This window comes from Protopterus annectens, chromosome 15.part0 (assembly GCF_019279795.1).
Source record: "Protopterus annectens isolate FY-2018-M chromosome 15.part0, PAN1.0, whole genome shotgun sequence".
NCBI lineage: Eukaryota > Metazoa > Chordata > Ceratodontiformes > Protopteridae > Protopterus > Protopterus annectens.
The window spans coordinates 60,211,328-60,283,416 of NC_056749.1; positions in this window are offsets into that span (position 1 = coordinate 60,211,328).

A 72,089-nucleotide genomic window follows, 5' to 3' on the forward strand; every position below is an offset into this window, starting at 1 on the left:
CTTTGCCTCAGTCATTTCAGGTCAGCCGTTCGACAAATATTCATGAACTTGTACAAATCTTACATATCTAGTTCATTGTTTAATTTCTTCATTATAAAGTGGAGCTTTGTTCATGACGTCTTTCATCCCAGACCTGATTGGTGGTGTTTGTGTGTATAATTTTTTGAAATGCATAATGTTCTCACTCTACCACTGTGCCATTTTCCTGGTTATAAAGACTCTTATAATCATATCCTCACAGCTCTGAAAGCTACTCTGCCCACTCTCAATGACCCTGTTTGTGGAACAGGTTTTTGTTTATTAATCAAACTGATCAGTGTTCTGTAAACAGGGTATATCGTAACATGTGATTATTTATGACATCTCTGGATTCCAGATATAATGGATAATCAAGCCTTCCTTCACCAGTTGTGAGTACTTTTGCTCAGCAGCTATTAGTGTACAATACATAAGTCTAGGTTGGTTCTTACTTTCACCCAGCCAACTATGATAATTGTTTGGTCATGCATGCCCAAAAGGGCCAGTGTCTATCCCAGAAGAATGCAGTCCCCCAGACATCACAGACAAGCAGGTGAAAGCAGTTCTTTCCAAAGTAAAAAACACAGCATCAATGGGACCGGATGGTATCCCGGGCTGCGTCTTACACGAGCTCCAAAAAGAACTAAACCCTCACATAAACTCACTGTTCCAACTCAGCCTTACCACAGGTTATATACCCAAAGAATGGCGTACAGCAACAGTAATCCCGCTCCACAAAGGTGGCGCCACAACAGATCCTGGGAACTATCGCCCCATAAGCCTGACTAGCCTGGTCTGCAAGGCTATGGAGCGCATCATCATGGATCTCATAAACAAGGACATTGGGAGCCTCCAGACACTGGACCCTACCCAATTCGGTTTTGTTAAGGGCAGATCTTGCCTCTTAAACCTAGTTGACTTCTTTAAAACAGCTACCAAGGCCATAGATGAGGGAAAGGTAGTCCACATGGCCTACCTGGACCTCACAAAGGCCTTCGACACAATACCCCACTCTGGCATCATAAATAAGCTTACCAGCTTAAATATCAACCCATATGTCACAAGATGGGTTGCAAACTGGCTCAGGGATAGAACTCACATGGTCAGAGTTGTGGGTGCCATGTCCAAATCTAAACCGGTTACAAGTGGCGTCCCACAGGGCTCAGTCCTGGGACCCCTCTTGTTCAGTATATACTTCTCTGAGGTACAGGCAAGCACAGGAGGACTGTGGCTGACCAAGTTCACAGATGATTGCAAACTAGGAGCCATAATCGACTCTCCAGCTGACACAAGCATCCTCCAAAAGGGTCTCACAGAGATGGATACCTGGTGTCAGAACCATGGCCTCAAGCTAAATGCCAAAAAGTGCATCATCATCCCCTTTGGGAAAAACAAAGTGCCCACAAAATACCACATAGGAGGTAATCCACTAAGTACGAAAGAAGTAATTAGGGATCTGGGGACCCAAGTAGATAATAACCTCTCCTTTGACAATCACATTGCCAAAGTGGTTAGAAAAACCTTCTATATAGCTCACCTAATCACAAAAGGGTTCACATCTAGATCAAGAGAGGTCACTGTGCTCCTCTACTCATCACTTATCAGGCCCTTAATTGAGTACAATGCCCCATTTGGGATGTATCTTACCAAACACCTGCAACAGCTGGAGGGACCTCAGAAGTACCTCACCAAGAGGATCATGGGCCTCAAACAGATGCCCTATGCAGCCCAACTAAAGAAACTCCAGCTCTACTCAGTTGCTTACCGCCTACTCAGAGGCGATCTCTGCCTGACGTACAAGGCCATGTCTAACCCAGAATTGATGGACATGCTCCACCTCAAGAAAGCCAAATCCATTAGAGTTACACACTCCAGGGATTTAAACCTCAGCACAACAATAAATAGGACATGCTGGAGGGATAGATTCATATCCCATAGGCTTCCCTTGCTCTGGAATAGAATCCCAGTCCATGTTAAGCAGAGCCCCTCGCTGAGCCTCTTCAAGAGAAATCTTGATGAATGGATGGGAAATCGTAAATTTACTCCTGGGATCACTTCTATGGCCCTGCTGGACAGAGGCTCAGGAATCTAGTCTAAAAGGGTGGCGAAAGCCAACACATTCTGGCTAGGCTTATAAATGCCCTAGGGCAGATAGCCTAATACCTACCTATGAACCTATAAACCTATGAACTAGGCATTTTGTAAACAAGTATATCTGTCAAAGTAAAAACAACTTCAAAAAGATCAACACACGATAGGTTTAGGTTAAGGCACTTTAATCTTGCAGCAAGGAGACAAAAACGTGCTAATAGAGAGTTTGTCTAACTAGAATCAGGAAGTGAAGCCATTCTTATACATTTCTTACAATACATTGCCTACTAAGCTGACATAATAAATCACAAGTTCTTACAATATTATTTCATAGCAGCTGTTTGTCCATGATTTTCTGCTGGCATATCAAGTTTATAAAAAAAACTTCCTAAGAAAAACAACGTGGCCTTGGAGACCACCGGTTAGATACAACTTCTCACTATATGATGTTACCATTCAAGGTACTATGGCTAATTCAAGCACAAAGCAAGCACAGATTATAGTTCATTTCTTCAAGCAGTCTTTGTTCAACTGTATCTATCTTTTCTGCAGCTGTGCATGTTCCCATAACACGAATAGAGCTGATTGTTCAAGTTCAATAACATTATAGAAAGCAGTATTGTTCTATTCATTATTTTCCTGACCTAGCAGATAATCAACTGCTTCTCAGTAAATTTCCAAAAGGCATAAACATGAATTTTGCTGTGCTAGCAAATACTAAGTCAGAGAGCATCTTGCAGTTTCAGAAAGCATCTTGTAGTTTCATACAAAACTAAGCTGTACATAAAATAGAATGAAATGTGTTAACCCTTTTAGCTTCTAATAAGCACTAAACATATACATTAATACATATTTTTCTAACAATATCCATTGGACCATAAGGCAATCAAAAAAGGATCAGATGTAGGATGAGCATGCATATTGACAGACTGCAGAAAATGTTTCAACGTGTAAAATGCTAAATGCTGAAGTGTTCAACTTCACAAATTCTATGCCGATTTGTTTTATTTGTTTATTTATTTATTTTTATTTATTTATTTTATCCTTTCTTGACCAGGTTAGTCCTACTAGGCAAGTAGCCTCTCTTCATGTGAGACCTGAAGAGGTATTTATACTACTGTTCTTTTGAAAATGCTCAGAGTATACAAAGAGTTTAATAAGATTGTCATATTTTGGTAAGGAGTACATTTTTAACTCATTAACATTTGATGACAAGGAGCCTGTGTGAAGACTTTTGCTATATTCTCTTCAAGGACGTAAAGCATTTTCATCTACTAAATGTTCCAAGCATATTTATTTATTTATTGCATTTTATTATTATTTATTTTTTGACCAGTATTTTTGTTAAAATAAAACAAGATGAATGCATTCATGTAAATTCTGTTAAAGTTCCTCGAAGTGGCTCATACTTGTGATATCATCCTGACATGGCCCAAATAGTTGTGATGTCATCCTGATAAACTGCAGCAACAGAAGCTTCCTGTAACAAGCTTAAGTTCCCTGTAAAACTGCAAATACAGATAACACTCACAACTGGAAAGAGCTTCATGTAGTATTGTTTAGACCTAGGATCTAAACACATTGGTTGATACATATGCTTCAAAGCTAATTTTGAAAAAGTACAGTTTTGTACCTACCATAAATGTAGATGTTCGAGGATCCACATTGCTGCAGTCATAACCTGTGGGGGTAGTCCGCTGTCCTTGGTCGGCCCGAATACCAAAGAGTTAGGCTGGCGTCGGTCATGGTCGCCCGGAGCTGACGTCAGTACGTAGTAGTACTTAAGCGCATGACCGACGCCATATCCTCAGTCTTTCTTGCCCCAGACGTCAGAAGGCCTTAAAAAGGAAAGGCCAGAGCCAAAATAGTACATACCCAACAACCACAAGTGAGAAAATAACAATTATCCCAAAGGAAAAAACAGCAACCCCAAACTATAGAGGGGAAGGAGGGAGGGAAAATAGGACTGCAGCAATGTGGATCCTCGAACATCTACATTTATGGTAGGTACAAAACTGTACTATGTTCTTCGTCTCACATTGCTGCAGTCATAACCTGTGGGTAGAATCCCAAAGCAAAGGAAAAGGGAGGCTGGCAAACTAAAAAGCATTAGGAGCTGCTAACATGCCCTGTAAAACTGCAGTGGCAAACCCAGCCCTAGACTTGGAATAAAGAGGAAGATGGTAATGCTTAGTAAAAGTGTGTACTGAACTCCAAGTAGCTGCCTCCAAAATATCCTTAGTAGCTACCCCCCTCAAAAAGGCAGTAGAAGTGGCAGTAGCCCTAGTGGAATGAGGTCTGATCCCAGCAGGAACATTCTTCCCATGATGAGAATAACAAAAAGCAATACAATGACCAATCCACTTAGAAATAGTTTGCTTTGAAACAGCCTTCCCTTGTGAACCCAGAGCAAAAGAAATAAATAACTGTTGAGTCTGCCTGAACTCTTTAGTTCTGCTCAAATAATAACGTAGCTGCCTGTGAATGTCCAAAGAATGCAAGACTTTTTCCCCCTTATTTTGGGGATCAGCATAAAAAGTAAGCAAATGAATAGACTGGTTCAAGGCCACATTAGAAATCACTTTAGGCATAAAAGTAGGGTTAGTACGCAAAGACACCCTATCCTTATGGAATACCAGAAAAGGTTCAACTGCCATGAGTGCCTGCAATTCAGAGACCCTCCTAGCAGAGGTAATGGCCAACAAAAAAGCAGTTTTCCAAGACAAAAACTTCAGCTCAGACGAAGCTGCAGGTTCGAAAGGAGGTAAAGTAAGCTTCTCCAACAAAAAATTAAGATCCCAGGAAGGAGTAGGAGCTCTACGTGGGGGTCTTATATTTTTTGCCCCTCTAAGAAATTGCTTAAACAAAGGATGAGAAAATAAAGGAGGGTCACAATCATAGTGAGCAGAAATGGCTGCAGCATGAACCTTCACAGAGGAAAATGACAAACCCTTGTCTAGTAATTCAGTAAGATACTGTAGCGTAAAACTCAAATTAGGTACTGAGACATCAAAGCCCTTTGCTGTGCTCCAAAGAAAAAATCTCCTCCATTTATCAGCATAAACTTTTCTAGTACTGGGCCGCCTGGCTTCCAGAATGACATCTAAAACCTGTTGAGGAAGCTGAGACCCCACAGGCTCTAAAACAGAATACGCCAGGCTGTTAGATGCAGGGACTGCACCCTGACATTGAGCAAATAATTGCTTGACTGGGACAACAAGTGAGGAATCTGTGGCAAAGGCCAAGGAGGCTCCTGAATTAAACTCCTCAGCAGAGGATACCAGTGCTGACGTGGCCAATCTGGTGCTATTAGGAGCATGCAAGGCTTGTCCCGCCTGACTTTCAAGAGTACCTTGGGAAGGAGAGGCAGAGGAGGGAAAGCATAGACGTGAAGGTTGTTCCAACTGAAAGATAGAGCATCCACTTTCCAAGCTTTTGGGTGAAACATCTTTGTGCAAAATTTTGGTAGTTGGAAATTTAGTGGAGAAGCGAACAGATCTATGTCTGGAGTTCCCCAAGCCACTGTCAACTGTTGGGATACCTGAGGATCCAATTTCCACTCGTGGGGGTCCACAATTTGTCTGCTCAATACATCTGCTAGGGAGTTCTGTGCTCCTGGCAGAAACCATGCTTGAAGCGTGATGTGCAAACTCAGAGCAGTCTCCCACAATATCATTACTTGTCTGCAGGGGGGATGATGTACCACATGACTGTTGTGTTGTCTGTTCGAATCAACACCTGTCCTGGTTGAAGTAGGTCCTTGAAGGCCATCAGGGCAAATTGGACTGCTAACATCTCCTTCATGTTGATATGCAAATGTTGTAGTCTGGGAGGCCACGTGTCTTGAATCCATTTCCCATTGAAGTGTGCTCCCCAAGCCAAGTCCGAGGCATCCGTCGTTAAGATCTGACTCGCCTCTGGTCGGGTCACAGAGAGTCCATTGTTTAGGTGACATTCCTGAGCCCACCACAAGAATTCCTTCTGGATGCAAGGTATTATCTGAATGACAGTGTCCAAATCGTGGCAGTGTTGAGTCCATACAGTTTTGAGATACCATTGTAGCTTCCTCATATGCAGTTTGGCATTGGGAAGTACTAGAATGCAAGATGCCATGAACCCCAAGGCTTGAAGGACTGTCCTTGCAGTCAGCCTGGACAGTACTGATAACTGCTGGAAGTAAAGGTGAAGAGTTCTTTGTTTGTCCGGGGTCAGAAAAGCCATCTGAGAAGCTGTATTCAGTCTCACACCCAGAAAGCACATGTCCTGAGAGGGCACTAGACTGGACTTTATTTCGTTCACAGAATACCCTAGGCACCTTAAAACTGCCATTACATACTGCAGATGTTGAAGTAACTTGTCTTTGTCTGGAGCAAGAATCAGGCAATCGTCCAGATAAGGATAAATTTGTATTCCCCTCTGCCTGAAGAAAGCTATTACAGGAGCCAGAACTTTTGTGAATACCCTGGGCGCAGTAGATAAACCAAAGGGCAATGCAGAGAACTGATAATGAGAAGTACCAGCCCGAAAACGCAGGAATCTCCTGCAGCTGGGCCTGATAGGAATATGAAGATAGGCCTTCTTGAGATCCAGGGTTACCATCCAGTGATCTTTGCCTAGCATAGGCAGAAGTTGTTGTAATGTTAACATCTTGAACTTTGGAATGTCTAGGTAGGTATTGAGAATGGACAAATCCAGAATTGGCCTCCAAGTGTTTCCTTTCTTTGGCACTAGGAATAGACGGGAATAAAACCCTAGGCCTACTTCTGACGGAGGTACCACCTGGATTGCTCCCATCTGTAAAAGCAAAGTAATTTGCTCCTGAGCCTCCAGCCTTTGCTGAGGAGGCACATCCGGCATGCCTTTGAAAGGAGGAAAAGTTGCTGCCCGACTGAAAGAACTCCAGCTCTATTCAGTCGCTTACCGCTTACTCAGAGGTGACCTTTGCCTAACATACAAGGCCATGTCAAACCCAGATTTGATGAATATGCTTCACCTCAAAAAATCTAGATCCGTCAGAGCCACAAGGGCGGGAGACTTAAACCTCGACACGGCTATTAATAGGACGCGCTGGAGGGATAGATTCATCACCCAAAGACTCCCTATGCTGTGGAATAAAATCCCGGTATATGTGAGGCAGAGCACCTCGCTGGCCTTGTTCAAGAGAAATCTTGACCAATGGATGGGAGATCGCAGATATACCCCAGGGATTACCTCAGTGTCACTGCTCAACAGAGGCACAGCAAAATAATGGGTATAGTTCCCCATACTAAAGGGGTGGCGTAAGCCACAAAACTATGGGCTAGGCTTGTAAATGCCCTCGGGCAGATAGCCTAGTATGAACCTATGAACCTATAAGTGTGAAAATAAAACTTGTAACCTTGATTTATTATTTCCAACACCCATTTGTCCTGGGTGACCAAATGCCAGTTTTGTTTGAAAAGTGCCAACTTTCCTCCTAGAGGAGCTGCCAGAAAAGAAGGATCTGGCAGCTGAAAATACAGGTCATTGGGTCTGTTTACGAAAAGGCTGACCCCTGCCCTCACCAGAAGACTGTGCAGGAGAACTCCAAGTCCTAGGTCTGAAAGAACCCTGAGCGTGAGCCCTGCCTCTACCACGTCTAGACCTGCCCTTAGACTGAAAATCCAACAAAGGGTAGGACCATCCTCTAGCAGGCCAATTCCTGCTAAACTTAGGGGGCTGCACCTGCAAAAAATCCTTGACCGTCTGCATAGACTTAGCTTTATCTTCCATCTTTTTCAAAACTGCCTCCACAGGAGAACCAAAAAAGAACTTCAGATTGTAGAGGAGCATCCAAAATCTGAGCTTTAACATGCTCTGACAAATTTTGATCCTTAAGCCAGGCATGCCTACGAATAACTGAACCAGTAGCAGCCACCCTGGATGAAGCCTGAAGAGCATCGAAACCACACTGCAAAGAATGTTTTCCAACTTGATCTGAAGCATGAACCAACTCCTGCAATTCCTTACACTCTAAACCCTCAGATAAAGCATCCACCTTAGATTTCAATTGGCCTAACAAAAAGTTCTGATACTCCAGCATATGGGACTGGCAATTTAAAGCCCTCATAGCTAACGTAGAAGAGATGTACACTTTTTTCCCCCACCTATCCAACGCTCTAGAATCTTTATCCAAAGGAACTGGATTCTTAACCACAGAAGCCCTGACACCCTTTGGCCCTTGAATAATAGTTTCCGGGTCAGCTCTAGGACTCTTATACAAATATTTATGTGCTTCTGGAACTCCGTAATATCTGTCTGGCTTGACAGGGGCAGGGGGTAAAGAATCAGGGTTAAGTGAAGCTTCTGAAAAAACATCCTGAACAACATCTAAGACAGGGGGAATAGCCAAGGGCCTATGTTGTGGCAAAAACAAAAATTCCCTAAGCCTTTTTCGAGAATCTGAAAAATCCTGACCTTCCCTCATGGAATGTAAAGTTTCAGAAAAGGAAAAATCCTCTGGAGGAGAAGCAGAAGGACAGGAATCCTCTGCATCCGAATCTGAATAGGGAGGGAAATCCTGAATATCCTCAGCTGAGGACTCAGAGTAGTCTGAAGAATGCTCCATTCCCTCTAAATCTGTCTCCACCCTAGGCCTCTTCTCTGGGGGGGGGCATAGAACCCCTGATCAAAGTAATCAAATCCTCTGCCATTTTCAACATATGTTTTTTAGGAACAGAAGCTGAAGAACTAGGGCTATGGCCAGTACCAGTAAGACCAGGTTTAGCCTTAGCATGGCCTTTAGCCACTGAAGTAGAAGGCCTAATAACCTTTTGTAAGGATGGAACTACAGATACCTGAGAAGCACCCTCGGCCTGGCCTGACTCCTGAGAGGCCAACTCCTGCAAAAGTAAAGGTTCCCCCTGGGATTCAGCCGAGACCTCGGCCGGATCCACAGATTCAACCGGAGGTTCCATAGAACTGGCGTCCGCAACGGATGACTCATCCGGTTTAGACCTTAAAGATTTATCTTTAAGTTTTTTAGTGGTAGCGGGCGTCGGAGGATCCGACGGCATGTTATAGTTACACCGCTTACCGAAAACAAGCCTGGCACAGTCTAATCTTCGTTTAATGGTGCGCTTATTAAATCTAGCACAAAAGCGACACCCGACGATGTCGTGTTCAGGTCCCAAGCAAGGAATACAGAGAGAATGATAGTCCCTATGAGGTATCTGCTTCCCACAAGAAATACAATTATTAACTTTTTCTGACATCCGGATTAACTGAGGCAAGAAAAGACAAAAATTTTCCCCAACGGGGTACTTAGCCCAACTTGGTCTTCGGTCTGAAACTCGATAATTGAAAATTTCAGAATGCCGAACGGCACTTGCAAATGCTGCTTCTGCTTTGGACCACGCGGCAAGAAAGACTGAGGATATGGCGTCGGTCATGCGCTTAAGTACTATTACGTACTGACGTCAGCTCCGGGCGACCATGACCGACGCCAGCCTAACTCTTTGGTATTCGGGCCGACCGAGGACAGCGGACTACCCCCACAGGTTATGACTGCAGCAATGTGAGACGAAGAACATCTTCTGTTTCCCTGCTGGGAATATGCAAAGGTCACCCATTTGAGGTGGGGGTGTACTTATAATGGCTGTACTTCATTAACTCACACTATTTTATAGTCCTATTAGGTTTCAAAACAGGCTTTACAGAAGCAGCTTATTATAAATATTTCACAGAGTTATGACTTTTTATTTTAACAGTTTTCATTTTCTCTTATATCTTACCATACAAAGCATAAGAAGTAGGCTTTGCCATTTGATGATCCCTGAATGGTGGCAGCAACCTTCTTTAGAATACCAAGTTCTTTTTTAAGCACAGACTCATGCTTCATAAGAACAATTCTGAAGCCACGGTTTCAAAATTTATCTTACTTATTTCTGTCAGTTTAACTGAATTTTCTGCAATTACCTTGTTTCCTACATGCCCAGGTCAGTACTTAAAAAATCTGAAATATCACATAAACAACTGATAGTATTTTTGTAGGTACTGATGTATAGGCTTTCTGGGCAATACCAGCTGTGTTACATCTAAATGTCAGTTCACTCATTACAGTTGTACTGATCTGAGGATTCAACTCGGTTCTGTAGACTTTATGAAATTTCTGATTGGTGTTTGCAACACTATTTCTCAGTATGTGGGTCAAATCTCAGTTGACAGTGAAGAAAGCAACTGATTAGCTTTGTTGATGTGACTTGCCCTAAGGGCTATGAGTCTAATGCAATAATATTAACACTACAATGTTATCTTTTAACTACCATGTCTACCGGCTCCTTGGTACTAAAAGGGAGTCATGATATATCAAGGCATAGTTCTACATGAAAACAGCATTGAGCTGGCTTTAGTTCTACGAAGGTATAAGACCAGACCAATAAGCCAAGACTCTGGAAAGTGAAAGGCAACTTGTGGGTTTATGTTATCCGACTCCAGTGAGTGGACAGCAAGGACACCCAAGGAATTATATGCATATTGAACAAGCTTTGTACCTGCGTCATTCAAGAAGATTGTAAAGGGGGTGACTCAGCACTGAACCTTATGAAACTTGTGTATCTGTAGCAATGTCCCTTCCATGTGACAGTGTGTTTCCTACTAGTAACCGAGCTGGTGGCATGGAATGTGAAGCCAGAACTCAGGAGCATGACAAGATGCCAGAAAAGGGAAACAGTGCCAGTAGGTTTGGACAGATCAAGGAATAATTTGTACGTGTTCCAACAAACTTACTACAGCCTAGCTGACTGTTTCAGAACTCTACAACATCAAGGACTGGAGAGGAGTGTGTTAGTGCCTTGACAGAGTCTGAAGCCACTTGGAATGCTTGTGAAAATAGATGAGGTCATTACCTGCTGTGATAGTTGGTGATATAAACACTTCTCAAGGGTCTGGAAAAGTGGTTAAAGAAGACCTGCTGGCCAGTAATTGTCCAGTGCAACCTAACAGCACATTTTATGCAGCACATCTATTAGAACCTATTTTCACATATAATGACTTATCCTTCTTTGATGTAGCTATTAATTAGCCACAAACAGCATATAATATTGTCCTGGTTCTGATCATAAGAAAAGCAAAGAAAGATTGTGCAGGGCTTAAACTGTTTCAGTCCACAGGAAGGGACTGAGAGGTGAAGGCAGCAAAATGGATTGGCAGGAACATTAAAATGCACCTGGCACTCACTGCATCATTTTTTGAACAGTTATGAATGTGACCAATGAATTGTTTTGCTACCTTCAGGTCATCAAGAAAGGGAGGGGTGAAGAAATCTGATAGTAATCTGGATGAAGGATATGGTCAACATACATATGGGTCTTGTTTGGATTATGGACATGGGGGGACTGTTAGTTAAGCTAGAATACTATTGTTTAGTTGTTATCAAAGTCTTTGAATTTGTTATGGTCAGATGCAAGTTTTAGTTTATGATGGATATTCTATAGGTCATTACAGTTTGGCCATCAATGATTTGATGCTAGTGAAGATTCAGAGGTTTGTAGACCCAATATATCTTTTTATGGGGGGGGTGGAGACAATTAAGTCAATGTATTAATGAAAAATAGAGTTGAAGTAAAATGCAGCTTAATCTAAAGGGAACCTGTACATGGATGACCAGTCTCCCACAAAACAATAAATACATAAATAAATTAAACAGCTGATGAGTTCAACCTAGCTGGATCTCCCGCCCATCAATAAATACATAATTAAATAAATTGCACAGCTGATGGGGGTCTATCTAACTGGATCTCACATCCTACAATCCATACATAAACATATAATACAACTGATGTATTCTGCACACTACACATCCTGTATCTTGTAGTTGTACATTAGAAACCATGTGACTAAACATTCTGACAAAGATGGAGTTATCTCAAAAGAAGGCTTGTATTGGTAAACATTTTCTGTGCTCTGTATCTAATATATATCACAAGCTTCATTTTATTGCTGAGTGCTATACTATTGTTTTGTTATTCTATAGCACTTAGCAAGCCTTTTGCTATAAAATTATTTAATGAAAATAAGGTGCATTTCATTGAAACAGCACTTCTTAAAAAACATTGAGCAGATCTTAAGAATATTTTTATAAACTTTACTGTCTTCATAAAGCTGTGTGAACATATGACATATGTGTAACTACAAGGTAACCCTTGCGTGTCTCATTTGATATAACTGCAGAAGGCTTCTGTTTCACTTCCTAGACTTTCATTGTTCTGAGTTCTGTGCATTTTACAGTTATGGAAAAAAAATTCAGGATAAGGTTCCTGCAGTACATTTTAAGTTTATCGATGGTATCTGTGAGGTTGCTTCTTTTTTTTCTGGGATAAATGTTCGTCCTTTCTTGAAGATGTTTCGGATTGTGACCATGTTGTTGGGACTTCTTTCCTTCCTTGATTAGGTTTCCTTTGGTATGTGCTGTTACTCCTTGATTAGGTTTCCTTTGGTATGTGCTGTTACTCCTTGATTAGGTTTCCTTTGGTATGTGCTGTTACTCCTTGATTAGGTTTCCTTTGGTATGTGCTGTTACTCCTTGATTAGGTTTCCTTTGGTATGATGTTACTCCTTGATTAGGTTTCCTTTGGTATGTGCTGTTACTCCTTGATTAGGTTTCCTTTGGTATGTGCTGTTACTCCTTGATTAGGTTTCCTTTGGTATGTGCAGTTACTCCTTGATTAGGTTTCCTTTGGTATGTGCAGTTACTCCTTGATTAGGTTTCCTTTGGTATGTGCAGTTACTCATTGATTAAGTTTCCTTTGGTATGTGCAGTTACTCCTTGATTAGGTTTCCTTTGGTATGTGCTGTTACTCCTTGATTAGGTTTCCTTTGGTATGTGCTGTTACTCCTTGATTAGGTTTCTTTTGGTATGTGCTGTTACTCCTTGATTAGGTTTCCTTTGGTATGTGCTGTTACTCCTTGATTAGGTTTCCTTTGGTATGTGCTGTTACTCATTGATTAGGTTTCCTTTGGTATGTGCTGTTACTCCTTGATTAGGTTTCCTTTGGTATGTGCTGTTACTCCTTGATTAGGTTTCCTTTGGTATGTGCTGTTACTCCTTGATTAGGTTTCCTTTAGTATGTGCTGTTACGCCTTGATTAGGTTTCCTTTGGTATGTGCTGTTACGCCTTGATTAGGTTTCCTTTGGTATGTGCTGTTACGCCTTGATTAGGTTTCCTTTGATATGTGCTGCTACTCCTTGATTATGTTTCCTTTGGTATGATGTTACTCCTTGATTATGTTTCCTTTGGTATGCACTGTTACTCCTTGATTAGGTTTCCTTTGGTATGCACTGTTACTCCTTGATTAGGTTTCCTTTGGTATGTGCAGTTACTCCTTGATTAGGTTTCCTTTGGTATGTGCAGTTACTCCTTGATTAGGTTTCCTTTGGTATGTGCTGTTACTCCTTGATTAGGTTTCCTTTGGTATGTGCTGTTACTCCTTGATTAGGTTTCCTTTGGTATGTGCAGTTACTCCTTGATTAGGTTTCCTTTGGTATGTGCAGTTACTCCTTGATTAGGTTTCCTTTGGTATGTGCAGTTACTCATTGATTAAGTTTCCTTTGGTATGTGCTGTTACTCCTTGATTAGGTTTCCTTTGGTATGATGTTACTCCTTGATTAGGTTTCCTTTGGTATGATGTTACTCCTTGATTAGGTTTCCTTTGGTATGATGTTACTCCTTGATTAGGTTTCCTTTGGTATGATGTTACTCCTTGATTAGGTTTCCTTTGGTATGCGCTGTTACTCATTGATTAGGTTTCCTTTGGTATGTGCTGTTACTCCTTGATTAGGTTTCCTTTGGTATGTGCTGTTACTCCTTGATTAGGTTTCCTTTGGTATGTGCTGTTATGCTTTGATTAGGTTTCCTTTGATATGTGCTGTTACTCCTTGATTAGGTTTCCTTTGGTATGTGCTGTTACTCCTTGATTATATTTCCTTTGGTATGATGTTACTCCTTGATTAGGTTTCCCTTGGTATGCGCTGTTACTTCTTGATTAGGTTTCCTTTGGTATGTGCTGTTACTCCTTGATTAGGTTTCCTTTGGTATGTGCTGTTATGCCTTGATTAGGTTTCCTTTGGTATGTGCTGTTATACCTTGATTAGGTTTCCTTTGATATGTGCTGTTACTCCTTGATTAGGTTTCCTTTGGTATGTGCTGTTACTCCTTGATTATGTTTCCTTTGGTATGATGTTACTCCTTGATTAGGTTTCCTTTGGTATGTGCTGTTACTCCTTGATTAAGTTTCCTTTGGTATGTGCTGTTACTCCTTGATTAGGTTTCCTTTGGTATGTGCTGTTACTCCTTGATTAGGTGTCCTTTGCATGTGCGGTTACTCCTTTTTGTGTATCTCTTTAGCATCATAGCTTCATATATTCATCAAAAATTACTGTACTAGCTGCCCTTGTGGGCTATTTTAAGCCTAGCCAATTTTTTCTCAGGTAAGAATCACACCCCGTACCACGTGTCTGTGAGATAAACACCTTAACTATTATGACAATCCCAGGTGATCTCCTGTTTTTCTGTGCAGAAGTTTTTGTGGTATCCACCATTTTTCAAAGCTGAAACAGTGTCCCTCCTTGGGTTCCCCTGTTATTAAGTCTGGTGCACTATGTGGTTGCTCCCCTCTGAAAACCCTGTTCCTGTGTAGGGTTATGGTGGGTAATGACAATCCATTGATGTGTCAGTTTCTCCTTTTCCCCCTCTTCTTCTTTCTCTTGATTAGAGTGTCCCTGTTTGTGGTGTTTTGAGCTCTTCTTTTGCTTGCTGTATCCATGGTTGGAGGGATTGTGTTCATTGCAATGGTCTTCTTGGCATTCTTCATGTCTTCTTTCTGTGGTTTTTAATTTCTCCAAGTCTTTTGGGTTTCTAATACCATGACAGGAATTGACCCCATTCCTAAGTCAAAATACGATTAAAGGTCATGAAATTAGTATTGTTTCACTCTTTGATGTCAGCCAAAAGTGCTCTTCGCAGCACCTGCAATGTGCCCAGTAATGACTCCTTCTGCAGTTTGTACGGTGTTACATGAATTGGTAACATATCTAAATACGATTGTAAATTCTTTTTATAAGGTCCGTTGCTCCTACTATTATTGGAACTGTCTGGGTATCTTTCTTCCACATGGCTCTCGTTTCTACCTGCACATCGAGGTATTTTATGACTTTGTGTCTCTCTGTACGCAAGACACTGTAGTCACTGGGTGTGGCGCTTTCAATGATCAATGTTACTTTTGTTTTCTTTTCTTGGACCACTGTATCCAGTTTTCTAGCATCTGTCATTTGAACTGTTGGTATTGGGTGATCCCATGTGATATAAACTTCATCATTTTCTATGATTCTTTGTGGCTCATGTTTCCAGTGTTTTTCAGTCACTTTGATACCATAATGTTTGCACAATCTCCAATGCAACAGTCTCACCACATTATTATGCCTTTCAGTATACAGTCCCTCTGCCATTAGGGAGTCGCAATCAGCAATAAGGTGTGTGACTGTTTCCAATTCAGTTTTACAAAACCTACATGTGTCTGTTTCTCTCACATGTTCAATGGACTTTGTAAACCAGCACGTACGTAGCCCACTATCTTGGGCTGCCAATATTAACCTTTCATTTCTTGATGTGAATTCACCTCTTTTTAACCATTTGTTCTTGATCAACATGAGGATCTTCCAGAAGTTTTCTATACTTGTAACTATATTTATGTTTTTTCTACATTTCTTGCCTTCTCACCTGGTCCTTCACCTTATATTCTTTCTTTTGTTTTTAGCACATTCGGTTGCTGCCTGGTTTTTAATCCACTTCTGGATTGATTTCCATTCCTGCTTGACATCAATATGCTTCTGCTAAATTCAGCAGAGATGTCATCTTAGATTTATTCTCCTCATGTTTCAAAACTTTCACCACATTTGGATCTTGTGAGGTCAGTAGATATGTGTCGAGTCCCATGATTGCAGATCTATACATGTAATCAATTTCAAGGAGGCCTATCCCTCCATCAGAATGGGGAATATATAATCTTGGTATAAACTGATTTTTATAAATTATTTGGTAAGCATGAAGCATCCTTCTTGTTTTAACATCCAGTCTATCCAACATTTTTTTGGTGCCAGTCAGTCACTCCAAAACTATAAGTTAGGACAGGAAGAGCAAATTGATTTGTAGCTTGGATCTTGTTCCTAGGTGCCAATGCTGTTTTCAGGAATAATTTAAGTCTTCTAAAGTACTCCTTACTGAGTTTTATTCACCTTTGTTCATGTTTTATTGCTGATCTTTCATCAGTTCCCAAGTATTTATACACTACCTTTTGCTCAAATTCTTTTATATCACATTCTTATCCCAAACTGATGTTTTCCTGGCGCTGCAGTTTTCCTTTTTAAAGGTTGCTTTTGCACATTTATCAAGACCAAATGACATTCTAATATCATCTGAAAAAGTTTTGACAACCTGCAGCTGTGCTTTCAGTTCCTCATCTATAGTTTTAAATCATCGACAAAGAGAAGATGAGAAGTCATTAGACTTTGTTGTTTTCTAGGAGCCAAATTGTATCCACGGCCTAAGCTGTTAAGTAAACAGCTTAATGGATTAATGGCAAGGCAGAATAGCAACGATGACAGAGAGTCACCCCAGAATATCCCCCTTTGAATTTTTTATCCCTGGGATAATAATCTGTCCTTTTTCGTGGCTTAATTGCATAGTGGTCTGCTACCGTTTCATGGTTACTGTAATGTAGTCAATCAGTGTAGGGTGTATCTTATACATGTTTAAGCACTCTTTTATCCATGAATATGGGATACTATCAACTGCTTTTTTGTAGTCAATCCATGCCATACTTAGATTCTTCCCCTTCTTACAGTTCCCCACTATGACTTTATAACAACAAATGATCCTTTGTTCCATATGACTTTCTTTTATTGCCATTTTGTTCTACTGCCGTAATTGAGTTTTCTTCTAAATGACTATAAACTCTGTCTGCGTCAATTCCCATGTATAGTTTATATGTTGTTGGAAGACAAGTTATTGGTCTATAATTTTTAGGGTAGCTTGCAGGTTCACTCTTAAGTAAGAGCATTGTTTTGCCTGTTGTTAACCAGTGTGGTGTGTGTTCGGGGTGTGCATATAAATAGTTCTTAATCATGGCTAAATCCCCGTGCAAAGATGTTAATACTTTTAACCAGAAGTTAGGTACTGCATCTGGGCCTGGGATTTTTCAATTAGAGGCTTTTCTCAACTTTGTTTCAGTCTCTCTAGGTGTTATTTCATCCCATTTCATATCCTGTACCTTTAAACTTCTTATTCTTTCTTTTACTTCTTCTGTCCATTTAGCATATTTGTTATGTCCACAAAATCTTCATAGATACTTCTTCAAAATGTATCTACGTCCTCTTTTTTGGCAGTCTTTCAGTTCCTTTTACCTTATTTCCCAGTTCTCTATAAAACTTTTTTGGGTCATCAATAAATTGCTTATTTTGTGCTTTTCCCTTATATTTATCTCCGTATCTTCTGAGTCTTTCCACCTGTTTTGAAATTTTTAGTTTGCTATCTCCAATAGTGCATAATAGATCCTGGTCTGTTCTAATACTGTGCACTGCTTTTATCACATCTTTCTTAATATTTTTGTTGATCTGTTCCCTTTTCTATAATCTTCTAACAGTGACACTTCTTGTCTTAACTGCTTTATAGTTTTCTCTATTCGATATTAACATGATGGTTTTCACTTTTGCCCCCTCTTTTCCCTCGCTACCCTGTGTTCCTGTGGTAGAACTTTATCAGTTATTAATTTAGCTGCACAGTAATATATCCTCTTTACTTCTGTTATATCGCATGGATCTCTATGGACAGTCCTAATTATCGCGTTCATTTGTTTTATCAAACTTCTGACTTTTGGGGATTTATTAACCCTCTGCAGTCTATTTCTCTCATTGATCTTGATATATCTATGTCCATTAAATCAAGCAACTCTTCTCTTAACTCCTTTTCTTCCATACTGAGGGCACATCCCTTGTTTTCCATTTCCTGCGGGCATTCTATAGAAAGTTCTGTAGCATCTTCCTGTGGCACATTCTCTTCAGTTTCATCCTGTGCCATCCATTGCTCTGTCATATGGGAACTCACTAGCCTATCACTCCTCAACATTGACTGCATCAGAGTTTCCACGGTTTCTTGTTCCTTCCCTTGCTGCCTAGCTTCAAATGAACATTTACACTGGTTTCCTATGGAAGGCTCCAAAATATTTTGATATGGCACCTGACCAATTGCTTCCTGTTCCACTGGTTTCCCCTTAATTTGGATATCCATTGCTGTATCCTGCTGTGGTGCTTTCTGTTTGATTTACTACACTGACTCCTTCTCTTGCCAGCTGTTCCATAACCTCAATTTCTATTTCTTTGACTTCTCCACTACTAATACCTTTTTCCACCTTTCTGCTTAATCTCCTTATTTGTTGTATTGTAAAGTTTTCCATATCCGGATTCCTTTCCTTATATTTTTCTTCAAATATCTTTGGTGCTGCTCTTTTTGTATTAGTTAGTTTTGCTTTCCCCTTTGTATAAATGTTACAGCATATTACATCTCTTTTCCTTTCCCATGTCCATATTTCTTCTTCACGTCTCCATATCTTCTTGCTTTTCCTTATTCTGGGGACTCACTCCATCATGCTGTGATGTAGTCTGTCTTAGACCTTGTACATTAAATCCTTCACTTCGCAGGCACTCCATAACTTCTTCTATTTCTTTAATTTCTGGTTTACTAATTGTCTTTTCTACATTACATCTTTGTGCTCTTAATCTTTTTATTGTGAAATTTTCCATATCTGGATGCCTTTGCCTGTATTTCTCTTCGAATATCTTTGAGACTGCCTTCTCTATATTAGATAATTTGGCTTTCTCCTTTGCATAAATATTGCACCATATCAAATCTCTCTTTCTTTCCCATGTCCATATTTCTTTTTTATATTCTTCAAATATATCTAGGTTTTGTTTTTTATATTTTTTCACTTCCTCAGATGCTTCTTTTTCCAAACAGATCAACATTTCTTGATCTATATACTGTTTTTCAAAAATCTGTTGTATTAATGAACGCAAATTTTTATTTGAAGCTTCTGACAGTTTTTCCTGCGGAAGTATTTTTCTTTCCTCTAATTTCTCTCTTAATCATTTTGTATCTCTTGTGTCTGGCAATTCTGGGCTTGTTACATAATAGTAACAATACATAATTTCTTTCGTATCCTCAATAGTCCACTCTATCATCTTTATGGCTCTTCTTTGGCCAATCAATTTTTGTCATTTTTGTGGACTACTTAGTTCCTTATACAACAGGGGTCCATCCTCCCCCTGATCCTGTCCTGGCCCCATTGTAGGAATTTTTCTGTATTTTGAGGATTCTACACTGTCATTTTTTCCAGTCCTGGCACCAGTGAATTACAAGGATTGGGCACTTCTTTATCCTGGGTGTTGTGCACCCAGCTATTTTTTTGTATTTTTGATACTTCTGTCCATGATATATGCTATATAAATACAGTCTATATATCAGTGTTGCCTTGGTGAGATTTTACGAAAAACAGGATCCACCTTGTGAAGGTACTCACCAAGACTTGAGGATGAATTCAGTTTCATCACTACTACTCTCCTTTGCTTGCTGACTTTTCATCTCTCCATCAGGACCCCTTCTTTCTGGTGTGGTGCCTCTGATGGAGGTGGATATCAGTTGCCCTTCCTGTCTGATTTGATCCTTTGGTTTAGGGTGGTGGTGTCTTTCTAGTTAGACAGCCCCGCCTGCCCTTTTCTAGTTTCACTTCTTCCCTTTTATGGTCATCTCTTGTTTGTATACATCCTGGGTATTATTTCAAGATCCTTCTCTTTCTGTGCCATATTGTGTAGCTCACTTTTGGTTCTGTCCATGGCTTGACATATTTCTGATGATCCTTGTTGTGCTCTATTAGAATGTCAACTAGTTGCAGTTCTCCTTCCTTGATTGTGTTGTCCCAGATTTCGTTTTTCTGTCTCACAGAGTTGCCCTTTGGTGTTGTTCTGGTTCCCTGTGGTGTTTTTTTTTATTCTTGTGATCACTATTTCGCTCATCTTGCTTATCCTGTTTTGGAGATCTTATGTAGGTTGTAAGCTTGACAATCAAACATAGAAATATGTATCTGAACACAAGATTAGCAGTGAATATTCATAGATTAATAACTTTCTGGAAGTCCTACTGGCCACAGGTTGTACACATTATCTACCACTCAATTCATACTTTTTGCTTAATTAATTATTCTCTATGTTCAGTTCATACATTTGGTTTCTAGGTCTTTAATTTAGTACTTCACTGCCTCCACATTGCTTTGTATTGTTTTCAACAAATTATTTTATAGTTGTTGTATGATTAAAATCCAAAACTGTATTTGGTTTTCTGTGTTTTCATCTTCACATTAAAGCTGAAAGACTATGATAGTATTTAAAGGAAAAATAAGATAACAAACCCTTCACCAGCTTTAAATGGTTTAATTAGCTTTGACAGCTTGAGAGGAACTGCTTGCTATGCTGAATGAAAATTCTGCTTTTCATGGAATAACATTCATGGTTTCTTTACATATTCCACTGTCATGAAGACACGGAACTGTTTGTTGAACAGAAAAGGCTAACAATGGTAGCAGTGATGGTACCCAGCATAGCAAACGCTGCAGAGGGGAACATGTAGCAAGCTAAATGCATCCACGATATCGGATGTTACTGCTAATTTATAAACAGCATCTCTATTGCATGGGAAGGCAGCAAGGAGAATCTGAACAACTTGATTAAGCACATTAAAACTTACACTGTAGCTTCCTCATATTTATCAAATGCATCCAGAATAAGGTAACATTCATTGATCTCACTATCTACAAAAAAGAAGATAACAATGAGTTCTGTAATCATCTGTGGAGAAAACCATAGCAAGGGATTTTGCTGCTATACACCTCCAGCATGCACTCACATTGGACTAAAATGAATGTAATGGAAAGTATGCGTATAACCAGGGCAACACAACAGCTTACCAAATGCCTAGACAGGCCACTAAAGGTACAAAATGATGCCCTAGCTACAGGTTTTCATCATCATTTTCAAAGAACTATGGGAGCTGAAAGTAAACAATGACAGCACCCTCTCATACCCCCCAAAGGAGGGAACTAGAAATAATTTCAAGGCTCTGCACAGATCCCAAGAAAGAGAGAATACCTGTTACCTTCTCAAGAGGTTTCTGTAGAATCAAGAGAATATCAAAGGCCATCTGGTAGTAACAGAGCAAAATACTAGACAGTAAACCTACCTTTTTTTTACAAAAGAGCAAAGTGTATCAGGGACTGGCTGCAGGGACCACCACCAAAAGAAGACCAAGATATTAAAGGCATATATAGGTGCTGACCAACTGACTCTAAGTTCGGCCTGGTAATAAGTTGCAGAGTGCCTTTTTTCTGCCTGAATAGTAAAAATAAATATTTGAGTATCTTCAGAGACAACTGTGAGAGTGAAATGGTAGAGTATCTTGTATAATGCACAGAGTGTAAAGCATGTTCCATAGGAAAGAAGAAGAACCGTTCACAAAGAAGAATCAATCAATAAGTGCCCGACAAACTCAAGTACATTAAAGGCCCACTACCCTGTGATGCTCTGGAGTTTACAGCACTCTCCAAATTCACATTATAGTTGCTAGATAAAGTGAGCATCTCCCTGCAAGCAGGAAACTTGAATGTCAAATGAGGGAAAAATAACTCCACTGGCAAATCAGGCTTATGGTCCACATTGGTCTCAAGCTTTATTCCCTGTATGTAGAGCTCAGTAAATTGGGTCACAAGAGCTTCAATAAGTAAGGGACGTGGGTATTGCATCCAGCAACTCTACAGCTTAAGGATATCCAACCACATACTAAAATGCAGCAAGGGGTCTCTGGCCCTCGCAGTTTCTAAAACCCAAGGAACTTGGCCACAAATGTCACTACTTCTGATGAAGCCCAACACCCCCTGGGGAAAACTGCAGAGAAACATTATATATTTGTATATTATTTTGAGTTTATTTTAAACATGACTGGAAAAATTGGTTTTAGTTTAATTCCAGGATAAAAAATATAATTTTATAGGGCTGAGTAATCACACTGTTAGGTATTTTTCTTTTATGTTTTAGACATACTTCATTATAGTTTCATGATATTTTTTTTATTAGTGAAGCAAGACCACATTCAAAGCAACCATTGCCAGACATATCCATACATGCAAATTAAGTGAAATTCAAAGTGCCATTCACAGTTTCAGAGAATATCCTCAAGCTAACTGGCCATCTAAGACATTCTGCTTTATCAAGATGGACAGACTGACATCCAATCAGAATCAGTGTTATACACTGCATATTTCAATGCTGACCCAACACCTTTGCCAAAAGTATAAATACATGTGTTGTGCAACTATATTATTAGATCTGAAGAAGTCATTAAAAGACAAAAGTCCTCTTCTATTTAAAAAAAAAGCTTTTTAAGATAGCAGATGGCAATAGTGGGTCGACTTGGCTGCATTAGAGGAAGCACAATCTTAGGTAATAATGAAGACAACGATCTTCATGTTTCCTTCCATTTATGAATGTGTTTTGTTTAGCTGGCTGTTTATTTTTGCCATCTATTAACTGACTGAGAGTGATTGTGTTGTAAAACTAAGAATTTGAAAATGTATGCAGGAAGTTTAACATTTAATTTTGTTTTTGTATTTATTTATTTATTTATTTATTTATTGTTTAGCAGATGTAACATAATAAAGATGCCCCTCAGTTTATATATTTTTTTGTCTTAGGAAAAAATAATGCTAGAATTAGGGCTTACAGATTCACAACTCTGAAATCTAGAATGATAGAATACAGATGTTATCATGTCTGAAAGTGTTATCTAGGAACTCATGAAATTAGAGGGAATGCAAGTTTCTGACTAAATTAAGTGAAGACTTACAGAGGACATTTAAACTTTGTCAGTGGCGGAATTCCTAATAAATGATTACATATCTGGAGATATGTAAGGTGCTCTCCCTTATTTATTTTGTCAGCAGAAGAACATACCTCAGGTAGTCCAATGGATACAAACACTACTCACCTAATCTGCTAGCATGTGCCTAAGTACTATTTGAGCTTTATTCTTGGTTTCTTTAGTTAATAAGGATGACAGTGTGTTTTGCAGGATTCAGTTTAAGGTAGAAAGGTAAAACAAAGCGTAAACAGAGTCTACAGGTTATGACATTAAAATACATGGCTTCAATAACCCAAGAAGGATGAAGAAAGCTGTTTATATGAGAGTGAATAATAACAATAGTTTATTACTTTTGTTCTTTAGCAGATCATAAGAATTTCATCAGAATTAACTTGATGTAAAAACATCACATTTAAATCATCATCTTCTTTTGTCTGTTCCCGTTAGGGGTCGCCACAGCGGATCATCTGTTTCCATTTCTTCCTGTCCTCTGCATCATGCTCTTTCACACCAACCACCTGCATGTCCTCTCTCACCACATCCATAAACCTCATCTTAGGCCTTCCTCTTTTCCTCTTACCTGGTAGCTCCATCCTTAGCATCCTTTTCCCAATATACCCATCATCCCGCCTCAGCACATGTCCAAACCAACGCAATCTCACCTCTCTTGCTTTGTCTCCAAACTGTACAACCTGAGCTGACCCTCTAATATACTTATTCCTAATCCTGTCTATCCTAGTCACACCCAGTGCAAATCTTAACATCTTTAACTCTGCCACATCCAGCTCTGACTCCTGCCTTTTCGACAATGGTACCGTCTCCAACCCATATAACATAGCTGGTCTCACTACCCTCTTGTAGACCTTCCCTTTCACTCTTATTGGTGCCCGTCTGTCACAAATCACTCCTGACACTCTTCTCCACCCATTCCACCCTGCCTGTACTCTCTTCTTCACCTCTCTTCCACACTCACCATTACTCTGAACTGTTGATCCCAAGTACTTAAACTCATCCACCTTTACCAACTCTACTCCCTGCATCCTCACCATTCCTCTACCCTCCCTCTCATTTAAACACATATATTCTGTTTTAGCCCTGCTGACCTTCATTCCTCTCCTCTCTAAAGCATATCTCCACCTCTCCAGGGTCTCCTCAACCTGGTCCCTACTCTCACTACATATCACAATGTCATCTGCAAACATCATAGTCCACGAGGCCTCCTGTCTAATCTCATCTGTCAACCTGTCCATCACCACTGCAAATAAGAAAGGGCTCAGAGTTGATCCTTGATGTAATCCCACCTCCACCTTAAACGTATCTGTCACTCCCACCGCAGTCCTCACCAATGTCACACTACCCTTGTACATATCCTGTACCACTCTTACATACTTCTCTGCCACTCCCGACTTCCTCATACGATACCACAACTCCTCTCTAGGCACCCTGTCATATGCTTTCTCTAAGTCTACAAAGACACAATGCAACTCCTTCTGACCTTCTCTGTATTTCTCCAACAACACTCTCAGAGCAAATATTGCATCCGTAGTGCTCTTTCCTGGCATGAAACCATACTGCTGATCACTAATCATCACCTCCCTTCTTAACCTAGCTTCCACTACTCTTTCCCATAATTTCAAGCTGTAACTGATCAATTTTATCCCTCTGTAGTTACTGCAGCTCTGCATGTCACCCTTATTCTTAAAGATAGGTACCAAAACACTTTTTCTCCACTCCTCAGGCATCCCCTGACTTTCCAAAATTTCATTAAACAATCTGGTTAAAAATTCCACTGCCATTTCTTCTAAGCACCTCCATGCTTCCACTGGTATGTCATCTGGGCCAACAGCCTTTCCCTTCTTCATCCTCTTCATAGCTGTCCTTACTTATTTTATTATATTTATTTATTTATTGACATTTGTTAACCAGGTTTGTCCAACTGGGCTTGTGGCCCATTTTCAGTGGAGATCTGAGGAGAAAAGCTCCAGTAATACATTTTAAAACAAGTACAATTTTAAACAATATTGATATAATAGCAGTTATAGCAAAACGATTCACATATGTTGGGATACATGCATAAAGTTAAAGTTGTATTAAAAAGAAGCTAAGTAACAATTTTACATTGATATAGTTCAATAGATCGACAATTAACATTTTTTGTTTGTATAAAATTGTTCAAATGCATAGTAGACACATTGGAGAGAGAGGTGTAATGAGGTACTAAGTATGGTCCTTTTGAGGGTACATAAAGGGAAGGAAGACTAGGTAGGGTCATGGCAAGGGCAGGTTCTGGAATTGAGAAAATAAGCTTTTAGTTCATTTTTAAATTGTGAGGTGTGGGAGATTGAACGCAAATCAAGGGGAAGTTTGTTCCAAGCATGGGCAAGGGAGTGTTTGTAGAGTAGTTTGCCTACTGACAAGTAATTGTTGGTTAGAAGTATGGAGGGTCTGGGATGGGATAGATGGAGACTAAGGAAGATAGAGATGGACAGAAGGAGGGTTTATAAAGAATTCAGTGTAGCATATGAAATTGATAACATAGCAGAAACTGGTGAAGTTCAAGCCATTGAAGAGAGTTGAAAGAAATGCAGTGGTGTGAGTTGTATCGGGAGTTAGTAATGTATCTGGCTATTTTATGGTAAGTCTGTTGCAGTTTGTTTAGAGTGGAGGCCTGGATATTGGTTAGAACTGGGGCGGTGTATAAGAGGGAGGGGAGGAGGAGTGCCTGGCCCAGGGTAAGTCTAGATTCAGGGGTCAGGAATTTTTTGTTCCGATATAGCAGACCTAGTTTCTTGTTTGTTTTTTTTTATACATTGGAGTATGTGTAGGTTGAACTTGAGTTCATCATCGATAATGATCCCTAGGAGTTTTGTGTGGGTGTCAGGTTGGATATTTGTATTGTTAGAAGATGTAATAAAAAAGGAGGTTTTGTGATGAGAAAGAGAACGGGGAAGGAAAAGTAGGAGTTTGGTCTTTTTGGGATTTAGGATCAATAGGTTGTGAGAGAGCCATTATTCAGTGGATAGTAGGGCCTGTTGGGTCAGCAAGTGTAGTTCAGGAATGTTATTTGAGATGGATATAAGTGTGCAGTTGTCGGCATACTGAATAAGGGAGGATTCTTTGCATGAGGTGTAAAGATCACTGGTGAAGATGTTAAACAAAAGGAGTCCCAAGATGGAGCCTTGAGGAACACCAGTGGAGATGGGAAGGAAAGGTGAGGAGGATGAGAGCTATTTGACAGATTGTTCCCTGTCAGATAGGTAACTATTAAACCAGGCAAGTGTGGAGGGGGATAGGTGGAGATTTGCGAGTTTGGATAGTAGTAGCGGATGAGAGACAGTATCGAAGGCTTTGGAGAGATCTAGGAAGAGACAGGCAATGAGTTTATTGGTGTCTAGGGCCTCTGCAATGATATGAGTGAAGGAGAGGAGGGCAGTGGTGGTGCTGTGGTGAGGACGAAATCCATGTTGAGTAGGCGTAAGTAAGTGGTGTGTGAGGAGGTGATTGAGAAGCTGTGAGTGAATACATTTTTCTAATATCTTGGAGAGGGGGGACAGAATGGCAATGGGTCGGTAGTTTGAGGAGTCAGTGGAGTTTCCACCTTTATGAAGAGGGATAGTGAAGAAAGATTTCCAAAGGGTGGGGACAGTTGATTCCAGAATAGATTGATTAATTAGTATAGATACAGGATAGGAAATTGAGTCATCAGCAAGTTTGAGGAATGTAGGAGCTAGATTGTCAGTGGAAGGAGAGCAAGGTTTTAGCTTGTGTAGTAGAGATTTGATGTAAGTAATGGGAAGTGGCTCAAAAGAAAACAAAGTTGTGTTAGTGGGACTTGGAGAGGTGGGTGTCAAAGTAGAGTTTGGCTTAGAGGTTACCAGATTTTGGATGGAAGATATACAGTGTTTATTCAGGAGGGTAGCTGTTTCCTGAGAGGAAGAGTTAGGGTATGGGGAGGGATTAGAGGGCTTTCCAGGATAGAGGATGTTGTTGAGAGTTGACCAAACTTTTTGAGGATTGGATTTGTTGTTAAGCTGAGCAGAGCTATAGTATAACTTTTTGTCATTAGTTGTATGTTTTTTTGCAAGGTTCCTCAGTTGCCTGTATTTTTGAAGAAATGGTGGATGTTTAGTTTTAGTCCAGGTTTTCCAAGCATGATCTCTTTGTTTCATAAGGGACCTAGTCTCTTTGGAGAGCCAGGGAGCATGGTTTGATTTTACTCTGATCTTCCTAGAGGGAGCTAAGGAGTTTAGAGTATTCATGAAGATGCTATTGAAAGTGCTTACAGCATCGTTTAGGGAGAGGTGTTTTAGAATGGACCAATCTATGTTGTGGAGAATGGAGTTAAATTGGGATGAATTGAAAGTCATTAGTTTTCGACAGTCTTTGATAAGGTGGGATTTAGGAATATGGGAGTAGTGTCTTAAGATGGTGGTAGGAAGATGATCACTGAGGGAGTCAGGTAAGGTGGTGGGATTGTGGTATTGGTGGGGGGAATTGGTAAGGATCCAGTCTATGATGGAGCTGGAAGAGGATTTTTTATGGAAGCGAGTGGGAGATGTTATAAGTTGGTGAAAGCCGTGTAGTTGGATGCTGAATTGGGAGCAGTCAGTTGTGAGTTTGGACCAATCAATGTTGACATCACCAAGGATAAGTGTCTCATATGGAGTGTTGTGGGAGAACCAGGATAGGATGTTTTCAAGAATGGGCAGATTGTTACCAGGAGGAAGGTAGATAGAGGTAATTGCAAGTTTTTTGTGGGGATTCAGATGGCAGTTAAGGATGATGAATTCAGCTGAGAGGAAGTCAGGAATTGGGGAAGGGTATGGTGAGAGGTTAAGAATGTTTGAGTAGAGGATGGCCATGCCACCACCTTTTTACAGGTCTATCAGATCGGAAGATATTATAACCTGGTGGGAGTATTTCACTATTTGAGATGTGTGGCTTGAGCCAGGTTTTAGATAGGGAGAGGATGTGAGGGGTATTGAGAGCTATCCATGAGTGCAGCTCAGTGACTTTATTTGCTAGCCTCTGAATATTCAATGAGTAAATAGTTAAGTATTTGGATGGAGATGATTGCTGTGACTGAGGTTGGTGACTGTTAAAGAAGTAAGATGGGGGCAGTGTAGAGGTAGTTTTGGGGAGAGAAGAGGGGCCAGAGTTGGGATGGATATCTCAAGAACAAAGTAGGTTTTTAGTGAGGAGAGAGTGTGTAGTAGATGCTAGATGGAGTTTGTATAGTTTTGACTTAGTAGTAAAGAAATAAAGTCCAAACCACCACACTGGTAATAAAATCGATTTTTTTTACTTCCAACCACAACAGATGAGCACTTTCATCTAATAGTTTTGACTTAGCTTTGTGGGAAGGTTTAAAAACCTGTATGATGGATAGTTTATATAGACTTGAGGTAGAGGTAGTAAAGAGATTAAGGGAGATAGTAAAAGATGAAGTAGTTGGATATATGTTGTATGAGTGAGAAGATGGTGAACAGAGGAGTAGGTCAAAGAGATTGGAGTGGCACAAGGTGGAAATAGAGACAATAAGGAGTGTGTAGAAGATGTTAGAAAATAATACTTCTTCCTTGCTAAACTGCTTCACTTCCTGATTCACTATCCCCACATCATAATACTTCCTCCTTGCTAAACTGATTCACTTCCTGATTCACTATCCCCACATCATAATACTTCTTCCTTGCTAAACTGCTTCACTTCCTGATTCACTATCCCCACATCATAATACTTCCTCCTTGCTAAACTGCTTCACTTCCTGATTCACTATCTCCACATCATAACACTTCCTCCTTGCTAAACTGCCTCACTTCCTGATTCACTATCCCCACATCATAATACTTCCTCCTTGCTAAACTGCCTCACTTCCTGATTCACTATCCCCACGTCATAATACTTCCTCCTTGCTAAACTGCTTCACTTCCTGATTCACTATCTCCACATCATAATACTTCCTCCTTGCTAAACTGCTTCACTTCCTGATTCACTATCCCCACATCATAATAAATCCTCCTTGCTAATCTGCTTCACTTCCTCATTCACTATCCCCACATCATAATACTTCCTCATTGCTAAACTGCTTCACTTCCTCATTCACTATCCCCACATCATAATACTTCCTCCTTGCTAATCTGCTTCACTTCCTGATTCACTATCCCCACATCATAATACTTCCTCCTTGCTAAACTGCTTCACTTCCTGATTCACTATCCCCACATCATAATACTTCCTCCTTGCTAAACTGCTTCACTTCCTGATTCACTATCCCCACATCATAACACTTCCTCCTTGCTAAACTGCTTCACTTCCTGATTCACTATCCCCACATCATAACACTTCCTCCTTGCTAAACTGCACTTCCTGATTCACTATCCCCACAACACAATACTTCCTCCTTGCTAAACTACCTCACTTCCTGATTCACTATCCCCACATCATAATACTTCCTCCTTGCTAAACTGCTTCACTTCCTAATTCACTATCCCCACATCATAACACTTCCTCCTTGCTAAACTGCTTCACTTCCTGATTCACTATTCCCACATCATAATACTTCCTCCTTGCTAAACTACTTCACTTCCTGATTCACTATCCCCACATCATAATACTTCCTCCTTGCTAAACTGCTTCACTTCCTGATTCACTATCACCACATCATATTTCCTCCTTGCTAAACTGTAAACTGCTTCACTTCCTGATTCACTATCCCCACATCATAACACTTTCTCCTTGCTAAACTGCTTCGCTTCCTGATTCACTATCCCCACATCATAATACTTTCACCTTGCTAAACTGCTTCCCTTCCTGATTCACTATCACCACATCATAATATTTCCTCCTTGCTAAACTGTAAACTGCTTCACTTCCTGATTCACTATCCCCACATCATAATACTTTCTCCTTGCTAAACTGCTTCACTTCCTGATTCACTATCCCCACATCATAATACTTCCTCCTTGCTAAACTGCTTCACTTCCTGATTCACTATCCCCACATCATAATACTTTCTCCTTGCTAATCTGCTTCACTTCCTGATTCACTATCCCCACATTATAATACTTCCTCCTTGCTAATCTGCTTCACTTCCTGATTCACTATCCCCACATCATAATACTTCCTCCTTGCTAAACTGCTTCACTTCCTGATTCAATATCCCCACATCATAATACTTCATCCTTGCTAATCTGCTTCACTTCCTGATTCACTATCCCCACATCATAATACTTCCTCCTTGCTAAAGTGCTTCACTTCCTGATTCACTATCCACACATCATAATACTTCCTCCTTGCTAAACTGCTTCACTTCCTGATTCACTATCCCCACATCATAATACTTCCTCCTTGCTAAACTGCTTCACTTCCTGATTAACTATCCCCACATCATAATACTTCCTCCTTGCTAAACTGCTTCACTTCCTGATTCACTATCCCCACATCATAATACTTCCTCCTTGCTAAACTGCTTCACTTCCTGATTCACTATCACCACATCATAATACTTCCTCTTTGCTAAACTGTAAACTGCTTCACTTCCTGATTCACTATCCCCACATCATAATACTTCCTCCTTGCTAAACTGCTTCACTTCCTGATTCACTATCCCCACATCATAATACTTCCTCCTTGCTAAACTGCTTCACTTCCTGATTCACTATCCTCACATCATAATACTTCCTCCTTGCTAAACTGCTTCACTTCCTGATTCACTATCACCACATCATAATACTTCCTCCTTGCTAAACTGTAAACTGCTTCACTTCCTGATTCACTATCCCCACATCATAATACTTCCTCCTTGCTAAACTGCTTCACTTCCTGATTCACTATCCCCACATCATAATACTTCCTCCTTGCTAATCTGCTTCACTTCCTGATTCACTATCCCCACATCATAATACTTCCTCCTTGCTAAACTGCTTCACTTCCTGATTCACTATCCCCACATCATAATACTTCCTCCTTGCTAAACTGTTTCACTTCCTGATTCACTATCCCCACATCATAATACTTCCTCCTTGCTAAACTGCTTCACTTCCTTATTCACTGTCCCCACATCATAATACTTCCTCCTTGCTAAACTGCTTCACTTCCTGATTCACTATCCCCACAGCATAATTCTTCCTCCTTGCTAAACTGCTTCACTTCCTGATTCACTATCACCACAGCATAATACTTCCTCCTTGCTAAACTGCTTCACTTCCTGATTCACTATCCCCACATCATAATACTTCCTCCTTGCTAAACTGCTTCACTTCCTGATTCACTATCCCCACATCATAATACTTCCTCCTTGCTAATCTGCTTCACTTCCTGATTCACTATCCCCACATCATAATACTTCCTCCTTGCTAAACTGCTTCACTTCCTGATTCACTATCCCCACATCATCCAACCTTCTCTCTCTCTCATTCTCTTCATTCATCAGCCCTTCAAAGTACTCTTTCCAGCTACTCAACACACTCTCCACACTTGTGAGTAAGTTTCCCTCACTGTCCTTTACCTCCCTTACCTGCTGCACATCTTTCCCAGCTCTGTCCCTCTGTCTAGCCAATCGGTACAGGTCCTTTTCTCCCTCTTTAGTGTCCAATTTCTCATGCAACTCTTCATATGCCTTATCCTTAGCCTTCGCCACCTCTCTCTTTGCCATGCACCTCATCTCCTTATACTCCTGTCTACTTTCTTCATCTCTTTGACAATCCCACTTCTTCTTCGCCAGCCTCTTCCTCTGTATACTGTCCTGTACTTCCTCATTCCACCACCATGTCTCCTTGCCCTCCTTCCTCTGTCCAGATATCACACCAAGCACCTTCCTAGCAGTCTCCCTTACAAGCTCTGCTGTAGTTACCCAGCTATTCGGTAACTCTTCATTGCCTCCCAGTGCCTGTCTTAACTCTTCCCTGAACTCCACCTCATAATCACCCTTTTTTAACTTCCACCATTTAATCCTTGGCACTGCTTTCACACTCCTCCTCTGCTTCTTCATCACCAACATCATCCTGCAGACCACCATTCTAGGCTGCTTAACTACACTTTCCCCAGTCACCACTTTACAGTCTCCAATCTCCTTCAGACTGGCCCTCCTGCATAGGATATAATCCACCTGTGTGCATCTTCCTCCACTCTTGTACATCACCATATGCTCCTCCCTCTTCTTAAAATACGTATTCACCACAGCCATGTCCATCCTTTTCACAAAATCTACAATCATCTGACCTTTTGCATTCCTCTCCTTAACACCATACCTACCCATCACTTCCTCATCCCTTCTGTTCACTTCACCAACATGCCCATTGAAGTCCGCTCCAATCACTAGTCTCTCACCCTTAGGTACACTCACCACCACTTCATCCAACTCACTCCAAAATTTTTCTTTCTCATCCATCGCACACCCAACTTGTGCAGCATATGCACTAACAACATTCATCATTACACCATCAATTTCAAGCTTCATAAACATCACTCTATCAGACACTCTCTTCACCTCCAAAACACTCTTGGCATACTGTTCCATTAGGATACCCCCTATCCCATTTCTTCTGCCATCCACACCATGCTAGAACAATTTGAACCCACCTCCTATACACTTGGCCTTACTTCCCTTCCATCTGGTCTCTTGCATGCACAATATATCAACCTTCCTTCTCTCCATCATATCAGCTAGCTCTCTCCCTATACCAGTCATACTGCCAACATTCAAAGTTCCTACCCTCAGTACTACACTCCTAACCTTCCTCCTCTCTTCCTGCCTTGGGCATGCCTTCCCCCTCCTCTTCTTCTTCGGCCAACAGTAGTCCAATTTCCACCAGCACCCTGTTGGCTAACAGTACTGGTGGCGGTCGTTGTTAACCCGGGCCTCGACCGATCTGGTATGTAATTATGAAAAGTTCTCCACATCAGTAATTTTTGGCAGAGGTTTTACGCCGGATGCCCTTCCTGATGCAACCCTCCCCATTTATCTGGGCTTAGGACCGGCACAAAGAAAGGCACTGGCTTGTGCATCTACAGTGGCTGGGTTAAAAAACATCACATTTAAATAATGCAATAAAATTATGTTGTCAGAGAGCAATAGCTATTAACTGCTGACAAAACACCAGGATTCAATGAAACAATTAACCTAAAAAGCATTTATAAATATCATTAATATAGATTATTGTTCATTAAGTATATATTTTTTAATGCTTCACTTTTATTTTATTTTCTAAGGTTTAAAAAAGCACAAGGAAGCCAAAAACCATGGACTGATACAAAAAATTTAAATACATTTTTGAAATAGTCACTTGATACCAAAACATTGCCAAACATTCAAATAGATTTAACAGAATTTTTTTAAGTGTTATTATCTGAAGAAGTCATATAAAAAGATGAAAGAGCTCATTATTAACATTGTTAAAAGTAGCTCAATCCGTGGATTTTGGCATCCTTGTACTTTTTTCGTCATTTGTTTGTTCTGTTTTCCTTCAGATTTTTCTAAGGTTTGTCGTGTGATTTTCATCATGTGATTAACACATGATTTCTTCCATTTTCGTGCTATTATACAAACTTTTGGGGTAATGCAGTCTTTTGGGGTATAACACAAGAAAGGGCTATTGTATAAATTATTTAACAACTGGCAGAGCATGTTCACCCCTTAAAAGAATCTCATGAAACCAATAATAATGTGAGAGAATAACGATCAAAGAGTCGTGCAAACCAATCAGAATCCAGGAAGAGATGGTTTTGCAATACTTTTTGATCATCATTTTCTCACTAACAGATTGGAGTCTTAGTACAATAATTGTAATGCTTAACAACTAAACAAAATTAAAATAAGTTTACCCGGTCATTGTAGGAAAAGTGATTCTGCTACAAATTTATTTACATCTACATTTATGTGCTATTTCGGGACCACAATATTTTCTGCAGAGATAAATATAGGTCTACTGACTATGCAATACAAATTATTTTTTAACTCATGATCTTCAAAAGATTTTTGCATCAACCATTATTTATTTATTTAGTTATTTATTTAACATTTGTCGATGGGGAAAGTCTGACTAGGACAGAACCTATTTTCAGCGGAGGCCAGGGGAGAAGTGCTCCAGACACTCGTCTTTGGAACAATTAGAAAGCAATCAGATCCTTGTGATCTAATTTAAAAATGTCACAGAAAAGTGAGCAGATTTTGTAAAATTCAACAATTTACTAATTACCTGGAGGACCATGTAGCCAACAATTAAAATATACACATATTACAGGGGCACTCAGACATTTACCAAATTCACAGCATGTTTTTGTGACAAAAATGAGAATGCAACACTAGGTAGCAATTCATAGAACCATATATTGCTATGGGTCAATAAGCCAAAAGGTGCAGGGAAAGGAATATGCAAATTAGGGCATAATGATATGCAAATGAAAATACACAGTCCAAGAAGTGCATAATGATATGCAAATGACTATAGAGGACAGCAAGGTATGATTCATACTCATCAGGAGTGAAATAGCACAGGCGCTTACTTAAAAAAGTGGCGTTCAGAACATAATGTTGGCAGCTACATTGGCATATGCATCATATGACTAGTTCAAGCAGTCATCTCCCTGTTGCTTGTTATGGTTGCTTTGCTCACAAAAAAAGCATTAGACATAGCGGATAGCATCACCAACTACATGCATTTCCTATACATGTGGATACCTACAGTAGGTATGATGGCATTTACCCTACTAGCTGCAGGGACTCTTAAGACAGTCTGGGGATAGCCACAGGTACTTCTCAGATATCAGCCTATAGAATACTCTGAGTGTCCCTCAATGTGGATGAGTACATCTAATCTTCCAATGTACCAGGGAAGACAGCCCTCACCATGCATGACTTCTAGAATATTACTCACCTTCCTAGACATAGATTGCACCCATCTGGCAATAAGGCCCCACCTGGTGTCCACAGACATTGGCATGTCAATAAATAGGCAACATAGAGGGGCTAATAACTCATGTGTCCATACAACACCCTGATGGTGCCTTTGATGCCTACATATGGTATACACATCATCTGTATCACTCCTTCTTCTACAGAGACAACCCACATCACCACCTAGTAGGTATGTACAGGCACATATGGCATACACATCATTGGTATCACTACTTCTTCTACAGACACAACCCACAGCTCCACCTAGTAGGTATGTGCAGGCACATATGGCATACACATCATCTGTGTCACTGCTTCTTCTACAGAGACAACCCGCAGCACCACCTAGTAGGTATGTGCAGGCACATATGGCATAACATCATCTGTGTCACTGCTTCTTCAACAGAGACAACCCCCAGCACCACCTAGTAGGTATATGCAGGCACATATGGCACAACATCATCTGTGTCACTGCTTCTTCTACAGAGACAACCCACAGCACCAGCAAGTAGGTATGTGCAGGCACATATGGCATAACATCATCTGTGTCACTGCTTCTTCTACAGAGACAACACACAGCACCATCTAGTAGGTATGTGCAGGCACATATGGCATAACATCATTGGTATCACTGCTTCTTCTACAGAGACAACCCACAGCACCACCTAGTAGGTATGTGCAGGCACATATGGCAAACACATCATCTGTGTCACTGCTTCTTCTACAGAGACAACCCACAGCACCACCTAGTAGGTATGTGCAGGTATATATGGCATATCATCATCTGTGTCACTGCTTCTTCTACAGAGACAACCCACAGCACCACCTAGTAGGTATATGCAGACACATATGGCATAACATCATCTGTGTCACTGCTTCTTCTACAGAGACAACCCACAGCACCACCTAGTAGGTATGTGCAGGTACATATGGCATACACATCATCTGTGTCACTTCTTCTACAGAGACAACTCACAGCACCACCTAGTAGGTATGTGCAGGCACATATGGCATAAGATCATTGGTATCACTGCTTCTGCTACAGAGACAACCCACAGCACCACCTAGTAGGTATGTGCAGTACATATGGCATACAAATCATCTGTGTCACTGCTTCTTCTACAAAGACAACCCACAGTGCCACCTAGTAGGTATGTGCAGGCACATATGGCATAACATCATCGGTATTACTGCTTCATCTACAGAGACAACCCACAGCACCACCGAGTAGGTATGTGCAGGCACATATAGCATACACATCATCTGTGTCATTTCTTCTTCTACAGAGACAACTCACAGCACCACCTGATAGGTATATGCAGGCACATATGGCATAACATCATCTGTGTCACTGCTTCTTCTACAGAGACAACCCACAGCACCACCTAGTAGGTATGTGCAGGCACATATGGCATACACATCACCTGTATCACTTCTTCTTCTACAGAGACAACTCACAGCACCATATAATAGGTATGTGCAGGCACATATGGCATAACATCATTGGTATCACTGCTTCTTCTACAGAGACAATCCACAGCACCACCTAGTAGGTATGTGCAGACACATATGGCATAAACATCATCTGTGTCACTGCTTCTTCTACAGAGACAACCCACAGTGCCACCTAGTAGGTATGTGCAGGCACATATGGCATAACATCATCGGTATTACTGCTTCATCTACAGAGACAACCCACAGCACCACCTAGTAGGTATGTGCAGGCACATATAGCATACACATCATCTGTGTCATTTCTTCTTCTACAGAGACAACTCACAGCACCACCTAGTAGGTATGTTCAGGCACATATGGCATAACATCATTGGTATCACTGCTTCTTCTTCTACAGAGACAACCCACAGCTCCACCTAGTAGGTATGTGCAGACACATATGGCATACACATCATCTGTGTCACTGCCTCTTCTACAGAGACAACCTGCAGCACCACCTGGTAGGTATATGCAGGCACATATGGCATAACATCATCTGTTTCACTGCTTCTTCTACAGAGACAACCCACAGCACCAGCTAGTAGGTATGTGCAGGCACATATGGCATACACATCATCTGTATCACTTCTTCTTCTACAGAGACAACTCACAGCACCACTTAATAGGTATGTGCAGGCACATATGGCATAACATCATTGGTATCACTGCTTCTTCTACAGAGACAATCCATAGCACCACCTAGTAGGTATGTGCAGACACATATGGCATAACATCATCTGTGTCACTGCTTCTTCTACAGAGACAACCCACAGTGCCACCTAGTAGGTATGTGCAGGCACATATGGCATAACATCATTGGTATTACTGCTTCTTCTAAAGAGACAACCCACAGCACCACCTAGCAGGTATGTGCAGGCACATATGGCATAAGATCATCTGTATCACTGCTTCTTCTACAGAGACAACCCACAGCACCACCTAATAGGTATGTGCAGGCAAATATGGCATAACATCATCTGTGTCACTGCTTCTTCTACAGAGACAACCCACAGCATCCCACAGCATCACCTAGTAGTTATCATGATCTGACCATGTCTAAATATCTAAATGTATCTGTAATTATTTTTCTGTGTGGAGCTTTTCTTCCCAGGACTCTGATGAAATAGGGCCTTTTTGGCTCAGTCAGACACCCCCAGTTATCAAATGTAAAATAAAATAAAATAAATAAATGTGCAGGCACATATGGCATGCATATCATCGGTATCACTGCTTATTCTACAGTGACAACCCACAGCGCCACCTAGTAGGTATATGCAGGCACATATGGCATACACATCATCCGTGTCACTGCTTCTTCTACAGAGACAACCCGCAGCACCACCTAGTAGGTCTGTGCAGGCACATTGGTGCACAGTTATATCCACTGCTATGTGTACATAACAAGTACACAGCATTAACCTGCCTCATTGTCTGTCCTAGCCCTATGGTCTTACAAGTGATGCAGTTTACCCCAGGAGCCCTGACTAATGACATTCATATAAAACCTAAATGGCACAGCTGAATAGCAGTACAACACCAACCACTGCCCACACTCAAACCACAAAGGTAGTAGTGAGTATGCCCTTCCTGCCAAAGTCTATGTTCTGTTGTATAGACATGGCTGGAAGGGCACTGCAATAAGCACCAGATACAGCCTTACCAGATATTTCTGGCATGCTGCATAATGTACAGTACGGTTCATAGTTGGCAGACTAGCCAGGCAACAGATCCAGAACCCTGCAGCAGCTGAACACACTGTGACTACCTCAGCATGCCCCAGCAACAGTGACACAAATGGCAGCAGGCAACCAGCATCAGCATCACCACACCCCTCCAGACAGCATTCTGCACATTATGTGGCAGAGAATGCTAAAGAGTAATTAGTCTACCTCTTTGGGCCAATAAGTCAGCAGTGCAGGAACAAAAAGTGCAAAATGACGTATGTATGTTGTCTAACACCTGTGCTGGGCAGTGCATGGTCAGGTCACACTGTGAGTCAGACATCTACATTAGAAGGAGAGTACTGCATGTCACAATCATCATTTGCACACAGCAATCTACACTACCAGGGCATGGGGGACAACAGGCCACTATAGGTGAAAATGGAAGTGGCATCTCTGTCAGCTATGATCTCCCTAGTGCTGTGCATAGAGTTGCCAATATAGGCCCATGCAGCAAGGTTACTGCAATGGGGAATTGTAGGAGAGGCAGTATGGAACTCAACAGCACAGACCCAGGGACATGAAGGTAGTGCAGGACTACATGTCTTCCTGGACACAGATGTAGCAGAATTCTGTTGTGCTGAGAATTCTGTTGTGTTCATACATGAAGCAGCTCACCCTGAGTGAACATGCAGCATAGCTAACACCACAATGCATAGTCTAGCAGTATCTCAACAATTGCAGTACAGACTATGCATCTCACAATGGTTATCACAGGTATGCAGATACTGCAGCCATCAGCCACACTGAAGTCCAAAACACCATTGGTGACACTGGCTAGCAATCTTAACAAGGAGACCATTGTAACATTATGCCTGACTTCCACTGTCTCCTGATGATCACACACACTGCCAACTGTCTCATAGGTTCATAGGTTCATAGGTTCGTACTAGGCTATCTGCCCTAAGGCATTTATAAGCCTAGCCAGAGTGTATGTGGCTTACACCACCCCTTAGGATGAGAATACTACACCCTTTTAGGGTTTAGTTTACTATGCCTCTGTCTAGTAGTGACACAGAGATGACCCCCGGGGTAAACCTACGATCTCCCATCCATTCGTTGAGATTTCTCTTGAATAGAGTCAGTGAGGGGCTCTGCCTAACATGGACTGGGATTCTGTTCCAGAGTGTAGGGAGCCTCTGGGTTATGAATCTGTCCCTCCAGCACGTCCTATTTATTTCTGTGTTGAGGTTTAAGTCACTTGTTCTCGTGGCTCTGATTGATTTGGATTTTCTGAGGTGGAGCATGTCCATTAATTCAGGATTGGACATGGTCTTGTACGTCAGGCACAGATCACCTCTGAGTAGGCGGTATGCGACTGAATAGAGCTGGAGTTTTTTCAGTCGGGCGGCATATGGCATATGTTTAAGACCCTTTATCCTCTTGGTGAGGAACTTTTGGGGTCTTTCCAACTGCTGCAGGTGTTGGGTGAGATACATCCCAAATGGGGCATTGTACTCAATCATTGGCCTGATAAGAGAAGAGTACAGGGGCACAATGACCTCTCTTGATCTAGATGTGAAACCCTTCATGATAAGGTGGGCAATATAGAAGGTCTTCCTAACCACTTTGGCAATGTGAGTGTCAAATGAGAGGTTACTGTCAACCTGGGTCCCTAGGTCCCTGATTACCTCTTCCGTACTTAATGGATTACCGCCTATGTGGTAATTTGTCGGTACCTTGTTTTTCCCAAAGGGTATGACTATACATTTTTGGCGTTCAGCTTAAGGCCATGGCTCTGGCACCAATTATCCATTTCTATGAGGCCTCTCTGAAGGATGTTTGTGTCCGCTGGAGTATCAATTATGGCACCCAGTTTGCAGTCATCTGCGAACTTTGTCAGCCACAATCCTCCTATGTTTGCCTGTACCTCGGAAAAATAAATGCCGAACAAGAGGGGTCCCAGGACTGAGCCCTGTGGGACACCACTTGTGACTGGCTTAGAGTCTGACATAGCTCCAGCAACTCTGACCCTGTGGGTTCTGTCCTTGAGCCAGTTTGCAACCCATCTTGTGACATATGGGTTTACATTTAAGCTGGTGAGTTTGTCTATGATGCCCGAGTGGGGTATTGTGTACATATTAGCAACTGTGCGGCTGCATATCTGCTGGTTGAGGCTGAGAGTTGCACAAATGTCAGGGCCTGAATGTGATGGCAGATGATGCCTTGCCACATTGCTCATTTGTCATATAATGGGTGTTTGGATGCCAGATGGAGGATACTTGTAAATCTCTGCTTGGCCACCACTGCTATTGGCTGTGACATTGGTGAAAGCAGAGGGCCTGTATGCCACACTATATGTTGTGTGTGTGTGTGTGTGTGTGTGTGTGTGTGTGTGTGTGTGTGTGTGTGTGTGTGTGTGTGTGTGTGTGTGTGTGTGTAGGTAACATCCATCACAATGGGTTTTTGGCCACCCAGGTTTGAGGCAAACAGTGTCAATGCATTCTGGAACAGTGACTTAATCTGAATGTTGATTTCATCATTAGGGTGTGGCAAGGGACTGGCTTCAGCCTGTTGTTGCCCAGCTTCTGTGGGTGTCGCAATATTGGTGGTATGCCCTGTGGATGCAAATACATATCAAACCATATGATAATGGTCTTCTCATGTGCCTTATGCTCCATGGTATGCATACTACTGATAGCTGCATTTCAACAGCCAGCTATGAAAGACCTACATGAGGCAGTGACTCACCATGGCTGTATGTATCTGATGTGTGTATGAAGAGTAGAGGATGTGGTTGCTGCAAGCAGTCTTTAAAGGTTACACTTACAGTGGCAGTATGCCTCCTGCAGTCTGGGTGTGCACATAACTGGTTTGTATCACAGCTATGAGGCATTCAGCCACCCCTACAAACTCTGTCATTACTACAGATGAGAAGTCTGTACCATGCTAAAAATAATTCTTCCTCAGTGAATGTGGAGGTCTAGCCTTGAACTGCCCCTTTGTGGAGGTCCAGCCTTGCACCGCCCATTCTGCTCCTGTGTTGCATGCCTTCTTTTAGTCCCTTCATATCCTGTTATTTACATACTTACAAAACTGATGTATGTTAAACTTCCTTCCACTCACAGTGCTGACAGCATGCACCCGTTTCCCACACATGCCCATATCAAGGCTAGTGTGTGGCCCCCTCTCCTGAACAACCAACATCCTTGTGCTCTGTGTGGCTGAGGCAAAATGTCATTCTCTGCAGAGCTGAACTTGTCCAAAATCTGCCATATAGCACCTTTGGGAGACAGGACATCCTAAAGTTGACAAGCATGTGCAAGTGCACAAAGGTAGCTATTTGGTAGTGAATCTAGCCTGGCACATTAGCAGATGCTGAATACATCTGTGTGGGCACAGTGTTGGGTGCACAAAGGTAGCTATTTGGTAGTGAATCTAGCCTGGCACATTAGCAGATGGCTGAATACATCTGTGTGGGCACAGTGTTGGGTCCTCAGATGTTCTACGTAATGACAAGGGCCACATGGCTGGGGAGTGTGTGGACATTCTATGTCAGTGGGTGGTATCCGTGCTAGGTGTGCATGGATGTAGTAGGAGACACCAAGAGCTGTCTGTTGTAGCATATGCACACCTGCCCACTAATGTTATTCTAACAACAATTCGGATACAGGGAGCATTCAGTTGCTGGCAGGCTACCTGCATCTTGTGCTATCCACACTTATATATATATATATATATATATATATATATATATATATATATATATATATATATATATATATATATATATATATATTATATCACACCCCCAAACACTTTGCATCTGGGGTGGCTGCCCACTTCACCCCACCCTAGCTACACTACTGTTAAAATGTTATAGACTGACCTGAAAGCCACAAGCAACTAGTACAGAATGTGCATTAATACAGCAATATATAAGTATCAAGTAGTACCGGTTAGTAGCAATGTGACAGAGTGAATGTTAGTAACAATGTTGTAGGAAGTGATAATTGATTTTTAAGTTTACTTGCAAGTAATAATACTACAGAGAGAGATATGTAAGTACTAAGAAACATCTATTAGTAACAATGCCAAGGGGAATGATCTCTCAGTACCGCATGGTACCTCTTACTATCCATGCCACAGGAAGTAATATGTCAGTTACATATGATGCATCTTAGTAAAAATGCCAGAGGCAGTAATATGCAACTACCAAGTGGTATCTGTTAGCAATAATGCCACTTAGTAGCATATTTGAGTGCCACATAGTACATGTTAGTAGCCACGTCACATGGAGTGATACCAAATGGTACTTGCTACTGACAGTATCACAGAGGCTAATATGCAAGTACCAAGTGATACCTGTTAGTAATAATGCCACATGCAGTGATTCACAAGCAGCGAACTGTAGTTTTTAGTAGACATCTCACAAGGAATGATATGTGAGTACTAAGTGGTACTTGTTTATTTATTTAGCATTTGTTTACCTGGAAAGTCCAACTTGGAATGACCCAATTTTCAGCAGAGGTCTCGGGAGAAATGCTCCAGATGCATGTCTATGTAACATGGAAGGACACCGGACCACCTAGAGAAAACCCACACAAAGTTAGCGAGGACATGCAGACTCCACACAGAAGGCACCTCAGCTGAGAATCGAACCAGAGAACCTCTTGCTGTGGAGCAACAAAGTTAACCATTGCACCACTGCCCCGTGTTATTCAACATGTCACAGAAAGGGATAGTGGTACCCATTTTTCAACGTGTCACAGAGAGTGATATGTGAGTACTGCATGGTAGAAGTTATTAAATATGTCACAGACAGTGATATGTGAATACTGCATGTTACTGGTTATTAAACATGTCACAGAGATTGATATGTGAGTACTGCATGGTACCATTTATTAAACATGTCACAGAGAGTGATATGTGAATACTGCATGTTACTGGTTATTAAACATGTCACAGAGATTGATATGTGAGTACTGCATGGTACCATTTATTAAACATGTCACAGAGAGTGATATGTGAATACTGCATGTTACTGGTTATTAAACATGTCACAGAGATTGATATGTGAGTACTGCATGGTACCATTTATTAAACATGTCACAGAGAGTGATATGTGAGTACTGCATGGTACTGGTTATTAAACATATCACAGAGAGTGATATGTGAGAATTGCATGATACCAGTTATTAAAAACAGCAGACAGAGTGATATATGAGAACTGGATGGTACCGGTTATTAAACGTGTCACAGAGAGTGATACATGACTATTGCATGGTACCACTTATTAAACATGTCACAGAGAGTGATACATGAGTACTGCATGGTACTGGTTATTAAACATGTCACAGAGAGTGATATGTGAGAACTGCATGATACCAGTTATTAAACATGTCACAGAGAGTGATACATGAGTACTGCATGGTACCGGTTATTAAACATGTCACAGAGATTGATATGTGAGAACAGCATGGTACTGGTTATTAAACATGTCACAGAGAGTGATATGTGAGTACTGCATGGTACCAGTTATTAAACATGTCACAGAGATTGATATGTGAGTACAGCATGGTACTGGTTATTAAACATGTCACAGAGAGTGATATGTGACTACAGCATGTTACTGGTTATTAAACATGTCACAGAGAATGATATGTGAATACAGCATGTTACTGGTTATTAAACATGTCACAGAGATTGATATGTGAGTACAGCATGGTACTGGTTATTAAACATGTCACAGTGAGTGATATGTGAATACAGCATGTTACTGGTTATTAAACATGTCACAGAGAGTGATATGTGAATACTGCATGTTACTGGTTATTAAACATGTCACAGAGATTGATATGTGAGTACTGCATGGTACCGTTCATTAAACATGTCACAGAGAGTGATACGTGAGTACTGCATGGTACCGGTTATTAAACATGTCACAGAGAATGATATGGGAACACTGCATGCTACCAGTTATTAAATGTGACACAGAGTGTAGGTGAGTACTGCATGGTATCAGTTATTAAGTGTGTCACAGAGAGGGTTATGTGAATACTGCATGGTACCAGTTATTAAACATGTCACACAGAGTAGATGAGTACTGCATGATACCAGTTAATACATGTGTCACAGAGAGTGATATGTGAGTACTGCATGATACCAGGCACTTGGGATAATCACTGTGTTTTACTACATGGGTACTGGCTACGCTTCTGTGGGGATTGTTTTAAAGACATAATCTTTGTAGAAGAAGACTGCTGCCAGAGTATATGTATATCTGATGCCTGATGGATATTACAGCATAAACCCAGTTTTCAGTCGGTCCCCTGTAAGGCAACTGCTAACTGACATTAAAAGCTACCTCACCCTCCTGACTCAGTTTCCAGAACCAGACTCGGCAAATGACACATTTTAAAGAACCTATAGTCCCAAATGCAGTTTTCTATCGGTCCCCTGTATAGCAACTGCTGACTGGCATTAAAAGCTACCTCACCCTCCTGACCCAGTTTCCAGAACCGGAGTTGGCAAATGGCACATTGTATAGATCCTATAGTGTATGTCCTGCTCGGTACACTAGCTGTACTCTGCTTATTTTGTTTATTATAACTTGCAAAGGCATGCACACTCCTAGGACACATTTAGCTCACCCCCCAGTAGCTATAATTACTTTTTTCTAACCAAAAACAGGCGTTCAGTCTCTTAGATACATCATGCCTCTTAACACTGTTTTTCTGTCCTCCTATATGCAAACATAGAAGGGATAATAACTTAACCAGGTATTCTAGCACTGACCTGGGCTTGCAGTACTTTCTGATTGTTTTTCTAGGACATATAGACTTTCCTGCCTCTTGGCTCTACCCGCTCGATTCGCACTCACTGCTCTCATGCTCACTCCCTGCCTTACTCTGCCCCCATCCCCACCCACCCCTGACTCCACTAGATTTATAGGTATAAACCCCACCTCTCAATTACTTCTTAACACCTCCCACATACCCAATTACCCTATTGCACCAAAACTTGCTACATCAATCCTTACCACTTCAACTTTGCTTACAGTATGGTAACTACTCAATAAAATTTACCCCAACTACAAGAACAATGAAATATACTCTAATCACCCACATACTAGCAACCCCGACCTACACCATCATAATAACTACAGTCTGTCTTCTTTCAGCTCTTACCTCTTACCAACCATCTTTGTAAAATCACTTCCCCCCATGGCTAACATGTGCAACTAGCTCTCACATAAATCCACTACTCACTCACATAACTCACAGCCTTTCTACCCCCTCCCATACTGACTACCACTAAAATGTAAAACCCATAAAGCCCCAAGATACTCCAAACTAATACATAAGCTTAACAAACTCTACCTACATTTACTGAAACAACTAGTATGCTGCGGCAACATTCACCCCAATCCTGGCCCTAACACCTCAATCAACCCTAATCTATCTCAGCCTAACAATCTAGTCCATAGACAGAATTCCTCTCTCCTTTTTCTTAACATGAACGTCAGAAGTATCCTAAACAAAGTTCATGACCTCCATGCTCTTCTAGCCCTATATAAACCTGAGACTGTTGTACTTACAGAAACGTGGCTAAAACCAGACAACAAAAAATGATGAGATTACAGCGCCCGGGTACAACATCATACGAAAAGACAGGGTGGGCAGGAAAGGGGGGTACAATATCATATGAAAAGACAGGGTGGGCAAGAAAGGGGGGTACAACATCATACGAAAAGACAGGGTGGGCAAGAAAGGGGGGTACAACATCATACGAAAAGACAGGGTGGGCAAGAAAGGGGGGTACAATATCATACAAAAAGACAGGGTGGGCAAGAAAGGGGGGTACAATATCATATGAAAAGACAGGGTGGGCAAGAAAGGGGGGTACAATATCAATTGAAAAGACAGGGTGGGCAAGAAAGGGGGGTGCAATATCATATGAAAAGACAGGGTGGGCAAGAAAGGGGGGTACAATATTATATGAAAAGACAGGGTGGGCAAGAAAGGGGGTACAATAGCATATGAAAAGACAGGGTGGGCAAGAAAGGGGGGTACAATGTCATATGAAAAGACAGGGTAGGCAAGAAAGGGGGTACAATATATGAAAAGACAGGGTGGGCAAGAAAGGGGGGTGCAATATCATATGAAAAGACAGGGTGGGCAAGAAAGGAGGGTGCAATATCATATGAAAAGACAGGGTGGGCAAGAAAGGGGGGTGCAATATCATATGAAAAGACAGGGTGGGCAAGAAAGGGGGTGCAATATCATATGAAAAGACAGGGTGGGCAAGAAAGGGGGTAGAATATCATATGAAAAGACAGGGTGGGCAAGAAAGGGGGGTACAATATCATATGAAAAGACAGGGTGGGCAAGAAAGGGGGTACAATATCATATGAAAAGACAGGATGGGCAAGAAAGGGAGGTACAATGTCATATGAAAAGACAGGGTGGGCAAGAAAGGGGGGTACAATGTCATATGAAAAGACAGTGTGGGCAAGAAAGGGGGTGCAATATCATATGAAAAGACAGGGTGGGCAAGAAAGGGGGGTACAATATCATATGAAAAGACAGGGTGGGCAAGAAAGGGGAGTACAATATCATATGAAAAGACAGGGTGGGCAAGAAAGGGGGGTACAATATCATATGAAAAGACAGGGTACAACATCATATGAAAAGACAGGGCAAGCAAGAAAGGGGGATACAACATCATATGAAAAGACAGGGAGAGCAAGAAAGGGGGGTACAATATCATATGAAAAAACAGGGCGAGCAAGAAAGGGGGGTACAATATCATATGAAAAGACAGGGTGAGCAAGAAAGAGGGTGCAATATCATATGAAAAGGCAGGGTGGGCAAGAAAGGGGGGTACAATATCATATGAAAAGACAGGGTGGTCAAGAAAGGGGGTACAATATCATATGAAAAGACAGGGTGGGCAAGAAAGGAGGGTACAATATCATATGAAAAGACAGGGTGGGCAAGAAAGGGGGGTACAACATCATATGAAAAGACAGGGGGAGCAAGAAAGGGGGGTACAATATCATATGAAAAGACAGGGCGAGCAAGAAGGGGGGTACAATATCATATGAAAAGACAGGGGGAGCAAGAAAGGGGGGTGCAATATCATATGAAAAGACAGGGCAGGCAAGAAAGGGGGGTACAATATCATATGAAAAGACAGGGTGGGCAAGAAAGGGGGGTACAATATCATATGAAAAGACAGGGTACAACATCATATGAAAAGACAGGGCAAGCAAGAAAGGGGGGTACATCATATGAAAAGACAGGGGGAGCAAGAAAGGGGGGTACAATATCATATGAAAAGACAGGGCGAGCAAGAAAGGGGGGTACAATATCATATGAAAAGACAGGGCGAGCAAGAAAGGGGGGTGCAATATCATATGAAAAGACAGGGTGGGCAAGAAAGGGGGGTACAATATCATATGAAAAGACAGGGTGGTCAAGAAAGGGGGTACAATATCATATGAAAAGACAGGGTGGGCAAGAAAGGGGGGTACAAGATCATATGAAAAGACAGGGTGGGCAAGAAAGGGGGTACAAGATCATATGTAAAGACAGGGTGGGCAAGAAAGGGGGGTACAACATCATATGAAAAGACAGGGCAAGCAAGAAAGGGGGGTACAACATCATATGAAAAGACAGGGCAAGCAAGAAAGGGGGTACAATATCATATGAAAAGACAGGGCGAGCAAGAAAGGGGGTACAATATCATATGAAAAGACAGGGCGAGCAAGAAAGGGGGTACAATATCATATGAAAAGACAGGGCGAGCAAGAAAGGGGGGTACAACATCATATGAAAAGACAGGGCGAGCAAGAAAGGGGGGTAAAACATCATATGAAAAGACAGGGCGAGCAAGAAAGGGGGGTACAATATCATATGAAAAGACAGGGCGAGCAAGAAAGGGGGTGCAATATCATATGAAAAGACAGGGCAAGCAAGAAAGGGGGGTACAACATCATATGAAAAGACAGGACGAGCAAGAAAGGAGGGGGGGTTGCAACACTGTTCAAAAATCACCTCATCCTTCAGCAACATGATATTAATATTCCTGACCTGAAAATGCAGAGGTCATCCTCACAAAATTAAAACTAAACCCAAACAAACACATCAATGTCATAGGTGACTATATCTGTCCAGGTAACATCACTACCATGGAAAACCTTTTAGAATGCATTTCTAACTCCAGAACCCCAGATGCAAAGTATTTATTTATTTATTTATTTTATTTATTTAAGATTTGTTTACCGGGAATTTTCAGTGAAGGCCCGAGGAGAAAAGCTCCAGTTAAGAAAAATTACAAGTTTGAGTTATAGTTACAGGTAATATAAGAGTTACACAAAAACATAAAGTTTATATAGACTGCAAAAGAAAAAGGCTTGTCTGTAAGCAAGCTCAAAGTGTCAAACATAAAAGTTGCAAAAAGATAAATATAAAATGTCTTAGATAAACATGTACAATAGACATCACAGTATGAGTGTGTACATATGTATACAAGTCACTTGTCATGCTTGGGAAGAAAAAGAGACTCCTGAGAGAAGGAGAGGACAGATGCCTTAGTTAGGATTTATTGGGAGGGCAATGAGATACAAAGTTAGTTAGAGATGTAGAGTCGAGCAGTCAGAGGTCTATCCAGGGCAGTTGCAAGAACAGAGCCAGGAGTCTTTCAGGTGTAGTTTTAGGAGTTTTTTAAACTGTGTTAAAGAGCAGCAGGTAGTAATTTGGGTGGGCAGTTTGTTCCGTATGTTAGGGGTGTAGTTTGAGAAGAGTGATTCTCCAGCTGCGTTATTTGCTTTGGTGGTGTCGAGTAGGAATTTATTATTAGAACGGAGGGGTCTGGAAGTGATGTATGGTTGTAATAGTTTTTGAAGGGCGGGGTTTTGTCTGGTTGATGCAATATTTTGTGGGCAAAGGTTAACTGATTAAAGTGTAGTAGATGAGGAAGTTCTAGCCATTCTAGTTGTTTAAGAGCTGTACAGTGATGTGTTCTGTATGGGCATCAGTGGCAAACTTGGCAGTTTTATTATAGCAAGCTTCGAGTTTGGTTAGTTCAGATTTGCAGAGGTTGATTAGGATTGGGGAGGCATATAGGAGGGAAGATAGGATATGCATCCCAGCACTGCAGAATCTAATCCAACCCCATACTACTATGTGAACCCTAAGAACCCTATACTACTACATAAACTCTAAGATCTAGTAATCAGAATCTCCAAAATGTCAGTAAATTTAATAGGTGTAGAAATAAATAATAACCTGAGATTTGATGTCCATATATCCCAAACTATCAAGAAAGTCCACAAAAAACTCGGCTTCCTCTATCGTAACAAACTATTCCTCACTAAACGTACTAAAATGACAATTGCTAGGACACTCCTCTTATCGACCCTCCTCTATGCTTCCCTTATTTTAACTAATCTACAGAAGGCTGACCTAAACAAATTAGAATTGTAGCTACAACAAGATTGCCAGGTTTGCCTCAGGATCCTAACACAAGACTCTTCACTGTGTCCCACTCAAACAACTAAACTGGCCAGATCTGCCTCACCTTCTTAAAATCAATCAACTGTCACTTGTACATAAATTGTACTACTACCATGATAAAATCCCAGTACTGCAGGATCTAATCCAACCCTATACTACTACGTGAACCCTAAGAACCCTAACTACTATGTGAACCCTAAGATCTAGTAATCAGAATATCCTAAATGTCAGTAAATTTAATAATGAAGCTGGTAACTCCCTCTTTAGCTGTACTATTTCTAAAGCTTGGAATACTTTACCTAGCTACCTGACGTCTAACAGCTCTAACACACAATTTAAAAAAACACTTGAAAACACACTATATGGACACCTGGTCCTGTTCCTGTGACTCTCCAGAGTGAACAACTAATGTATAATCTAATATCTGTCATTTCTACATTCCCACCCTTTTGTGTAGTGCACCATGCATTACTATCAGTCACATCTTTTTAAATTCATTATTGTATTTATTCCTTACTATGTTATTTTGCTCTGTGAGTGTCATTTTATGCTGTATATGTGGTTGAAATGGCTGTTTTACTATGTTATAAGAGTTGTTCTTTACTATGTTACTATGAGCTATAAATGCTATGCAATGCATTATATTCTCTGTATCATATACTAACTGCTATGTATATTTGCAATCTGGAGCTTTTCTCCCTGGGTCTCTGCTGAAAATGGACCTGTGTCCAGTCAGACCACCTCAGTCAACAAATGTAAAATAAAATAAATGTGGCACAGAGAGTGAAACAAGACTACTGCATGTTACTGGTTATTAAATGTGTCACAGTGATATGTGAGTACTGCATGGTACCAGGAATTAAATATGGCACATATAGTCATCTGGGAGTACTGCATGGTACCAGGAATTAAATATGGCACATATAGTCATATGGGAGTACTGCATGGTACCAGGAATTAAATATGGCACATATAGTCATATGGGAGTACTGCATGGTACCAGGAATTAAATATGGCACATATAGTCATCTGGGAGTACTGCATGGTACCAGGAATTAAATATGGCACATATAGTCATTTGGGAGTACTGCATGGTATTAAGCATTTCACAGAGATACATATGTGAATACTGCATGTGGTACTGGTTATTAAGCATGTCACAGAGTCATATGTAAGTACTGCATAGTACCAGTTAATAAACATGTCACAGAGAGTGATATGGGAGTACTGCATGGTACCAGGAATTAAATATGGCACATATAGTCATCTGGGAGTACTGCATGGTATTAAGCATTTCACAGAGATACATATGTGAATACTGCATGTGGTACTGGTTATTAAGCATGTCACAGAGACTCATATGTAAGTACTGCATAGTACCAGTTAATAAACATGTCACAGAGAGCGATATATGAGTACTGCATGGTACCAGTTAATAAACATGTCACAGAGAGCGATATATGAGTACTGCATAGTACCAGTTAATAAACATGTCACCGAGAGCGATATATGAGTACTGCATAGTACCAGTTAATAAACATGTCACAGAGAGCGATATATGAGTACTGCGTAGTACCTGTGAATAACCATAGGCAGGAAATGATAGCGCAGTACTAGGTGATATCAGTTAGTAACCCTTCCACAGAGACAAATATGTGCCTGTTCCCAACCATGTAACAGAGAGTTTGGTCAGTACAGAGTGACAGCTAATAGCAGTCAGGTCACAGGGAGTAATATGTGAGCACGCATACCATCATTAAGTAACTATGCCACAGTATTCTGCACAATTTGAAGCCACCACAACCTACAAACATGAAGCACTGTGGAGCTTTAATTGCAATGAAAGCAAAGCAGCTTTGACAGTACGGTTCCTCAGTGGTAGATAGTGATAATTATACCCAGATTGTGTAAAATAACGATGAACTGCAGTTCATTTCCTCTACTAATTGTAGCATGGTCCCTCAGTGATAGTCACTGATGACTATACCCACATAGTGTAAAATAACAATGAACTGCAGTTCACTTACTCGACTAATTATAGCATGGTTCCTCAGTGATAGTTACTGACAATTATACCAAGATTCTGTGAAATAATTTATTTTTTATGTATTTATTTATTTATTTTTTTATTTTACATTTGTTGACCGGGCTAGTCTAAGTGGATGCATGTCCTTTTTCAGTAGAGGCCTGGGGAGAAGAGCTCCAAACAGTAAAAAAAAATAAATAAATATATATATATATATATATATATATATATATATATATATATATATATATATAATGTACAACAGCATACATGTAATGTTGAACAGAGGATTACAGATAATATTGGTCACTTCACTGTTAGCACATTCTTTGAGATCATTTCTATTTACAGAGCAAGTTAAAGTGATTTAAGATGGTATATGGTTAAAACTCTTCAAAATAATAATCATTTAACTTGATTACTTAGCTTACATTCTAACTTCTTCAGAAATAAGTAAGAAGGAGTAAGAGGTAGAATGGAAGAAAAAGAAAAGAGAGAAACCATAGCAGTTACAGTAAAGGTTAATCAGGGTTACAAGGACAAGGCCAGTGTGATTTAAGATAGATTTTGAGCTTTTGTTTGAAGACAGTTAGGGAGAAAAGTGATGTTAGTTCACTAGGAAGAAGGTTCCAGCGTCTCCCAGCTGTATTTGAAGAGAGAGTTACCAGCCAGGTTTTTGGATTTGTTTGTACTAACTAGTAGTTTATTAGAGGAGCGTAAGGTGTTCAGGTTTTTGTAGGGAGTGACAAGGGAAGATAGTGTTGGAGTATTATGAGGCTGGTACAGGGTCTTATGGATAACTGTAAGTTGGTTAAACATAAGATGATTCTGGAGTTCCAGCCAACCTAGTTGTTGTAGATTCTGACAGTGATGGGTTCAGAAGGGATTTCCAGTGGCAAATCTGGCAATGTTGTTGTAGGATTTAGCCAGTTTTAGAAGATTATTTTTCGACAGGTTAGTATAGATAGGAGAAGCATAGAGAAGTGTAGATATAAGGTGGGAGTGGGCAATAGTGGATCTGGCAGGTGAAGTAAGGAAAGGTCTGATCCTGTAGAGGGAACCCATTTTTTGTTGACTGTTTTTACTGTATTGTTTATTTGTGTATCAAAGGTGAGGTGGTTGTCAATAGTAACACCTAAGAGTTTGGTAGTTAAGTCAGGTGTTATAAGTGTGCCATTGTTAGATGTAAGTGTGAGATCTATTTGGGTGGACGTGTGGGTATGCTAGATGTAAGATTGTTAGATGTAAGTGTGAAATCTATTTGTGTGGACTTGTGGGTAGCAGTGAAAAGTAGAAGCTTAGTGTTTTTTGGGGTTCAAGAGGAGGCATCGTTGCAGAAACCATGTTTCTACTTTGCTAAATACTGTTTGTGTTTTTAATTGCAGTTCAGGTGAGGAATTGGCTAAACATATTATTGTCGAGTCGTCTGCATATTGTATATAAGTAGCCTGACGGATTGCTAATTGTAAATCACTGATGGAAATTGAGGAAAGGAGAGGGCCTAAAATAGAGCCCTGAGGTACACCTAGTGTGACAGGCAGATGGGAAGATAGGTGATTCTCCCAGAGCACTGCTTGCTCCCTGTTGTAGAGGTAGGAACTGAACCATTTTATAGCCTGAGTGTCAAGAGAAAGAGATTTGAGAATATTTAAGAGCAAGTGGTGATTAACCATATCAAAAGCTTTTGAAAGATCAATAAAGAGATCAGAGGTACGAATATTACTGTTTTTATCTTTGTTGATGGTGTTAGAGAAGGATAGGAGGGTGGTTGTAGTACTATGGGATGGCCTAAAGCCATGTTGGCACTCAGCAAGCAGGTTATTTTGAGTTAGATGGTTGAGAAGTTGATTATGCATGCATTTTTCCATTATTTTTGCTACGGGGGAAAGTAGGGCTATAGGTCGACTGCAGTTCATTTCCTCGACTAATTATAGCATGGCTTCTCATTGTTAGTTACTGATAACTATACCCAGATTGCATGCAGAAATGATGAACTGCAGTTCATTTGCTCGACTAATTATACCATGGTTCCTCAGTGATAGTTACTGGTGATTATACCCAGATTGTCTACAATAACGATGAACTGCAATTCATTTCATCGACTAATTATAGCACGGTTCCTCAGTGATAGTTACTGATGATTATACCCAGAATGTGTACAATAACAAGGAACTGCAGTTCATTTCATCGACTAATTATTGCAGTGTTCCTCAGTAATAGTTACTGATGATTATACCCAGAATGTGTACAATAGCAAGGAACTGCAGTTCATTTCATCGACTAATTATACCATGGTTCCTCAGTGATAGTTACTGATGATTATACAATAACGATGAACTGCAGTTCATTTCCTCTACTAATGTGAGCACGGTTCACAGTGATAGTTACTGATGATTATACCCAGATTGTGTGCAATAACGATTAACTGCAGTTTGTTTCCTCGACTAATTATAGCATGGTACCTCAGTTACAGTTAGTGATGATTATACCCAGATTGTGTACAGTAACAATGAACTGCATTTCATTTTCTTGACTAATTATACATGGTTCCTCAATGATAGTTACTGAAAATTACTCATATTGTGTCCAAAAACAATTAACTGCAGTTCATTTCCTTGACTAATTATAGCGCTGTTGCTCACTGATAGTTACTGATGATTAAGGTCTAACCTGAGATGCAACCTCTGGAGTCAGCCCTTTCTAATTCACAGGCAGACTGCCAGCAGTAAGGTATAAAGTACAGTTGTGTACACTTACCATAAATGTAGATGTTCGAGTGTATTCACTGTTGCAGTCATTACGTTTGGGTAATCTGCTGGCAGGTTGACCTCAGTTGGCCTGAATTCAAAAGTCTTGGGTCCTGCGTCGGTTGCTGTCTTCTCTTCCATGGCGTCAGATCATCAGGGGTATAAAACATGCAGCCCACACCATTTTCTTTAGTTTTTCTTGCACCCGATGTCAGGTGCCCCCAAAAAGGTAGCAATATTATATATATATATATATATATATATATATATATATATATATATATATATATATATATAAATGCATCAATATAAATTTTACCTTCATCTACAAGCAAATACACCACATAGGTTGTAGAAGATAGTGAAGGAAAGATAAACTTCAGAATGACAGGGGGATGACGGAAGGGTAACCTGGACTGCAACAGTGAATACATTCTACATTTACGGTAAGTGTACACAACTGTACTATGTTCTTCATGTTTCACTGTTGCAGTCATTACATTTGGGTAGAATCCCAAAGCTATGGTTGGAAGACTGGAGCTAAACAGCATTAGGTGCGGCTGTAAGGCCCTGCAGCACTGCAGTGGCAAAGCCTGCCCTGGACTTAGAGTAGAGAGGCAAATGGTAATGCTTTGTAAAGGTGTGAACAGAACTCCAAGTAGCAGCCTCTAGAATGTCTTTGGGTGGTACTCCTCTGAGAAAGGCTGCTGAAGTAGCTGCAGCTCTGGTGGAATGAGACCTAATGCCCTTGGGCACAGGTTTACCATGGTGTAAGTAGCAGAAACGGATGCAGTGGCTTATCCACTTTGAAATTGTCTGCTTTGAAATAGCCTTTCCTTCTGATCCTGCAGCATATGACACTAGTAATTGCTCAGTTTTTCTTAGAGCTTTTGTCCTGCTCAAATAGAATCGTAGCTGTCTGTGTACGTCCAAGGAATGCAGAATTCTCTCCCCCTTGTTCTGCGGATTTGGATAAAATGTTGGCAGATGAATTGTTTGGTTAAGAGCCACACTGGAAACCACCTTAGGCATAAAACTAGGATATGTCCTCAGAGACACCCTGTCTGGGTAAAATATGATAAAAGGCTCTACAGCCATGAGGGCCTGTAGCTCTGAAACTCTTCTCGCTGAAGTAATTGCTAGTAGCAGAGCTGTCTTCCATAAGAACTTTATATCAGCGGTAGCAGCTGGTTCAAATGGAGGCAGGGTGAGTTTTTCCAACACATAAGTGAGGTCCCATGCAGGTAATGGTGATCTTCTAGGGGGCCTTACATTTTTGGCTCCTCTAAGATACTGCTTTAGTAAAGGATGAGAAAAGATTGGTGGCTCTGTATTGTAACGAGCCGAAATGGCAGAGGCATGGATTTTGATTGATGAGAAAGATAGGCCTTTGTCAAGCATCTCAGTTAAGTATTGCAGTATCTGAGGAATATTTGGTTCTGCTGCATCAGTTTCTTGTGCTTGATTCCAAGCACGGAATCTCTTCCATTTGTCAGCATAAGATTTTCTAGTATTAGGCCTTCTGGCTTCCAAAATGACATCCATCACAGCTTTACTGAGAGGTGTTGTTTGTATGATTACCTGATTAGCCATACTGCCAGGTTTAGAGTATGTAGTTGATTGTGCAGGATCTGATTGTTTTGCTGGGACACTAGTTGTGGTGTTTGAGGCAAGGTCCAAGCTGGGTATTGAGACAAGTTCCTTAGGATTGTGTACCAGTATTGGTGGGGGCCAGTCCAGGTCAATTAATATCATCTTTGAATTCTCTTGTCTGACTTTTAGGAGGACCTTGGGTAGAAGAGGCAGAGGAGGAAAGGCGTAAACTGATAGGTTTTTCCAACTGAAGGATAGGGCGTCCACTTTCCATGCTTGTCTGTGATAAGTCCTTATGCAGAATCTTTTCAGTTGATAATTTTGAGGAGAGGCAAATAGATCTATGTCTGGGCTCCCCCATTTCTCTGTTATCATGCTTAAAATACCAATAAATCCACACGAAGTTGTTCACTCCAAGCTCATAAAGTATCAGCAAAATAAATCCACCGGATATACGTTAAAAACCAAAGATCTGAATTCATTTGTAATAAACAGATCTTTGGTTTTTAACGTATATCCGGTGGATTTATTTTGCTGATACTTTATGAGCTTGGAGTGAACAACTTCGTGTGGATTTATTGGTATTTTATACGTGTGGTTCCATACGAGTTCTTTCTTTGCTCTGTTATCATGCTGAAGACTTGTGGATTTAGTTTCCACTCGTGAGGATCCATAAGGTTTCTGCTTAAATTGTCTGCCAGAGTGTTTTGTTTTCCTGCCAGGAATTGAGCTTGAAAATGTATTTGGTAGGTCAAAGCTGTGTCCCACAGTGCCATGGCTAATCTGCAAAGGGGGTATGAGTGTGTGCCCCCTTGCTTGTTTATATACCACATGACTGTGGTGTTGTCCGTCTTTATCAGTAGTTGTCCTGGATGAAGTAAGTCCTTGAAGACTGTTAGGGCATTTTGAACAGCTAGCATCTCTTTCTGGTTGATATGTAGATGCATTTGTTTTGGTGCCCATATGCCCTGAATGCATCTTCCTGCCATGTGGGCCCCCCAGGCATAATCTGATGCATCTGTTGTTAAGGTTTGGCTGGCAGGAGGTAGAGTGAAGGGCCGTCCCATGTTTTGGTGACAGGCCTTTGCCCACCATAGAAACTCCTGTTGCAGGCAGGGAATAAGAGGAATCATTGTTTCCAGACTGTGTGAATGTTGACTCAAGCTTGTACCCAGGAATGTTATCTTTTGAGAGGGTACCAGTTGTAATTTCTTTTTGTTTATAGTGTACCCTAGGCATGTTAGAAGCCTTTTCACAAATGCCAGGAGTCGAAGAAGAGTGTCCTTTGTTCTCTGCTTGGATGAGACAGTCGTCCAAGTAAGGATAGAGTTGTATACTTCTTTGTCTGCAAAATGTAATTACTGGTGCCAGGCACTTTGTAAAGACCCTGGGTGCAGTAGATAAGCCAAAGGGCAGTGCAGAGAATTGGTAATGCATTAAGCCAGCCTTGAATCTGAGGTATCTTCTGTACAATTGTCTTATTGGGACATGCAGGTATGCCTCTTTTAGGTCTAATGTCACCAGTCAAGCATTCTTGCCCAGCATGGGCAGAAGCTGCTGCAAAGTCAGCATTTTGAATTTTGGAATGTCCAGGTATGTGTTCAAAATTGATAAATCCAGTACTGGCCGCTAGGCCTTGTCCTTTCTGGGTACCAAGAACAGTTGTGAGTAAAAACCTTGTCCTTTTTCCTGTTCTGGTACTGGTTGAATGGCCCCCATATCCATGAGGGACGTAACCTGTTTCTGTGCCTCTGCCCATTGATTTTTGGGCAGATCTGGCCAACCATTTGCCATTGTCAGAGTGTGGAAATGGAATCTCTATCCCTGTGATACTATGTTTAGTACCCACTTGTCCTGGGTTATTAACTGCCAATTTTGAGCAAAAAGTGCTAATTTTCCCCCTAAGGGTGCTGTCAAAAGATAAGTGCTTGGTGTAGGCAGAGGAAAGTCATTGGGACTGTTTTCTGTAGGTTTGCTCTTTATCTCCCCCTGTTTTGGAGGTAAATGCGCCCTATTGCTTTGACCTGTATGAATCTTGCGCCTGGTATCTGGAACCCTTTGGGCGTCTGGATTTGCCCCTTTGAGCTCTATCTGACACAGGAAAAGACCATTTTTTTGTAGGCTGGTGTCTACTGAATCTTGGTGGCTGCACTTGTAAGAAGTCTTTAACAGCTTGCATAGACTTAGATTTGTCTTCCATTTTCTTTAAAACCTCTTCTGCCTTAATACCAAACAAAGAATCATGCTGTAAAGGTGCATCTAGCAATTTGGCTTTAACATGATCAGGCAAATTTTGTTCCTTTAACGAGGCATGCCTCCTTATCACATATCCAGTAACTGCGGCCCTGCAGGAGGCCTCTAAGGAATCAAAACCACATTGCAAAGTATGCTTTCCAACTTGTTCAGCTGCATGCAATAATTCCTGTAATTCTTTATTTTCTGCACATTCTGAAATCAACATCATTTTCTGTTTCAGCAATCCCATAACATGTTGTTAGTACTTAAGCATGTGAAATTGACAGTTTAAGGCCCTGACTGCCACGGTTGCAGATGTATAAACCTTTTTTCCCCATCTGTCTAGTGCCCTTGAATCTCTGTCAGAGGGGGTAGGGTTTTTTTTGCTGTTGAGGCCTTAACTCCCTTTGGACCCTGTGAAATAGTTTCAGGGTCAGCAGCAGGGTTTCTAAATAAAAATTTATGTGAGTCAAGGACCCTGTAATATCTGTCAGGCTTACTGGGAGCCAGAGGTAAGGAGTCAGGGGTCAAGCTTGACTCCGAAAACACATCATCCACAATGTCTAAAACAGGGGGAATGGCTAAAGGCTTGTGCTGAGGGAGAAGAAGGAAATCCCTGAGCCTATTTTTTGATTCTGAGAAGTCTTGACTCTCCCAGTGAAAATGCTCCCTCAAAGTATGCAAGGTTTCTCCAAATGAATAATCCTCTGGAGGACATGCAGATGGAATAGACTCCTCAGTATCAGAATTCTCATAGGGAGGTATAGATAATTCCTGATCAGAAGAGGAATCAGAAGAAATAGAAACCTGATCTGAAGATTCATAATCAGTGTCTTGCCTAGGCCTCTTATCTGGAGGGGGATCTTGCAGCATGCCGGACTCCACATGGGTGTCGGTAGAGGCCTGCGACTCAAAGGTATCAGGGGCTGCGAAAGTGCCTCACTGAGTACCGGCGAACCGGCGACTGGCTTAGGAGAAGCTTTGTCGTTGGTTTTGTATCTCGACTGCCTTTCTCTGTCCTTTTCTTTGCATTTTTTATATACTCTAGTAGTCGGATTGCTGTCCAACGACATTTCTGGGTAGTTAAATCTGTTTCCAAAATATTTTGATGCAAAAATATACTGACGCTTAATAGTGCATTGGTTAAAACTAGCACAAAACCGACAGCCAAGCACATTGTGATCAGAGCCTAGGGAAGGAATACAGTATAAATGGAAATCCTTATGAGGTATTTGTTTCCCACAAGTAATACAATTATTAACTTTTTCTGACGTCGGTAAAAAGCAAGAAAAAAGTTTCCCCAATGGGGTACTTAGCTTTAGTGAAGACTTTGGTTCTGAAACTCAAACTCGAATATTTCAGTAGTCGGCCGACCGGCACTTGCGAAATGCTTCTGCGTCGGGCACCGCACAGCAAGAAAGACTAAAGAAAATGGCGTCGGCTGCATGTTTTGTACCCCTGACGAACTGACATCAAGGAAGAGAAGATGGCAACCGACGCAGGACCCAAGACTTTGGAATTCAGGCCGACTGAGGGCAACCTGCCAGCAGATTACCCAAATGTAATGACTGCAACAGTGAAACACGAAGAACATCTGTACTGTCTAATAAGAGTTGCAACCACTGGAGTAAGCCCATTCTGATTCAGACACAGGCTGCCAGCAGTAAGGCCTAACAAGAGCTGCAACCAGAGGAGTCAGCCCTTTCTGATTCAGAGGCAGGCCACCAGCAGTAAGGCCTAACAAGAGCTGCAACCAGAGGAGTCAGCCCTTTCTGATTCAGAGGCAGGCCAGCAGCAGTAAGGTCTAACTAGTGATGCACTCACTGGAGTCAGCCCTTTCTGATTCAGACACAGGCTGCCAGCAGTAAGGCCTAACAAGAGCTGCAACCAGAGGAGTCAGCCCTTTCTGATTCAGAGGCAGGCTGCCAGCAGTAAGGTCTAACAAGAGATGACAACACCGGAGTCAGCCCTTTCTGACTCAGAGGCAGGCTGCAAGCAGTAAGGTCTAACATGAGACACAACCTCTGGAGTCATCCCTTTCTGATTCAGAGGCAGGCTGACAACAGTAACATCTAACATAAGATGCAACCACTGGGGTAAGGATTTTTTGATTCACAGGCAGGCTACCAGCAGTAAGGTCTAACGTGAGATGCAAACACTGGAGTCAACCCCTTCTGATTCACAGGAAGGCTGCCAGCAGTAAGGTCTAACCTGAAATGCAACCTCTGGAGTCAGCCCTTTCTAATTCACAGGCAGGCTGCCAGCAGTAAGGTCTAACATGAGATGCAACCGCTGGAGTCAGCCCTTTCTGATTAAGAGACAGGCTACCAGCAGGAAGATGTTCTTCATGTTTCACTGTTGCAGTTATTACATTTGGGTTATCTGCTTGCATAGTCTCTGGATCTGTAGTAGGATTTTAAAAAGGAACTTGTGGGACTCAGGGACTCTGTAGTATCTGTCAGGTTTTCTGGGAGCAGGAGGCAGGGAATCAGGGGCCAAACTAGATTCCGAAAAAGCATCATTAACAATGTCTAGTATACGAGGAATAGCTAAAGGCCTATGCTGAGGTAGGAGAAGGAAATCCCTAAGCCTCTTTTTTGAATCAGAAAACTCCTGGCTTTCCCAGGGGAAATGCTGCCTTAGAGTATGTAAGGTTTCCCCAAAAGAAAAATCCTCAGGAGGGGAAGCAGAGGGAACAGAGTACTCTGCATCAGAATCCTCATAAGTAGGTAAGGGCAAATCCAGATCAACAGAAGAATCAGAAAAAACAGAATCCTGATCAGAAGATTCATAATCAACTTCAGTCCTAGGCTTCTTAGAAGTGGGGGGGTTGGCTACACCTGATTAGAGTTATTAGATCTTCAGCCATTCTTATCATTTGTTTTTTAGGCATAGAGGCCTGAGCATGTGGCCTGGGTGTCGGTTTTTTAGGCATGGACCGAGATTTAGGCCTAAGTAAAGAAGGAGTCGTCGGTTTAATATGCAAGTCCGTAGGCCTGAATACACCCTCAGAAGCCAGTGTCTGCACAGTGGCTCCGGAACCAAACAAGGTAGAGACATCCGTGGGTTCCATAGTTGAAGCATCTCGCGGCATACCGGACTCCAAATGGGTCTCAGTAGAGGACTACAAATCAAAAGTAGCGGGTATCAGGGGCTGCGAAAGCACCTCACTGAGTACCGGCGAACTGGTGACTGGTTAAGGAGAAGCAACGTCGGAAGTTTTGGACCTCAGCGGCCCGTCTCTGTCTTTATCTTTGCGGGTTTTTTTAATCCCGGTAGTCTGATGGCTAACCGATGACATTTCTGGATAATTAAACCAAGAACCGAATTATTTAGAGGTGAAAATATACCGATGACGGATAATGCGCTGATTAAATAAAGCACAAACCTGACAGCAAGGTACGTCGTGGTCAGGGCCTAGGCAAGGAATACAGTACAAGTGAAAATCTTTATGAGGTATTTGCTTTCCACAAGTAATGCAATTATTAACTTTTACTGACATCAGAAAGGAGCAAGAAAAAGTTTCCCCAACAGGGTACTTAACTTTAGTTGAAGACTTTGGTTCTGAAACTCGAAAATGAAAATTTCAGGAGGCAGCCGACCGGCACTTGCAAACTGCTTCTGCTTTGGGCACTGCACAGCAAGAAAGACTGATGTTATGGCGTCGGCTGCATGTTTTATAATCCTGATGACTGGACGTCATGGAAGAAGGGACAGCAACTGATGCAGGACCCAAGACTTTGTTAATCAGGCCAACTGAGGGCTACCTGCAAGCAGACAACCCAAATGTAATGACTGCAACAGTGAATACACTTGAACATCTACATTTATGGTAAGTGTACACAACTGTACTTTCTAACCTGAGATGCAACCACTGGAGTCAGCCCTGTCTGATTCAAAGGCAGGCTGCCAGCAGCAAGGTCTAACCTGAGCTGTAATCACTGCAGTCAGCCCCTTCTGATTTAGAGGCAGGCTGCCAGCACTAAGGTCTAACTTGAGCTGTAACCACTGGAGTCAGCCCTTTCTGATTCAGAGGCAGGCTTCCAGCAGTAATGTCTACCCTGAGATGCAACCACTGGAGTCAGCCCCTTCTGATTCATAGGCATGCTGTCAGCAGGAAGGTCTATCCTGAGATGCAACCTCTGGAGTCAGCCCATTCATAGGTTCATAGGTTCATAGGTAGATACTAGGCTATCTGCTCTAGGGCATTTATAAGCCTAGCCAGAGTGTATTTGGCTTCCGCCTCCCTATTAGATTAGCCTACTGTGCCTCTGTAAAGTAGGTCACAGAAGGTACCCTTTTAAGATTAGTTAACTGTGCCTCTGTCTAGCAGGGACACAGGAGAGATCCGAGGGGTGAATTTGCGATTTCCCATCCACGCGTCCAAATTTCGCTTGAAGAGGGTCAGCGAGGGGCTATGTCTAACATGAATTGGGATTCTATTCCAGAGTGAGGGGAGTCTCTGGGAAATGAATCTGTCCCTCCAGCATGTCCTACTTATTTTTGTGCTGAGGTTTAGGTCCCTGGAGCGTGTAGCTCTAAGGGACTTGGATTTTTTGAGTTGGAGCATGTCCATTAATTCTGGGTATGACATGGCTTTGTACGTCAGGCATAGATCGCCTCTGAGTAGGCGGTAAGCAACTGAGTAGAGCTGGAGTTTCTTTAGTCGAGCTACATAGGACATCTGTTTGTAGCCCATGATCCTCTTGGTGAGGTACTTTTGGGGTCTCTCCAGTTGCTGCAGGTGTCGGGTAAGGTACATCCCAAAAGGGGCATTGTATTCAATTATGGGCCTGATGAGTGATGAGTAGAGGGGCACAATGACCTCTCTTGATCTAGATGCAAACCCTTTCATGATAAGGTGGGCTATATAGAAGGTCTTTCAAACCACTTTGGCAACGTGATTATCAAAGGAGAGATTACTATCTACGTTGGTCCCCAAATCTCTAATTACTTCTTCCGTACTTAATGGATTATCACCTATGTGGTAATTTGTGGGCACCTTGTTTTTCCCAAAGGGGATGACTATGCACTTTTTAGCATTTAGCTTGAGGCCGTGGCTCTGGCACCAAGCATCCATCTCTGTGAGACCCTTTTGGAGGATGCTTGTGTCAGCTGGAGATTCGATTATGGCCCCCAGTTTGCAGTCATCTGCGAATTTTGTCAGCCATGATCCCCCCCGTGTTAGCCTGAACCTCAGAGAAGTATATACTGAACAAGAGAGGGCTCAGAACTGAGCCCTGTGGGACGCCACTTGTAACTGGTTTGGATTCGGACATGGCACCTGCGATTCTGACCATGTGGGTTCTATCTCTGAGCCAGTTTGCAACCCATCTTATGATATAGGGGTTGATATTTAAGCTGGTAAGCTTATTTATGATGCCCGAGTGGGGTATTGTGTCGAAGGCTTTTGCGAGGTCCAGGTAGGCTGTGTGGACTACCTTGCCCTCATCTATAGCTTTGGTAACTGTTTCAAAGAAATCAACTAGGTTTAAGAGGCAAGATCTGCCCTTAACAAAGCCGAATTGGGTAGGGTCCAGTGTCTGGAGGCTCCCAATGTCTTTGTTTATGAGTTCCATGATAATACGCTCCATAGCTTTACAGACCAGACTAGTCAGGCTTATGGGGCGATAGTTTCCGGGGTCCATTGTGGCACCACCTTTGTGGAGTGGGACCACTGTAGCTGTACGCCTTTCTTTGGGTACATATCCTGTAGTAAGGCTAAGTTTGAACAGTGACTTAATGTGAGGGTTCAGTTCTTCTTGGAGCTCATGTAAGACACAGCCTGGGACACCGTCCGGTCCCATAGATGCTGTATTTTTTGCTTTGGAGAGGGCAGCTTTCACCTGTGCATCTGTGATGTCAGGGAGGTTACATTCAGTTGGGATAGGCGTTTGCTCCTTTGGGGGGGAAGGGGGGGTTGCGCTGAATCTGTCTGCCAGGATGTTGGCTATGTCTGTAGGTTCAGTATATTTTGTACAGTTATGCAACAATTCAGAGCATATCTGGGAGTTTCCACCCATGTTCCTGACATAACTAAAGAAGGCCTTGTGATTATCTTTAGTGTCTAGGGCAATTTTTCTTTCGAAACTGGCCTTTGATGATTTTATGAGGGATCGAAGTTTCTTGCTAATACTGATCAGAGATGCCTTCCCTTTTTGGGATTTTGCTCTGTCATGTAGTAGCTTCCTCCTTCTGTTGTATAGCTTATTTATGGCCAGGGTCCACCAGACCGGTCTTCTGTTTTTGAAGGAGTGAGTCTTGGTTTTATTTGGGATAGCACGATCCATGCATTCCTGCAGGTGCTCATAGAATGCATTTGTAAAGGATTCTGCAGATTGGGCTGTATTATCCTCTGGCCCAGGGGCTTTGAAGGATTCCACCTCAGTCTTGAGAAGTGCAAAGCTGGCTTTTGAGAAATTCTTTACAGTGATTTCATTGGCTAGGGGTGGGGACGGGATATGAATGTCCAGGGAAATTTGTTTGTGGTCTGATCTTACCAATGAGGGGTTTACCTCTGGTGTGGAACATAGAGTCCCCATATTGGTGATGACCAGGTCCAACATGTTGTTCCCTCTTGTGGGAGTGGTGACCAGTTGTTCCATTGCGTTAGAGTTTATAAATACAAGGAACCGTTGGGCGAGGGTGTTTGGGCTTGAGTAGTTTTCCCAGTCAATGTTTGGGTAGTTGAAGTCACCCAATAACATAGTGTTTGGAGAGACCTTCATATTCTCCAGTGTTCTCAGGAATGCCAAGTGGGGTTCCTGTAATAGGGAGGGTGTTCTGTAGCAGGCTACAAACTGAAAGGCAGTTTTGCCCACTGTTAGTTGCACATGGATGGTTTCCGATGCTTCATGCAGTGCCACTAACCTGGAGGTGTAGGTATCTTTGATGAATATAGATACTCCCCCTCCTTTTGTGCTTCGGTCCGAATTTTGGGGCCGAAATGCATGGTATGAGTTATAACCTGGTAGTGCTGGGGTGCCCTCAGGAGCCTTGAACCAGGTTTCTGTTACTGCACAGACATCAATTTTCTTCATACTGAGGAGAGTCTCGAGTGCGTGCATCTTGAGGTTTAGACTTCTGGCATTGAGTAGCATTACCTTTAGATTTTTTATCTTTGGGTTGTCTGTGGAGGTGGGTTTGTCCTTTGAGCCTTGCCTAAAAAAGCACTATGGGGGAGGCAAGAGCCTTGGCCAGTATACAAAAGCTTAAGGGTGACAGGTGGAAGTCATCCCTAGCAAAGCAACGTGGCTTGTCGAGCATGTCATCCCAGGCTGACAGACACTGGATCCCCTTTGAATGACACCAATACTTTAGCCAATTGTTGAAACTGATCATTTTGTCTTTATACTGTGGCATCATTCTTGGTGAGGGCAAGATGCTACTCAAGGTCAGGGTCATAACAGCCTGGGCTACATGGTCAGAGAGCTCCTCTATGTCTCTTTTCATGTAGTCCAGGGAGGTACGTCTCAGGTCATTCACACCAGCATGGACAATGACAGAGTCATACTTGTACTTGCTTTGGAGTGACCTGAGTGCTTGCATTATATGTGGCAGATCCTGGCACCCGACAGGCAGCTTACAGTGACCTTCTCCTTGTTCAGTCTGGTGAGTGGGACGTCAGTGTGCCGGACAATAGTGTCCCCTATAACAAGTGTATTTGGTGTGTTGTTTGGCCTTAAGGGCTGTGACTGTGAGGCACACTGATTTTGTGAGATATGTGATTTGTGGGTATTGTTGAGGAGTGGCTGTTGCTTGGATATCTGCTTAGGAGGTCTTTGCTGTTTAGGCAGGTTTTTATTTAGATCGTCCGAGTATGTTTTTGTGTGTTTATGTGTTGGGTATGCAGATGCAGTAGGTCTGTGTGAGACCGGATTTGTGGTGTGGGTGGTTACCTTTTCCTCCTGACTGACTATGCCAGTCTTGGGTTGAGAGAGCTCTGCCTCCAGTTTGGCTGTGTAACTGCATCTCTCACATGTATTAGAGTTTGTTGGAAGGAGGAGAGGGTTGTCTGTGTACATAAGGCAATTGTAACATTGCCTCAAAATTCCCAGATTCGCCAGCTGGACTGGAGAATAACCTTGAAACTGACCCTTGGACATACCAGATTAGTATAGGGAACTGTTTTTTTACTGATCAGATTAGGGAAGGAAACTGATTTTTCACTTGATCAGGAAGGACCAATCGGGAGTCTAATACTTATGAGAAGTCAAGGAGGGTGTAGTGCTTTAGTTAGTTAGTGTTTCCTTATAAGAGCTGAGCAAGTGCAGGGCTTTAGAAAGAGAATAAAGTGATTACTTTGAGAGTTTGAACAGTTCTAAGGGAAAAAGTGAAGAGCAGACTTTGTGGATCCTGGAATAGTTTAAACCTGTTTAGGCGGCACTGCCCGACACTGCTCAGTGCGCAAAACCGCGCAAAAAGAGAGTTGTAGGGTTTTAAGAGAGAGAGATCAAGGAGTTTAGAATTGACCCAAAATGGCCAATAAAACTACAGCTTCTAGGTAGTAACCACTCCTCCAGGGACAGGCAGGCTGTTCAGTGTTAACCACTCCCACTGGTGAACACAGACTTCCCTTTAGCCCAAGCAAGCACTGGCCTTCTAGAAACTTCCAAACAGTTCAGAACAGCAAATCTGTAACTGAACTTTCTTAACTTTCAGAAAGTGGGAAAAAAGCAAGATTTTTTTTTGTTTTTTTTTTGTTTTTGTTGTAGTTTAAAGGTAGCAGACACACACAAGCAGCAAAATAATCACAACAGTGCAATAAATGACCCCACACTTGAGTGTTAGGCCAAAATCAGGTAAAATGCAGTTTTTAGAGAAAAAAACTATTTTAAATTAAGTGCAACACAGGAAATGCAGTAAACAGGCTCTAGATGTGTTCCAAGTACTGTTACTGTTACAGATATAAACTTTATCAAGCCGGAAAATGCCAAAATGTAGGTGGCAAAGCAGTAAAACATAACAAAAAATCGGAAGAAAATACTTAAAATCACAAAAGTGGCTCCTTTTCTTCTCTCAACATTTTCTCCTCTTGGTAGGTGCTTCAGCAACAACTAGCAAGCCTGAAAAGATGCCAAAACCACGAGGCAGCCTCGTTTTAGGAGAGACAGATCAAGGAGTTTAGAATTGACCCAAAATGGCCAATAAAACTACAGCGTCTAGGTAGTAACCACTCCTCCAGGGACAGGCAGGCTGTTCAGTGTTAACCACTCCCACTGGTGAACACAGAGACTTCCCTTTAGCCCAAGCAAGCACTCACCTTCTAGAAACTTCCAAACAGTTCAGAACAGCAAATCTGTAACTGAACTTTAACTTTCAGAAAGTGGGAAAAAAGCAAGATTTTTTTTTTTTTTTTTTGTTGTAGTTTAAAGGTAGCAGAGATACACAAGCAGCAAAATAATCACAACAGTGCAATAAATGACCCCACACTTGAGTGCTAGGCCAAAATCAGGTAAAATACAGTTTTTAGAGAAAAAAACGATTTTAAATTAAGTGCAACACAGGAAATGCAGTAAACAGGCTCTAGATGTGTTCCAAGTACTGTTACTGTTACAGATATAAACTTTAGCAAGCTGGAAAATGCCAAAAAGTAGGTGGCAAAGCAGTAAAACTTAACAAAAAATCATAAGAAAATACTTAAAATCACAAAAGTGGCTCCTTTTCTTCTCTCAGCATTTTCTCCCCTTGGTAGGTGCTTCAGCAACAACTAGCAAGCCTGAAAATATGCCAAAACCATGAGGCAGCCTGGTTTTAAGAGAGACAGATAAAGTAGTTTAAAATTGACCCAAAATGGCCAATAAAACTACAGCTTCTGGGTAGTAACCACTCCTCCAGGGACAGGCAGGCTGTTCAGTGTTAACCACTCCCACTGGTGAACACAGAGACTTCCCTTTAGCCCAAGCAAGCACTGGCCTTCTAGAATCTTCCAAACAGTTCAGAACAGCAAATCTGTAACTGAACTTTCTTAACTTTCAGAAAGTGGGAAAAAAGCAAGATTTGTTTTTTGTTTTTTTTTTCTTTTTGTTGTAGTTTAAAGGTAGCAGAGACACACAAGCAGCAAAATAATCACAACAGTGCAATAAATGACCCCACACTTGAGTGCTAGGCCAAAATCAGGTAAAATGCAGTTTTTAGAGAAAAAAAAACGATTTTAAATTAAGTGCAACACAGGAAATGCAGTAAACAGGCTCTAGATGTGTTCTAAGTACTGTTACTGTTACAGATATAAACTTTAGCAAGCCAGAAAATGCCAGAAAGTAGTGGCAAAGCAGTAAAACTTAACAAAAAATCAGAAGAAAATACTTAAAATCACAAAAGTGGCTCCTTTTCTTCTCTCAGCGTTTTCTCCCCTTGGTAGGTGCTTCAGCAACAACTAGCAAGCCTGAAAAGACGCCAAAACCACGAGGGAGCCTGCTTTTAAGAGAGACAGATCAGGGAATTTAGAATTGACCCAAAATGGCCAATAAAACTACTGCTTCTGGGTAGTAACCACTCCTACAGGGACAGGCAGCTGTTCAGTGTTAACCACTCCCACTGGTGAACACAGAGACTTCGCTTTAGCCCAAGCAAGCACTCGCCTTCTAGAAACTTCCAAACAGTTCAGAACAGCAAATCTGTAACTGAACTTTCTTAACTTTCAGAAAGTGGGAAAAAAGCAAGATTTTTTGTGTTTTTTTTTCTTTTTGTTGTAGTTTAAAGGTAGCAGAGATACACAAGCAGCAAAATAATCTAAACAGTGCAATGAATGACCCCACACTTGAGTGCTAGGCCAAAATCAGGTAAAATGCAATTTTTAGAGAAAAAAAACTATTTTAAATTAAGTGCAACACAGGAAATGCAGTAAACAGGCTCTAGATGTGTTCCAAGTACTGTTACTGTTACAGATATAAACTTTAGCAAGCCGGAAAATGCCAAAAAGTAGGTGGCAAAGCAGTAAAACTTAACAAAAAATCAGAAGAAAATACTTAAAATCATAAAAGTTGCTCCTTTTCTCCTCTCAGCGTTTTCTGCCCTTGGTAGGTGCTTCAGCAACAACTAGCAAGCCTGAAAAGATGCCAAAACCACGAGGCAGCCTGGTTTTAAGAGAGACACATCAAGGAGTTTAGAATTGACCCAAAATGGCCAATAAAACTACAGCTTCTAGGTAGTAACCACTCCTCCAGGGACAGGCAGGCTGTTCAGTGTTAACCACTCCCACTGGTGAACACAGAGACTTCCCTTTAGCCCAAGCAAGCACTGGCCTTCTAGAAACTTCCAAACAGTTCAGAACAGCAAATCTGTAACTGAACTTTCTTAACTTTCAGAAAGTGGGAAAAAAGCAAGATTTTTTTGTTTTTTTCTTCTTTTTGTTGTAGTTTAAAGGTAGCAGAGATACACAAGCAGCAAAATAATCACAACAGTGCAATAAATGACCCCACACTTGAGTGCTAGGCCAAAATCAGGCAAAATGCAGTTTTTAGAGAAAAAAAAATGATTTTAAATTAAGTGCAACAGGCAGACTGCCAGCAGTAAGGTCTAACCTGAGAGGCAACTACTGGAGTCAGCCCTTTCTGATTCAAAGGCACACTGCCAACAGTACGGTCTAACCTGAGCTGGAACAACTGGAGTCACCCACTTCTGATTCACAGCCAGGCTGCCAGCAGTAAGGTCTAACATGAGATGCAATTACTGGAGTCAGCCCCTTCTGATTCACAGGCAGGCTACCAGCAGTAAGGTCTAACCTGAGATGCAACCACTGGAGTCAGCCCTTTCTGATTCAGAGGCAGACTGCCAGCAGGAAGGTCTAACCTGAGATGCAAACACTAAAGTCAGCCTTTTCTGATTTTAAATCACAAAAGAAGAAAAGAATCCACACTGAAGCAAAAGAATAATATAGTAAGAGCTTTCGTTTACTAGAATGAGTAAACTTCATCAAACAATTACATACAGGAAATAAATGCTTTAAATATAAAACAGTTCAGGACATCATTTCCTATGCTGGAGAACAGTCTAAAAAGAAGTCCTCTGCTGCAAACTTTGTTGAAAAAATTACTAACTTTACTGACTTTTTAAATTTTACCTGGGAATTTCATAATAACCACATTTCTTTTCTTGATGTTGATCTGACTAAAAATTGTTTAATTAATAGTTTCACTTCTAGAATTTTTAGGAAACCCACTTATTCAAACGCATTTCTCTAGCTGCCATCCATTCCATCAAAAGAGAGGAGTTGTCAAGGGATAGCTCGTGAGGGCAGCAAGAATGACTACTCTAGAGAATAAGTTTTTTGAGGAATGTAGCTTATTGAAAAATATGTTTATTAAACGTGGGTATCCTAATGGAATGGTGGAATACCTTATTGATGAAGTATCTAATAAAAGCTTTCAGGGTTCTTTTAAACCAATTTTAAACATTAAGGAAGTTAATGATTAATTTAATTTTGAACCTGACGGTTCTAGTCTGAATATTTTAATTAGGGATGAGAGAAATACACAACAACTGGATCTTCCTGGTGGTGACTTTGGTAAATTAAGTTTTATCACTACTTTTTCAATAGATGCCCCCTTGTTGAGATCCATTTTATTTAAGAATTGGTATTTTTTACTTGAAGACCACTCGATTAGGAAGCACATAAGTGAACATCCATGTGTTTTGTTTAGAAAGGGTAAAAATCTGAAAACATTATTGGAATCTAATAATGTTAAATGTCATCTCCCACACTGTGGAATGTTTAAATGTGGAGCCTGTCAATGGTGTAAATTCATTAATGTAACAACTTCATTCTTAGTCAATGGTAATAAATATTATATCACTGATAAATATAATTGTAACACAAGGGGGTGGTTTATTTAGCATCATGTCTAAAATGTTCTGGCTTTTATGTGGGCAAAATGGATAGACTCCTAAAGAGTAGAATTTATGAACACCGTTATGCCATAGGCAAAAGAAATGAGAATAATGCACTGGCTAGGCACATTATATCATTTCCAGAACATGATTTTCACTTTTTGATTATTGAAATAATTAATGATTATGACAGAGGGGGGACCAATTAGTTTGAAACTTGAAGAAAAAGAACTAATGTGGCAACTTAAATTAAATGTCTCAGTTCTGCCAGGGTTAAATGACACAATTTCTATTATGAGTGTGCTGAAATTGAAAGCATTACTTAGAATGGAATTTTTTATAGTTATATATTTTTATGTAAACATATTTAGATGTATATATATTTTTAGATGAACATTTATAGAATGTTGATGTGTTTTATATGTAGGAGTAAATGTTTTATTTGTATTTATTTGGGACTTCTTTTTAGACTGTTCTCTAGCATAGGAAATTATGTCATGAACTGTTTTATATTTAAAGCATTTATTTCCTGTATGTAATTGTCTGATGAAGTTTACTCATTCTAGTAAACAAAAGCGCTTACTATATTATCCTTTTGCGTCAGTGTGGATTCTTTTCTTCTTTTGTGATTTTAAAGTTGTTTTTTTCTTGTTTTTTTCTTGAATTAGTTTGTTTAGCCTTTTCTGATTCAAAGGCAGTCTACCAGCAGTAACAGCTAACATCAGATGCAACCACTAGAGTCAGCCCTCTTTGATTCAGAGGCATGCTGCCAACAGTAAATTCTAACCTGAGATGCAACCACTGGAGTCAGGACTGTCTGATTAAGAGGCAGGCTGCCAGCAGCAAGGTCTAACCTGAGCTGTAATCACTGGAGTCAGCCCCTTCTGATTTAGAAGCAGGCTGACAGCACTAAGGTCAAACCTAAGCTATAACCACTGGAGTGAGCCCCTTCTGATTCAGAAGCAGCCTTCCAGCAGTAATGTCTACCCTGAGATGCAAACTCTGGAGT